The sequence below is a fragment of the Dryas octopetala genome, chromosome 7 (assembly GCF_963921425.1).
Source record: "Dryas octopetala chromosome 7, drDryOcto1.1, whole genome shotgun sequence".
Lineage (NCBI taxonomy): Eukaryota > Viridiplantae > Streptophyta > Magnoliopsida > Rosales > Rosaceae > Dryas > Dryas octopetala.
The window spans coordinates 19913243-19979959 of NC_141372.1; the positions used below are offsets into that span (position 1 = coordinate 19913243).

At 36.9% G+C, this 66717-nt stretch overlaps 8 protein-coding genes across 11 annotated transcripts in view; 4 read left to right on the plus strand and 4 right to left on the minus strand.

Annotated features, from left to right (window-relative positions):
* Window positions 1–9570, plus strand: part of LOC147280365 (uncharacterized) — a 10508-nt gene extending 938 nt beyond the window's left edge. Inside the window, exons 4-6 of one of the 3 annotated variants that reach the window (XM_086252443.1) lie at window positions 8016–8072; window positions 8524–8877; window positions 9198–9570. In XM_086252443.1, coding sequence (XP_086108569.1) covers window positions 8016–8072; window positions 8524–8628 — 162 coding nt within the window. In that variant the 3' untranslated portion in view covers window positions 8629–8877; window positions 9198–9570. Of the gene's footprint in view, window positions 1–308; window positions 553–8015; window positions 8073–8523; window positions 8878–9197 lie in introns of those variants that run through there. The other 2 variants (XM_086252442.1, XR_015123567.1) reach the window with 2 other exon arrangements.
* Window positions 9571–16737: 7167 nt separating this feature from the next.
* LOC147280366 (uncharacterized) lies at window positions 16738–17423 on the minus strand. Its single transcript, XM_086252192.1, has 2 exons — window positions 17164–17423; window positions 16738–17101 (listed from the first exon to the last, which is right to left on the minus strand). The coding sequence occupies exons 1-2, from the start codon at window positions 17421–17423 to the stop codon at window positions 16738–16740; spliced, it is 624 nt and encodes a 207-aa protein (XP_086108318.1).
* Window positions 17424–24361: 6938 nt separating this feature from the next.
* On the minus strand, window positions 24362–27450 carry LOC147280367 (histidine kinase CKI1-like). Its single transcript, XM_086252193.1, has 6 exons — window positions 27400–27450; window positions 27195–27260; window positions 26675–27050; window positions 26000–26574; window positions 24682–25914; window positions 24362–24580 (listed from the first exon to the last, which is right to left on the minus strand). The coding sequence occupies exons 1-6, from the start codon at window positions 27448–27450 to the stop codon at window positions 24362–24364; spliced, it is 2520 nt and encodes an 839-aa protein (XP_086108319.1).
* A 3347-nt stretch (window positions 27451–30797) lies between these two features.
* On the minus strand, window positions 30798–33149 carry LOC147280368 (pentatricopeptide repeat-containing protein At3g62470, mitochondrial-like). Its single transcript, XM_086251100.1, has 2 exons — window positions 32786–33149; window positions 30798–32641 (listed from the first exon to the last, which is right to left on the minus strand). The coding sequence occupies exons 1-2, from the start codon at window positions 33018–33020 to the stop codon at window positions 31065–31067; spliced, it is 1812 nt and encodes a 603-aa protein (XP_086107226.1). The 5' UTR covers window positions 33021–33149; the 3' UTR covers window positions 30798–31064.
* Window positions 33150–38355: 5206 nt separating this feature from the next.
* Window positions 38356–39132, plus strand: LOC147280369 (zinc finger BED domain-containing protein RICESLEEPER 3-like). The gene has a single exon (XM_086252194.1). The coding sequence runs from the start codon at window positions 38356–38358 to the stop codon at window positions 39130–39132; it is 777 nt and encodes a 258-aa protein (XP_086108320.1).
* Window positions 39133–42533: 3401 nt separating this feature from the next.
* On the plus strand, window positions 42534–51365 carry MSH6 (MUTS homolog 6). Its single transcript, XM_086250112.1, has 21 exons — window positions 42534–43449; window positions 43958–44054; window positions 44359–44461; window positions 44554–44607; window positions 44703–44777; window positions 45044–45112; window positions 45243–45326; window positions 45548–45742; window positions 46245–46795; window positions 46879–47008; window positions 47217–47308; window positions 47425–47603; window positions 47841–48043; window positions 48152–48253; window positions 48343–48505; window positions 48805–49094; window positions 49181–49318; window positions 49741–49820; window positions 49907–50006; window positions 50178–50307; window positions 50691–51365. Exons 1-21 carry the CDS (start codon window positions 42645–42647, stop codon window positions 50939–50941), a joined length of 3891 nt encoding a protein of 1296 aa, XP_086106238.1. The 5' UTR covers window positions 42534–42644; the 3' UTR covers window positions 50942–51365.
* A 205-nt stretch (window positions 51366–51570) lies between these two features.
* On the minus strand, window positions 51571–54281 carry PIT1 (RING/FYVE/PHD zinc finger superfamily protein). 2 transcript variants are annotated; one of them, XM_086250114.1, is made up of 7 exons: window positions 54080–54281; window positions 53903–53974; window positions 53310–53377; window positions 52804–52942; window positions 52330–52410; window positions 51923–52045; window positions 51571–51766 (listed from the first exon to the last, which is right to left on the minus strand). In XM_086250114.1, exons 1-7 carry the CDS (start codon window positions 54206–54208, stop codon window positions 51692–51694), a joined length of 687 nt encoding a protein of 228 aa, XP_086106240.1. In that variant the 5' UTR covers window positions 54209–54281; the 3' UTR covers window positions 51571–51691. The 2 variants fall into 2 exon arrangements, with proteins under 2 accessions (XP_086106240.1, XP_086106241.1); XM_086250115.1 differs by having other exon boundaries at window positions 51571–51763; window positions 54080–54280.
* A 4007-nt stretch (window positions 54282–58288) lies between these two features.
* On the plus strand, window positions 58289–59598 carry LOC147280372 (universal stress protein PHOS34-like). The gene is made up of 4 exons (XM_086251231.1): window positions 58289–58649; window positions 58770–58879; window positions 59005–59123; window positions 59262–59598. Exons 1-4 carry the CDS (start codon window positions 58466–58468, stop codon window positions 59347–59349), a joined length of 501 nt encoding a protein of 166 aa, XP_086107357.1. The 5' UTR covers window positions 58289–58465; the 3' UTR covers window positions 59350–59598.
* The last annotated feature ends 7119 nt before the right edge of the window (window positions 59599–66717 follow it).

Below are 66717 nucleotides of genomic sequence, written 5' to 3' on the forward strand. Positions count from 1 at the left end.
GAATAATTTGAGGTTGAGGTTAAGGTTAATAGTTGACGATTAGGCAATTGATTTGCAAAATGATTATTATTATTATTGGTGAGATTTGATGTGAATTTGAGGAATTATGTTTATCTTGATGCTTGGATGATTGGCGATGAAATTGTTATGTGATTGAGTAATTATGGATTTTATTATGGATATTTATTGAGTATGGAAATTGAAGAAATTATTAAGGTTAATTGTTAAGTCATTTCACTCATACGAGCTCTAGTGAGCTTACCGGGTTGTTTGTTTGGATGACCCGGTGTACCATGGATATGGTGCAGTGTGGTTATTTGTGTTTTGTAGGTTAAGCAGACTGAGGAGGTAGTGAGAAGAACACGAGGCAGTGGGACCCATTTTAATTTGATTTTAACCGATTTTATACAGCGATTTTACATAAATATTTTTGGGCTCGCACTCTGATTTATTATATGTATTTATTTATTATGTTAAGTGTATGACTCATTCTTTGAAAATGAGTTTAAATGACAAAGTTTCAGTGTGTTTATGAGCCCGAAATTCGGGGCATTACAGCTTCACAATATCGAGAATATGATGGAAGCCTAGCATCAGCACCGAAATCACCATCAGCATTGCAATGATAGAGCAGATGTAGCCAAAACAATAGTACAAATCTTACACTTAGCAGTAGAGCACATTCAGCAACAGTTGCAACAATAATGATATCATGCAATAATAGCAAGGCCAGCACCCAACCACTTTAGCAGCATCACGTTTACTTTGGAAAAAGAAAATATACATGTAGCCAAAAATAGTACTATTTGACAAGACAAAGCAATTAAGCTAGTTGGACCAACCTAAATAGAATTTTGCCCTTTATTGTCTTTACACACGAAAAATGCCCTGATTATTAACAAAAAATAGGTCAAAGTTGTTATGGATAAAATACCCAAATAACATTTACGTTTACTTTTATCCTGTGATGCTTTGTATTTTCTAATTCATGGTTTACTATTTCTTTTCATATATTGCTTTGGTAAATATTTCCTTTACCTAAATGTTTATGATTTTTGTATATCAAATCTATTATTTTTATATTAATTTATTATACTTCCTATAATTTTTCTTCCTATATTTCTTTGTACAAGGTTTGTAGGGTTTTTTTTCTTTATGGAAACCGTATATATTGCTTTGGTAAGTCTATGTTTTTACAGTATGCAAATAATTGTTTCCTAATTTGTCTTTTTTGCTTTAATCTGATTCCATTTTTGCCTAAGTATATCATAATTTTGTTGAACTCTTGGTCATATTAAACACTCTGTTCTTTTAGGGTGTTTTTGTCATTTTATCCATATTCTTTCACTTATAGGTCTTTTAATTTTTGTAATGTAAGTGTCTAAAAATTTAAATAATTTATTCTACCTGTTCTACTTAAATATTTAAAGAAATCTAATGTATATTCACTCATGTATTGTAGATCACAAATTTGTAATTGTTTTAAGTTCTTAATTGCTCGAATTTGTTCTTGTTCATTTTTAGCATTTAATTTATTTTGGTCTAAAAAATTATGTTTTTATCAAAGATATCAAAGCTGTTACATTAAAATTAAACATGAAGTGCTTTTTTATATTCTTTTGAACTAAACATGTAACGCTCCGACCCCAATGTGACCCATTGAAGTTTAAGTTTAAGTTTTATTGTGCATTTTTATTTAAATTTTCATTAAGGGAAATTTTAGGATTTTAAGTAAAGGGTTAGTTGACCCAATTTTGATCTTTTTATCTATTGGGTTTTTGGTTGTGAATTTGGTCTCGTCGGATAAGTGTTGAAACCATGAACTTGTAGACGCGAACTGTGCGTCCATGAGAGTTTCGGATCAAGAGTTATAGACGTTTGAAGTAGAGGGTATTTTAGACTTTTTCATTGTAGGTGTTTCTAGAAAGGCCCAAATGTATTTTTAAATTTTCAGACCTCTTTTTCTCTCTCTCTCTCTCTCTTCATTTTTCCTTCTCCCTTCATTTTCTCTCCTTTCCCCGCACACTCTCTCTCTCCCCCGCAACCCACCCTTGTGTAAAAGGTATAGCAGTGTTGTGAAATGAACACACTATTATTCATTGACTGTACAAAGTTTAAATACAGAGGCAGCCAGCAAACCAATTAACTAAAGTTAGCTATAAACATGGAAGACCAGGGATAAGGCAAAGACTTATCACTTATCCTAGACTTAGTCAAACACAAAGCTACAGCAACAGATATTCAAAAAACACAACAGAACTTGATAGCTTGAGTATTTGTCGCCTATATGCCCCCGCAAGATGGGCCGGGAAAAGTGAGGCCAATCTTGACTTTTAGTGTCTGAAAACGAGGACGTGGCAGAGATTTGGTAAGAGCATCAGCAAGCTGATCAGCAGAAGGAACATGGGCGACACGTAGAGCACCGGATTGGACCCGTTCCCTGATGAAGTGATAGTCCAGTGCAATGTGTTTCATCCTGGAGTGGAAAACTAGATTGGAGCACAAGTGGGTGGCGCCAACATTGTCACAGTATATGACAGGGGTGGTGGGTAAGGAGACCCCAAGATCAGTAAGAAGGAAGCACACCCAAGCTAGCTCTGCAGCAGTGGCAGCAACCGAACGGTATTCAGCCTCTGTGGAAGAGCGGGCAACCGCGTTTTGTTTCTTGGAGCTCCAAGAGATGGAGTTACGGCCAAGATAAACAATATAGGCACCTGTGGACGAATAATCGTCCTTGTCGCCTGCCCAATCCGCATCAGAAAATGCATGGAGAGAGGGATTGGTGGCACGATGGAGAAGAATACCGTCATTCAGAGTGCCAGCTAGGTACCTGAGAAGACGCTTGACAAGGGACCAGTGGTCTGTGGTAGGCTGGTGCATAAATTGAGACAGCTTGTTGACGGTGAAAGAAATGTCTGGGCGTGTGAGGGATAAATATTGGAGCTGACCAAGGACTGTGCGAAATTGACTAGGATCATGTAGTGGAGAGCCGGAATGAAGAGTTGGTGGGGCTCCAGGGGGCAACGGCGTAAGGACAGGCTTGGCAGCCATCATATTGGTTCGATGAAGGATGTCCAATATATACCGTTTCTGGGAGAGTAGGATACCATTGCGATGAGGAATTAACTCCTCGCCAAGAAAATATGAAAGTGAGCCAAGATCCTTCAGGGAAAAACGGTGAGCAAGAGTAGTAACAAAGTCATTAAGGACATCATTATTGTTGCCTATGAGGATTATATCATCTACATAGACTAAGAGATAAAGGAGATGTTTTTCAGTATGGAAAACAAACAGTGATGTATCGGCATGAGAGTTATGGAAACTAGCCTGGAGGACGAAAGTGCGGAGCTCATGGTACCAGGCGCGGGGGGCTTGTTTGAGACCGTAGATAGCTTTGCGAAGCTTGCAAACATAGGACGGCCGATCTTTCTCAACAAACCCTTGTGGTTGAGTCATGTACACATTTTCAGAGAGATGGCCTTGAAGGAATGCATTGTTGACATCCAGTTGGCGGAGTGGCCAGCCCTGTCCAATGGCAAGGCTAAGGATTACCCGGATTGTGGTGGGCTTGATACGGGGCTGAATGTTTCATGATAATCCACACCAGGGCGCTGATGGAACCCTTTTGCCACCAAACGAGCCTTGTACCTGTCAATGGAACCATCAAAGTTTCTTTTAATACGAAAGATCCACTTACAGCCAACTATATTGGAGACCAAGTCCGGAGGAACGAGCTCCCATGTTCCATTGCGAACAAGGGCATCATACTCTGCAGACATGGCGTTGCACCATTTCTCATCTTTGAGGGCCTGGGTTACGGTGGTTGGTGTTTGGACGGGTGAAGGATTTAACTGTGTGCTGAGGTTCATTTTTTGTAAGGGTTTGTGAATATTGTTCTTGCTACGTGTGGTCATACGGTGGTCATTGAAAGCGGGTGGGGCTGGTGCAAGGGGTGCAATTACATGGGCAGGTGGTAAGATCAACGGGGTTGTGAGGTTTGTGGATGAAGGGGCACTAGAGGTCTCGGGGGGAGGTTGATTTGATGGGTCAGAGAACTGGATGGTGGGTGATTGTGGAGGGGAGTGTCTGATTATGATTGTTTGAGTATGGGGTGGAGCTGGGTCAGTGGTGTTTGTTGCGGCAGGGTGCTGGGGAAGAGGTACAGTGATGTGGTTTTCAGGTGGAGGAGCTACAGACGGTGGCAGTTCTTGAGGTTGCACTGCAGAGGGAGTAGTGGCAGCCGGCATTGAGGGAGAGGTGCATGGAACCGTAAAAATCGATGGGATCCACAAGTCAACTGAGGTGGAAGATGGCCTTGGTGATGACGCGTGAAGTGAGGTGTAAGAAAAGATGGACTCTACAAAGTGAACATGACGGGAAGTGAAAGTTTTTGAAGTGGATGGATCAAAGCACAAGTATGCACTTTGAGAGAGAGAGTAACCAAGGAAAACACATGCGGTGGATCGTGGATGTAGTTTGTGAGGGCCATAGGGACGTAACCAAGGGTAGTAGAGACAACCAAAAATCTTGAGTTTGGAATAGTTGGGGCTCTCCTGAAATATGAGTTCATATGGTGAAGAAAGGTTGAGAGTGGGTGTGGGTAGTCTATTTATTAAATAAACTGCTGTAGCAAAGGCATGAGACCAGAAGGATAATGGAAGGGAGGCATGAGAAAGTAGAGCGAGACCAGTTTCGACTATGTGACGATGGCGTCGCTCAGAGTACCCATTGTGCTCAGGAGTATGTGGAGGAGTGGTGAGGTGAGAGATGCCATTGGAGGCAAGGTAATCTTTAAGGGCGATATATTCCCCACCATTGTCAAAGTAAAGTGTAATGATTTTGTGATGAAAATAGTTTTCAACAATGGGTTTAAAGCGTATGAAAATATTTTTTACATCTGATTTGCGCTTTAAAGGATAGAACCATATGTATTTAGTGAAATGATCCACGAAAATAACATAATATTGAAAACCATCTTGAGAGACAATGAGGGAAGTCCAAACATCAGAAAAAAGAATTTGTAATGGATGTGTAGAAGTAAGAGAGGAAGAAGAGAATGACAGTTTATGACTTTTATTAATGCGACAATCATGACAAAAGGATTCTTTGGACAGTGGAGTAGATAAATCTAGGTGATGTTGGGAAACAATATAATTTAAAATTGAGAAGGCAGGGTGTCCTAGTCGATGATGCCAATTGGAGGACGTTGTTTTGACACTAGAAAAAGCGAGAAGTGGGGAGGACTGAGGGTCGGCTGCCGGCCATTCATATACTCCGTCTTTAGTGGTTCCCTTCAAGAGGATTGCCCCAGTGTGTAGATCCTTCATATAAAAACAATGGGGTACGTAAGAATTCTACAGATGTGTTGTTAGTGTGACAAAATTGAGAAACAGAAACAAGATTTTTTTTCATGGTGGGTACGCAAAGAACATCATTTAATTGAAAAGTGTGTGAAGGGGTAATGAGAGATTTTGAACCAGTGTGGGTGATGGGGAGACCAGTCCCATCTTCTATCATGTTGTTGTCAGAGCCTGTGTAAGGAGCATGGAAGGATAGATTGTTCAGATCATCCGTAACATGATGGGATGCGCCACTATCAAACAGCCAGGCAGGATTATGAGAGGAGGGAGCAGCTGCATAATGGGCTCGTGGTTGCCATGGTGTTGTTGACCGATGTGGTGGCGTTGGAGCAGAGGCCATATTGTTGTTTTGAATGGGGATGACCTGAAAAGAAGGACACCTCTTGGCGGTGTGACCTTGATTACCACAAACCTGACAAAATCCAAGGTAGGGACGTGGTGAAGGTCGATTGCCTCGATAATTTGTGGTGGTGGAGGCAGTGTTTATGGTGCTGGAGTTTTGGGGGGAAGGGCGCCAGCCATTGTTTCGGTTAGAGAAGGGGCGCCAATTGTTGGTGGTAGAGGTAGTGTGTTGGGGGCGGTAGTTGGAAGAGCGGGTGGTGGGGTTGGCAGTGGCAGGTAGGCTCATTGTGTCTTTGGTGGTTGTAGATAGGGAGGTTTCAAACATGAGTAATTTTTCATGAAGTTCTTCAAAGGATATTGAAGAGTCACGAGCTTGAACTGCTCGGGCAAGTTCCTTGTAATCATCCCCCAATTCGGTCAAGATTTTGTCTGTCAGAACAGGTGCTCCTAATATGGCCAATTCATCAGCATGGGCCTTGATGGATTGGAGATAGTCAGTGATGGACAGAGAGCCTTTGGTGAGGTTTTTGAGATGTTGTTTGACCTGTTGGATGTGGCCTCAGGTGGGCTTGGCATATGTGTTGGCTAGTATGTTCCAAGCTTCTCGTGAGGTCTTGGCTTGAGCCACAAACGGGATGATTGAAGGAGAAAGAGACCCAATGAGGGCATTAAAGATAAGTTGATCTTGACGGACCCAGAGGGTGTGGGTGTGGTGGCGTTGTTTTCTGTAGGGGTGGGAGGTGTTGCGCTGTTTTCTGTAAGGGTGGGAGGTGGACATTGATTTGAGCCATCTATGTATCCAAAGAGATCATACCCAATGAAAAGAGTGTGAAATTGGAGTTTCCAAGAGAGATAGTTGGTGCTGGTGAGTTTGAGTGGAGCTTGGGCAGAAATGTTAATGGAAATAAGTTGAGATGCATTGGAGGGGTTGAGGGTGACGGTGGCCATTTGGTTTGAAAAAAAAATAATAATAGAGATAGTTGGACCGTGAGGCTCTGATACCATGTAAAAGGTATAGCAGTGTTGTGAAATGACACACTATTATTCATTGACTGTACAAAGTTTAAATACAGAGGCAGCCAGGAAACCAATTAACTAAAGTTATCTATAAACATGGAAGACCAGGGATAAGGCAAAGACTTATCACTTATCCTAGACTTAGTCAAACACAAAGCTACAGCAACAGATATTCAAAAAACACAACAGAACTTGATAGCTTGAGTATTTGTCGCCTATACCTTGCACACCTAGCCAGCACCACCACTCTCGCCGCCGACCACCACCCACCGACCCAACCTCATCGGAGTGACCCCACCGCGCCGACCACCACCTCCCATTCACCACCCTTGTAGCCCAGCCCACACACGCAAGCGAACAAGGCCAGAGAAAGCCCATCTGCCACCACCAGCAGTCGCCGGCCATTTCGGCCACCTAATACCTCCGGCGAGCCTCCCCCAACGCCGACCACCTTCCCTGGCCACTCCTCCAGCCAGCCCAGCCCCCCTGCGAGACCCCTGCTCAGAAAACTCTCACAGAAACGCCGGCCATTCTCCTTCCAAACTCCGGCCAGTCCCACCTCCTATCTTCAAGGGTTAGGGTGAGTTTTCATTCCCTCTTAATGGGCTTTCAACCTCTCATGTTTTGGTGGTGAAATTTTGAGATTTTGGGTGAAGTTTGAATATTGAGGTTTAAGGCCATTTCAGATTCCCTTTGAATCTTAGAGTTTGAGACTATTATTGTTGTTTTCTTAGACAAATTTCATCCCTAAGAACCTCAATTGTTGTTTAGAACCAAAAATTTTAGAATAAATTTGGAGGAATTTGAGTGTTGGGAAGTTTGATTTCAAGGGTGGAACCCATTTTGGGTCTGCTGAGGTTTGGCTGAGTCTTGTGGTAATTTTGGTGTGGTTTTGGACAATCCCATATTTAGGAAACCCAAAAATTTGATACTAGATTTGAATGTATAAGAAGATTTGAGAAATTTTTGTATTTTGGTTAATTTTGGGCTTGAAAAAGCCACGTACCTTGGGCGGCAACCTTTGTGATTTCGAACCCCCGCTGATATTCCATGATTTTAGGAGTATTTAGGATTACTTTGTTGAGTGGGTTACTGATCTAGGTTATGTTGTTTATGGTTAGTGAGCTGGGAAGCTTTAGGGGCGGTTGTGGAGTAGTTGTTATTGGTCAACTTGTGTAGATTGTAAATCGTCATGTAGGAACGAAAGTTGGGTGGGATGTTAGGTACAACACACACATACAAATTTAACATCTTGGAGTTGAGACTAACTTCTTATTTTTTTTATTTATTTTATAGGCGAGACAATCGTGGCTCGTGACGATCCGGCGGAGGATCGAAGCTAGGGCTATCTCTGTGAGTGGACTTTGTTTTATAAACGTTTTTATGAAGTTTCATGATTTAAATTTTTATTTTTTTCCTTGAGCTTTACTTGGATTTGTTGAATGGTGAGTTTGATTTTGATATTAAAAAGTTTATGGTGTCCGAATGATTATTTTTCCAATTTAATGCATTGAGAATTGAATTTGAGATTTATTCTTACTTTAATAAATTATACAATAATATTCTATAATGGGTTTTGAAGTATCTATTTGAGATTTATTTTTATGCGGAAGATAATATTTTAAATTTGGTTTTAGCGTCAACCATTGGAAGTTTTTTATTTGGATTCATGAGATGAGCATATTTTATAATGTTTTGGCTTGGCATTTGATTTCATGGTTTGAAGAGCTATATTATTTTGAGACATTTATTAAATGCATGATTTTGAGGATTTGTGAAAAGCTTAAGAAATTGTAATTTGCAGATTTTATCTATTTACAAGAATGATTTTAGAAAGTTGCAGAACGATTTTCAAACCGCCATATTAGTACCCTCACCCACAGATACAGATACAGATAGGTCTTTGTGACCCATCTCGGCACACATATAGGTTTTGGGAAGTGAGTCGGGATGCCTCGCCCTTTGGGGCAGATCTGCGTGCACGTATGACCAGGATTGACTGCACGTGTTTGGATTTTACTCCGTGCGTGTGTATGACCAGGATATTGTCTGCCTATGCGACGCAGGAATTCCGCATAAGTGTATGGCCAGGTTTTTCAGGATATAAGCATGGTGGAAATTAAATTGTTATCTTCAAGAGTTTCAATATGGATTTAAAGTGAGAAATTCCTTTCGAGTTTTATAAAGATTTCGATTTTATTATTTTTATGACTATGTTAATTTAGATTGTTGGCTATTGAGAAATGTGTTTTGATTTATCTTTTCCTTGAGTTCCATTAGTTTTATAACACTTTTAAAGCTTGGAAATGGTTTTAAAACTGGGGGATTTCAAAGAGCGACGTGAAGTCTTAGAGTTAAATGTGGTTATAAAGGGTTTTCTGAAAATATATTTAATCTTTGATTTCATTTCCATTAAACTGTTCACTCATTAAGTTTATCTCATAATTTTTCTTGTTTTGTCTTAAATTGTCCTCCCAGGCAATAGCAGTGGTGGAGGTCGCGCCAATCACGTTGAGGCATGGCGTCCATTTTCTCTACTCGAATCTTGTAGGCATCGCTTTTATTTTGGAAGTTCCTTTTTTTTTAACTGTAAAAATTGTAGTAATAAGAGTAGTGGCTCTGATAACCATACTTAAATTATAAGATTATTTTGTATTTGTAGGGTCTGAGACCCCTTTTGGTTGTGGTAGAGGTGGTTGAAGTTTTTAGAAGTGTTTTTACAAGTTTTATAAATTTTGGGTTAGTCCATTTTTAAGGGAGGTTCTGCTAAATTTTCGGTAGGATTTTCCTTGATTTTAGATCCCACAGGACCTCTTCGGGTTTCAGGGTGGAATCCGGGAGCGGTCTTGTCAAAACATCTTCCAATTTTGAATAAAATAAAAAATCATTACATCTAATGTATGCTCAAAGTAGTCTAACATTTCTTTAGGCGTACTAAAATCTAACATTATTGCTACATGTACGCATCCTTTTTCCCATAGTTATATATTTTTTTTTTCCATTGCTGGGGATCTATACTATCTAAATTTAATATGTTACCTTCTAAATTTATTTATCTAATTCCTTGTATGTGAGGTATCATATTTTTTCTTGACCTCATTTGGTCATATTCTCTATTTGTCATATTTTCATTTTGTAATTCTCTATATGTTTCTTGTGTGGTTGAGATTCCTATATGTTCTATTCTATAAGGGGTTTCTAAATTTAATGTTCCTCTAAATCCTTGGATTCCAAAAGTTACATTAAAATTTTCTCGAGTTTGCTATGCTGGATTACATTCTATTGTATGTTCTGTTTTGTGCTCTAATATATAGTCTATTGTATTCACTAGATCCTATAATATGTTCTAATCATAAGTCAAAAATTAATGCTACAAGCTCTTCATCATTTTTCCTATGTAATCCTAAATCATGTTTTATATTTTTCTAAATTCTTTTAAATTATCTATATCGTCTATTAGTTTATCCATTATAAAATCTAAATTTGCTTCAACTAAATTTTGGTCTATATTATCAAAGGTCATGTTAATATATACTTGCTCTTCAATTTCACTTTCAATGTCATTATTATCTATTTGCTTATAGTTTGAAAAACTTAATTGATGTTTCTTCATCCATGTGCTCATATATTTGTGCATTGCTAGGTTGTTTATTAATTGCTCTAATTTTAAGATTTGATAGTTTCTACTTAGTTCCTCCTAAGAAACTGTTGTCTACCGGTATGGCTTCTATTATATTCATGTGTTTTCTTCCGAACATTTTTACTAGATCTTGAAATTCTACATTAAATTTATAATTCATACTATCAAAAATTTTTCCTATGTACATTAAACTAATGCATAAGTTTTTATAATCACCTCGCGTGTTATAATTCTTTGTTCTTATGCTTACTTTAATATGTTGACTAAATTCACTAATTTTTATAGGCAAGTTAGGCATACATCCTAAAACTGCTAAGTTTTTATTCAAGTCTATTTAAGTTGTTGCTATTGCAGCTTGCTCATGATTTTCTCATCTATCATCATATATGTAAACTAATGTTTTAATTCCTACTTGTGCTCTAGCTAATCCAGCTATTCCTACAAATATTGTTCCTACATGTATTAATCTATAATGTTGTTTTTTAAGCTCTATAACTGCTTCTGAACTTAGTAAATCTAATATAACTCTTTTATCTATACAACTAATTTGTTGGCTTATCTTATTTACAATGCTTGTTTTACTTTCTAACACTCCCACTTTGTATAAAAAACTTATATTTCTTTGAGTGGAGTTGGATTATACAATTATTTTGTCTAATAGGTATATGCTGATTTGGGATAATAGATGTGTAATCTGAAATTCCTACAGGTATTGTGTTTGATTATACTTCTTGAAGTGTTTGAAGAGCTTCTATATATTTTGCACTAGTTTTTGCACTTTGCATTTATTTTGGTAGCTGATCTATTTTGTTATGTAGAATATCTACTTGTTTTGCTAAATCTTTTTGTACTAACTATATTTGTTGTACTTTCTTTTTAAGTTATTTAATTATTACAAATTTTTTTTGAATTTTCTTAGTATTATCTTTTAGTTGCTTGATAATATAATCTAAATTTTTTCTTAGAATATTTGTTGAGTTTCTTCCTAGATTTTGCCTCAATTAATATTTCTATTGACTAACTTTGCTTTAGCTTTAGTTGTTCTAACTTAATATTCTATGACAGATTGATAAGTAAATCAATTATACTATTTTCTATATGTTGTTCTTTATTATGTAAGATATACTTATATTCTTTGTTATGAAAATGACAAATTAAAGTGTTATTATCTAAAGTAAGTTTTCTCTTATGATGCTCACTTATTTCTAAATTAAGAAAATCTCTCATAACCTACCTTTTTATAACTTAATTACTAAGGTATTTTGTACTTTTTCTACAACCAAAGTTAGTATGCAAAATATATATGAATGAGTGAAAATGATAGATAGATGTGTGAAAAAATGAAGTGTGAATGTTTAATTTATATGAAAAGTAATGAAATAGCCGTTGGGAATTTTTAAATAATTTTTCTATATTTTTTCATATATATTTTTTGTATTTTTTAATGTTAGTATAACAGTCAATTAATTAGAATTGTTAATCACCAACGGCTATTTAAAAAGGAAGGCCCAGATCGCACCACGCGTCTGGGCCCGTTAATTTTTTTTAATGCATTACGGTCGAAAAACACGAATTGTCCAGATGCACCGGTTAACCAATCTGGGCCGTTCGCCGTTTGCACGCGAGTGGGGGGAGGTGGCTGATAACACTAACGTGCCACAGTGTAGCTGTCGGCTGATTTTTGACTTCCCTGGCTTTTACTAAATTACCCTTATGCTTTTTATAAATTCCTTTCATTTTTCTTACAAACCAAATTTATCTTGAAGGGCTACAAGGTCATTTCCCACGTGGTGGGCCCCACCTCTCTCTTGCTCTCACTCTCAGCCGGAGCTTTGGAAAGCTCTCAAATAATGATCTCACTCACTCTCACTCTCATTGTAATAACCTAATTTTAAAACAAATCCATTTATATATGTTTATTATAAATAATTATACTTATATTTCTATTTGCTCATATTTACATTTATAAATATTAGTATTTATATTTATATTTGTTTATATTTACAATTATATTTAAGTTAATATTTATATTTATACATATTCAATATTATTATATATTTAATTAAAAAAAAATGTTTTAACTTAACTTTCCTCCAGTAGGAGGAAAGCTAGCTTTTAATTGGTTTAGTAAGGTGGTGGGCGGTGCAGTGTGTATGTGAGTGCAGTGTGTGTGTGTTTGCTGGTGTTATAAGATTGAGTGAATTAAAAAGAAGGCAGCTGGTTTTATTTAGACAAACCGAAAACAAAGCAAGAAAGAAGAGAGAAGAAAAAAGAAAGAGAAAGGGAGAGAGAGAGAGAAGAGAAATAGAGGTACAAAGAGGGGAAGAAAAATAGAGAGAAATGAAGGATGAATAGAGAGTGAAAGAGAAAGAGAAAGAGAAAGAGAAAGAAAGGAGGAAGAAGGTGAGTTTGAATTCTTTTCATAAATCCTCTGTTTTTATGGAATTTATATTTGGTTTTGGATTTCTGATTTTAATGAGTTTCACTTAGTGGTTAGAGAGGTCTATTGGATCACAAACACTATAGGAATTGGAGGGAAACAAGAAAAGGATTCGGATTGGGTGTCCTTAGTAATTTTGAGGTAATTAGAATATGGCTGAATGATTTAATTTTATATATCAAGGTATATTTATACAAGAGTACAACGACCAAATAGGGTAAGTCAACTATACAGCTATGACATTAACTCTTAGCTAAATAAGGAAAACCTATATACACGCTAACTCTCTCCCTCAAGTTGGTGCATAGATATCGCACATGCCCAACTTAGATAGCGATATATGGAAAGAACCACTAGTAACAGCATGAGTCATCACATCAGCCAACTGATCCACACTCCTAATATAAGAAACCTCTATCACACCAGAATCTAGATTATCCTTGATGTAGTTCCTGTCAAGTTCAACGTGTTTGGTTCGATCGTGCTGTACTGGAATATTATTAGCAATCTCAATAGCCGTCGTGTTATCACAAAAGAGCACTATCGGTTTCTGAGGACCATATCCAAATTCACCTAAGAGGATTTTGAGCCAAGTAACCTCCGTAGTTGCATGGTGAAGAGCAAGGTATTTGGCTTCTGCACTAGACAAAGATACTACATTCTGTTTCTTACTCCTCCAAGTCACCAAATTGCCTCCAACAAATGACACATATCCTGAAGTAGACTTTCTATCCAATCTGGATCCAGCAAAGTCAGAGTCAGTGTATCCCACAATATCTAAGTGTCCATGCTTGGAGAATAATACCTTTGCCTGGAGAAGACTTCAGATAAACTAAAATACGATTCACTGCATCCATGTGTCGATTGCTCGGATTATGTATGAATTGACTCACCACATTGACTGCATATGATATGTCAGGCCTAGTATGAGCTAGATAGATCAGCTTCCCCACTAGCCTCTGATACCTCTCCTTGTTTGTTGAAACCTGATCAGGATAGATAGTCAGACCAAGGTTCACCTCGATAGGAGTATCCACAGGTTCACAGGCAGAGTTACCAGTTTCAGCCAAAAGATCTAATATATACTTTCGTTGGGAGAGGAAAATTTCTTGCTTAGACCGAGACACTTCAATGCCTAAGAAGTATTTTAAAACTCCCAAATCTTTCATTTCAAATTCCTTGGCCAAATAGCTCTGAAGCTTCTCTATTTTTCTTATATTACTACCAGTAATAATCATGTCATCGACATAGACAATAAGCAAAGTAATATCATCACCATCCCGTTTATAGAACAGAGTGTGATTTGCCAAGGCTTGCTTAAAGCCATATGCCTTCACGGAATAGCTCAACCTGCCAAACCAAGCCCTCGGCGACTGCTTCAATCCATACAGCGCCTTCTTCAGCTTGCATACCTTACCTCCTTTTGGTGTAAATCCTGGAGGAGGATCCATATACACCTCCTCTATCAGGTTACCATGCAAAAAAGCATTCTTTACATCCATTTGTCGTAATAGCAAATCCAAATTAGCTGCAAGAGAAAGTATAACTCTAACAGTGTTCATCTTGGCCACAGGAGCGAATGTCTCTCGATAATCAATCTCATATGTCTGAGTGTAACCCTTAGCAACCAACCTTGCCTTATACCTGTCAATAGTCCCATCTGACTTATGCTTCACTGTAAACACCCATTTACACCCCACTGTCTTCTTTCCCCGAGGTAACTCGACCAATTCCCAAGTAGAATTCTTCTGGAGAGCCTTCATTTCCTTTACCATAGCAGACTTCCACTTGGGATCTCCAAGAGCTTCCTGAAAATGACTATGAATAGACACAGAGGACAACTGAAGGGCAAAAGCTAAGTGAGACTGAGACAAACGATGATAAGAGACAAAATTAGACATGGGATAAACAATATTAGAAGATGATTTGGAAAAACCCAGCCTATCAGGCTTAGTACGAGTACGAAGGGGATATCTCCTATCCTGGACTCCAACTTGTGGTTCCAAGATAGTAGACTCCGAAGCTGCAGGGTTAGAATCCAAGATAATATCTGAAGCTAATGTTATAGAGGAAGAAATATGTACCTCATAGTCAATTTCAAAAGAGTCATCCGATGACATGGTAGTATCATTAAGGAGAGGATTGAAGTCACTAGGAGGCGCAACAATATCAATTTTGTTCTTCCTGGTATAAACTTTTCCAAACAATGTGTTTGGCCCTTCAACCTCCAACTCATCACCCATTTCCCCTGGTTCGATGTCACTTGAAATCCAAAACTTTTTTTCTGCCAACCACAAACGTTCCTCTTCCTTACTTCGAATCTCCCCCTGAAGAGGAGCCAGAGAAACCTCCCCAGAAAAATAAGAAACCTGTTCACATAACTCAACATCCATGGACACATAGAATTTACCTGTGGGAGGATGAAAACATTTATACCCCTTTTGGGAACTAGAGTAACCTAGGAAGACACACTTAAGAGCCCGAGGATCAAGTTAATTTATCCCTGTGGAGAGAAAGAACATGGACATAGCAAACACAACCAAAGACCTTAGGGCAAAGATTGAGGGCAGAAGGAATAGAGTGAAACTGTGACAACATCCTCAATGGAGTCTGATAGTCAATAATACGAGCAAGCCTTCGGTTAATAAGAAAGACAGCGGTCATGACAGCATCAGCCCAGAAACATTTAGGAACATGCATAGTAAAACATAAGGCCCGTGCCACCTCAAGAAGATGACGGTTCTTACGTTCTGCTATGCCATTCTGTTGTGGCGTGTAAGCACACATCATCTGGTGAATGATGTCATGTTGTTTGAAGAAATCAATAAGAGACTGATTAACAAACTTCCGACCATTGTCAGAATGGAATACCCGAACCTGAGAATTAAACTGTATGACAATCATTTTGTAAAATTGAGGAATAACATGAATAATCTCACTCTTAGACTTCAGCAAATACACCCAGCTCACCCGAGTACAGTCATCAATAAAAGACAAAGTATTTATGACCAGAAGCAGAAGAGGTAGAAAACAGACCCCAAACATCAGTATAAACACATGAGAAAGGAACATGACTTTAAAAGGAACACGATGGTTTTTTGCATAAATGCACTGTTCACACCGTAAACTAGCAACAGGAATATTGAGAAATAACCTAGGAAACAAACGTTCTAGATAAAGAAACGATGGATGTCCTAGACGACAATGCCATAAAAGAATCTTCTCCCGTTCAGACTTCCCTCTTTCAACTTGAAACCCACGGCCAGACTCTGACTGCAACTGCCTAGCCCCTTCCAAGTAGTAAAGTCCTCCCCTCTCTCTACCAGTGCCAATCGTCGTCTTCGTGAGATTAACCTGAAACACACAATGAGTAGAATAAATGGTTACAGAACAATTAAGACTCTTGGTAAGCTGGCTAATGGAAAGAAGACTATTTGAAAGGGTAGGGGCAAGCAACACAGAAGACATGGATAGTGAAGGGGAAATAGAGACGGTCCCACCCCCTGTAATCGGCATAGGAGTCCCATTGGCAACCTGAACAGACTTAACAGGCGGAGACATTAGAGATTTAAACAAGGAAGAATGACTAGTCATATGATCAGTAGCCCCTGAATCAATAACCCAAGTATTGTTAGTAGAAAAAAGAAAGGCCAAACCAGAAGTACCTCCATGAGAAGAAACTCGAGAAATCTGAGAAGCAGAAAAGAGATAGGCGTCTGCAAGAGCAACCTGAAAAGATTTTTTGTTTTTCCGCTCGGCTTGCTTAAGCTTATACCACTCCGGATAACCATGCTTCTTCCAGCAAACATCTACTGTATGTCGAGTACCATTGCAATAAGTACAGAGACGAGCAGAAGGCTCAGAGGAACCAGCAAGAGGAGCTGGCTGAAAACTGCTCTTGTGGACTACTAGGGCTGAAGCCTCAGAACTATCTTCAGTCATGGTGACTTGTCGTTGTGCTTCGCTACTAACCAGTGAGTAGGCTTCTTTAGGCTTGGTAAAGGAGAAGCAGCCACAACACGACTGCTGACCTGATCCAAACTGTGATCAAGACCTGCAAGAAACATATAAACTCGATCCTCAGTGATACGCTTCCTATGTTTCTCAGCATCAACCATACACTCCATATCATTAGGCCTTCGATAATCTAACTCCATGAAAATGGAGTTCAGCTCATTGTAGTACTCTGTGAGAGATCGGCCACCCTGACGCAATTGAAAGGTCTTCTTCATCAATTCATAAACCTGAGACAAATCAGAGGCATCAAGATAGCTCCTCTTAACAGCATCCCAAACTCCTTCGCTGTTCCACACTGAACAAAATGAGACATGAGGTTAGGCATCATGGAGTTGATGAGCCATGACTTGACTAGAGCATCCTCAGCTTCCCACTCATCATAGGCAGGATCTGCCTCTGCAGGTGCAACCTTTCTCCCTGTAATATAGCCCTTCTTCTTTCTGCCGGCAATATGCATCTCCAGAATCTTAGACCAAATGCAATAATTTGTGCCATCCAATTTGATGTGGATTGGAGAAGTCTCCTGAATGGTCACAGTAGATGACACCTTATTCTCAAGGATCGGAGAGGACTTGGAGTCAAAACTGGATGATCTTCCATCAGCCATGTGTGTTTCAACAAAAGATTGCAGCTAGGGTTTTGTAGAAGACGATTGTGGCTAGGGTTTTCGAAAAAAAGTAGACACAATGGCAGCACAAAGAGAGGCTGGGGTCGCTTCTCTCTGGAAAAGGCAGCAGCTGTAGAAATTAGGAATTTTTTTCAACAAAGAGAGTAGGCAGCGGAAATCTTTAGCCTAGCGAGATTTTTTTTTTAATGGTACTGTAGTGTCGGAGTACTGTAGCAGCGGCGAAGTACTATAGCGTCGGAGTTACTGTAGCAGCAAAGTACTATAGCAGCGGCGTTACTGTACGTAGCAACAGAAAAAAAAAAATCTTAAAGGAAAAAACTCTAGGGCTCTAATACCATATTAGAATATGGCTGAATGATTTAATTTTATATACAAAGGTATATTTATACAAGAGTACAAAGACCAAATAGGGTAAGTCAACTATACAGCTATGACATTAACTTCTAACTAAATAAGGAAAACCTATATACACGCTAACTAAGATTTATGTTCTTGAATGGGGTTTTGAATTCTATGTGGATTTGAAGTTGGGTGTTTGATTTGGAGGCTTTAAACGTGTTTGTAGAAGCTTAAGAAACTTATTTAGGGTGATGGAATTGAAGGGGATTGAAGTTGGTTTGAAATTGGAAAATCTGAAATTTTCTGGAAATTTTCGTAGTTTCCGGGTGGCCTACTTTGAGGCCTTATATCTTAAGTTTTAGAGATTCGTTTTGCGTATTCTTTATATGGTTGTAAAGAGGAGTTGTAGAGCTTTAAAATGAGTATAATTTTGCTCAATTTAGAGGTGCTTTGATAGGGTAAACAATGAGCCAAATTTGAGAAAAAATAAGGGAAAAACTAAAAATTTCAGAAAATTGGAGAAGATGATGAACAGTGCCGTCGAACCACCACTCGCAACACCGGCGCGTGCGGCGGTTTCCGGCAACTTTGGTCTCCGGAGAAAGGTTCCTCCCCACTGTATTTTTGATTCCGAGTTCGATGGTGGCCTCCTTTTTGCGATCTGAGGCCTCGAACTTAGTGTTTGCACTACACACACTAAAATTAGAGAGTGAGCGACTTTTGTTCTTTATTTAATTGTGGGTTTTTGTTATTTTTTTGTACGGGTTTAGGCTCGGAGGACGACCGGAAGGTACTGGACAACCTCTAGCGGCGAGTTAAACACACGTTTGAGGTAGGAGGATCTGGGGAATCTTTGATTGCAAAATTAGATTTTATTGAATCTTTGTTGAAAAATGCGATATGTGTGCTAATACGTGACTTATATGAATTATTTGAATTACTTGAGCATGATAGGAATGAGTTATTATAAATCATTATTCGTGCATTTATTTGAATGTGAATCATGATTCATTGAGAGTTGAAGTTACGGTGGTGAGAAGGGATTGAGGATTTAAATTATGTTATTTAAATTTCGTAGTGTGCACTAGGAGAGAAGCCCCTTCAGTTGCGACTGATAAAATTATCTAAACCCCAAGGCGCATTGGGACCTTCGGTTGCGATCGAAGTTAAGATATCTTGCACTTTAGCAGCGGTTCAAGTGAAGATGTGCATTGCAATTTATATTTGAATATGCATCGAGTGTTAATTCGTATAATAGGACATTCGAGACCACAGTGGTAAAATGCTTGGTATGAGACGTGTAGACCTGTTTGTTTTATTGTATTGATTACTTCTTTATCCATATTATGAGGCTTAAATCGAGAAAGTGCAGCATAACATTCATGCATTAATAAAATTATTATATTATATATTATATGCTCCATGTTGTATGTTTTCACTAAGTTTCAGTAGAATTAATTTTGCACGTTAAAGTTAAATATCCCTACTGAGCCGTTGGTTAGAGCTCAGCTCTTCACAGACTTTGCAGGTACTGTAGCGGAAGTTAGTGTGAAACTGACCGGCAGTAATTAAGGTGATTAAGCGTGAACCAAATCGGATCGAGCTAATTTAGATTTTGAGACTGTGAATATTGTATTGTACAGAAGTATGATTTACGTTCTAAATTAAGCTTGAATCCAGTTTGTAGTATAATAATAGTATGAAGTTTATCTCTCTTTATTTTATTTTTCATTATCACATTCTGGTTATAGAAGTTAATTCTATAATTAGAGTGTGATTCACAACATAATCCGAGATTAACTTTTAATCCCGGATTAGGGCGTGACACTCACAACTCCGACCCACTAATTAGTTTTTGAGATCAATTTTACACTCTCACTCTCACTCTCACTCTCACTCTCACTAGTGTGGATAGCCTAAGCAAATAGATAATAATGACATTGAAAGTGAAATTAAAGAGCAAATACATATTAACATGGCCTTAAATTAGACCTGGCAAAAACACACACGATCCGTTGACACGACACGCAAATTTACGGGTTTGGGTTAGAGCTTATCGGGCCGGGTTGATATCAGTGTCACCTGTTAGTGACCCGTTAAGATAACGGGTCGTGTCGGATGAATTCGCGGGTCACCCGTTAAGAAAAGGGCAAACTTGACATTGTTCTCTCTTCTATGTTTATTTTTTCACTTTCCCTTGTCTTCAACCTTACCAGTACATGACCAAAAAAAGAAAACCACTTACCACTTACCAGTCAATCCAGTAACCCACGCATCCCCTCACCTCACTCTTCTCTCTCTCTCTCTCTCTCTCTCTCTCTCTCTCTCTCCCTCCCTCTCTCTCCCTGATCTCATTCTTTCTCCCTCCCTCAACCAGTCCGGTGAATGGGAAGGTCGGCGGCGAGTCTTCTATCTTTCCCCGATCTCCTTCTCTCTCCCCAATCTCCCTCCTTCTCTCTCTGATCTCCTTCTCTTTCCCTCTCTCAACCAGTCCGGTGGCCGGCAGCAAGTGTTCTCTCTCCCTCCCTCAACTAGTCCGGTGGCCAACAGCAAGTCCTTTCTATCTCCCCTATCTCCCTGATCTCATTCTCTCTCATTCCCTCAACCAGATTCGTCCCTTTTGCAACCCAGATTCCAAAAGCCATTTATTTATTTATTTTTAAATTTTTTAACAGGTAAAACGGGTCGTGTCGTGTTAACCCGTTTTAATTCGGGTCGTGTTCGTGTTAGAGTTATGTCACCCGTTGCTTAACGGGTCGTGTCGGGTTTGACCCAAATCCGCAAAACACGAATCGTTTGCCAAGTCTACCTTAAATAATATGGACCAAAATTTAGTTGAAGCAAATTTAGATTTTATAATGGATAAACTAATAGATGATATAGATAATTTAGAAGAATAATATTTAGAAAAATATAAAACATATGATTTAGGATTACATAGGAAAAATGATGAGGAGCTTGTAGCAATAATTCTTGACATATTATAGGATCTATTGAATTATTACAGACAAAACAGAACATACATTAGAATGTAACCCAGCAGAACAAACAGAAAATTATAATGTAACTTTTGGAACCCAAGGATTTGGAACATTAAATGTAGAAACCTCTTCTAGAACAAAACATATGGGAATCTTAACCACACAAGAAACATATAGAGAAGCACAAAATGAAAATATGAAAAATAGAGAATATGACCAAATGAGGTCAAGAAAAAATAGAATACCTCACGTATCAGGATTTAGATAAATAAATTTAGCAGGTAACATATTAAATGTAGATAGAATAGATCCCCAGCAATGGGAAAAAAACAATAGAACTATGGGAAAATGATGGGAAAAATGATGAGTACATGTAGCAATAATATTAGATTTTAGTACACCAAAAGAAATGTTAGACTACTTTGAGCATACATTAAATGTTTTTTATTTTATTCAAAATTAGAAGAGGTTTAGTTCAAAAGAATATAATAAAGCACTTCAAGTTTTTAATGTAACAGATTTTATATCTTTGATAAAAACATAATTTTTAGACAAAATAAATTAGATGCTAAAAGTGAACAAGAACAAATTCGAGCAATTAGGAATTTATAACAATTACAAATTTGTGATCTACAATACATGAGTGAATATACATCAGATTTCTTAAAATATTAAAGTTGAACAGGTAAAATAAATTATTTAAATTTGCTATATACTTATATTACAATAATTAAAGGACCCATAGGCGAAAGAATATGGATAGAATGACAAAAACACCCTAAAAGAATAGAGTGTTTAATAAGATCAAGAGTTCAGCATGTTTATGATATACTTGAGCAAGAATGTAGTCAGATAAAAGCAAAAAAAAAAAGGAAACAATTATATGCATACCGTAAAAACATAGACTTACCAAAGCAATATGGTTGCCATAGAGGGAAAAAAGCCTACAAATCTTATGCAAAGAAATATAGGAAGAAAAATTATAGGAAGTATAATAAATATAAAAATAATAGATTTGATATACAAAATCACAAACATTTAGAAAAAGGAAATATTTACCAAAGCATTATAAGAAAAGAAATAGTAAACCATGGATTAGGAAATACAAAGCACCACAAGATAAAAGTAAATGTAAATGTTATTTATATGGAGAAATATGACACATAAGACCAAATTGCCCAAAAAAGGGAAAGACAAGTAGAGATAAAATACAACTATTAGAGCAATTTAATTTAGAGCATGATGAAGATCTAGAATTAGTATATAGTTTAGATAATTTTAGTGACAATGAAAGTATTTATAGCATTAACATATGTAGTTCAGACTCTGAAGAAGAAGAAGAAGAACCTTTAGATTTAGATTATTTTTGAAAATTTTGAAGATTCAGAAAATTTCCAAGGCTTGCTATTATATATACATATAATAGCTAGCCTTGGATGGCCAACTAATTGTAAAATGTAATAAAAAAGTAACAACACATTATAGAAGTAATAAAAACACTAGTAAAGTATATAGTAAGGAACGTTATTGCCAACCAATTAAAAGTAATTTTTTAAAGGTAAATAAAGCAGAAAATATAACAAATGTAGATACATAAATACTTGGTTTAGTTCATTATAAACAATTAATTGTAAGATAGATTTTTCAAAAGACAAAAAAAATACAAACTATAGCAATGATAGATACTGGTAGTACAAAGTGTATAATGAAAGAAAACTTAATTCCAAAACAATTTAGGCAAAAATTAGCTAGACCACCAAAAGTAATACAATTTAATACAGAACCAGTCACATTAACTCATTAGGCCATCCACAATAGTGAGTGTGAGAGTGAGTGTGGGAGCAAGGCATGGGTATTGGAACTCAATTAGTGGGCCGGAAAAATGGGTGTGATCCAATATGAGCCCCAAAAAATGAGTGCAACCTGTTGGGCAAGTTGAGTGTAAAAGCTTGTGAGTGTGAAAGGTGTGTGGGGCCCGCGTGAGAGAAAAGCAACACAAAACAAGAAGGTGGCCGACAGCCCTGGCCCATGTGCCAGCACGGAAAACAACGCAAGGGGGCGTGCTTGAAAGCCACATACAGTCTAGATCAATGAATTGTTGCTAATCAACGGTCCAGATCTGTTGACCGTTACAAATGTTTGAATTTTGATTTTAATTAAACTAGCTATTATGCGTCACCACGTGGCATCATCTAGGCGCTCCAAAAATTGAGTCGTTGCTCATCCAACAACTCACATTATTTTCCTGTTCTTTTCAAATAAAAAATTCATCAAAATATGAAAAAATCACGAAAATTTGTAACGGCTAGTTTAACATTTAATTCCTCTATAAATTTGTCATTCTCACCCCATATTTTCACTCACTCATATATCGTTTGCATACTAAATTGTTGTAGAAATTTTATTTTTTTTCAATCATGGTAAATCCAAAGGGAAAGAATTGGTCTGCAGAGGAAGAGGAGGCTCTAGTTGTAACTTGGATGCAACACTCTGAAGATTGTGAAATCGGAGCCAATCAAAGAAACATGAATTTTTGGCGCAATGTGTATGATAAATTTATTCGAAATTGTCCTCGAGCCAGGGCTAATAGGCGACCAATTGGGGCGGCCATAGCTCACTTCAAGAAGATAGGTCTCACCACCTCGAAGTATCATAAATGTATCTTGGTAGTGGAACGAGCACACACTAGCGGGCAAAGCCAAATTGATGTGGTGAGTTTTTTTTGTTAATTACATTCAAATATTTTTATACCAATTTGAATATTTTTTTTGTACTCAATCATTTGCACCAATATTTATTTTCATTAATATTTGTACCAATATTTATGATCTATTTGCAAAGTATCAAGAGTCCTATAGGAAAGATGTTAAATTGGTAATCGCGCACACAATTGCTTAGAGGGGCTGGATGTATTCGAACCCACGGATGCGTCCGAACCCATGGAATCATCCGAACTCGCGGATGCATCCGAAACCTCGGATCCATCCGGACCCGCGGATGCATCCGAGTTTGCACCCAAAATCCACGAATGTATTCAAATGTAAGCTTGTGGATGCATTCTCATGCAACTTGCAACCTCAGGGACCTAAGAAATCTACGTTCTACTAGGATTCTAACTCCTTTGAAACTCAAAGTGGCTTGAAACCTTCCCAAATAAGTATTCAAGTATAGGAGTTTACTCCCACAATGAGTATACTTCCCGGTGACTACAAGTTTACTAAGCTTACAGTCCTAAGGCCATGGAGTTTCCTCCAAACCTCTATAAATACTTCCTCATATGCTCAAGATCAAGTAACGCCATCTATGGCTCCAAACTTATTAACATGGGTTTTATTTAACTATCTTACTGACTTGATCGTTGGAGGGCCTTTGGCCGGCACCACACACCAGTGCCCTCTTACCTCCAAGGGTTTTCTCATGTCTTTTTTGCAGGATGTATAGGTGAATCAACAAGGTGGTGATCGAATTTATGCTTCAACAATATATTTAATGTTCAAAACGAGTGAAGAATAAGAAGATGCTATTATATATTAAGGGGAAAAGTAATTAAAAACAAGAAATATATGCTTAATTAAGCTTGCCTGCGCAGATATATTTTCATTTACTTTTACTATCTATGTATTTATTGATTATTTTATCTATGCTTAAGTTATTAAACGGTTTGCTTAAATGGTCGTCCATGCCAGCCTCCTTCATCCTCTTACTTTCTTCACCTGGTGCATGAGCAGTTAATGCAATGATGGGAATGCGAACATTATAAGATTTCTCCTCTTTCCTTATTTGCCTTGTTGCTTCAAATCCATCCATTTCTGGCATCTGTTTCAACACCAAACCAAAGTCACACTTTGTATAATATAAGCTGAATAACAAACATTTATATTAGATTGAGATGAAAATGATACATAGTATTCAATTACCTCACAGTCCATTAGTATATAATCGTATTCATGTTTCCTTTGATGGATTAGACCCTTGCGAACTAGATCCAGAGCTTCTCTTCCATTTTCACAAACCTCCACAGTTGCACCTTGCCGGGACAAAATTTCCTTAGCCACCCTGCGGTTTATTGCACTGTCCTCAGCAACCAAGAATTTCTTCCCACTCAAAGGTCTGCTTGGATTATTTAAAGTTTGTGACAAGATTTTCTCGCGAGGTGTCACAGTACCCGAACCACCATGGTCTTGTAATATTTCACATTCGTCGTCCGTGTGAAACTGGTATCTTGATGAACTAGGAGCTCTGGAGACTAGTTTTGATCCAACCTGAAATGTGCCCCCTGCTCTCTTTGGTAGTGCACCCCCATACTCTGGAAGAAGCCCTACCACTTCATATAGACGAGTACCATGAAGTGGCTTGTGTTTGATAACATCGTCAGGATCAAACATATCCCTATCAAGGCCGTTGAGGTTAATGCTATGCAACAAGTCTAACCAAACAACCTTGCACCAAGCATTTTGAAGGCCTCTTTTGAATTCATTTACAATCTTGCATAATTCTGGAAATGGTCCAGCTGTTGTATCAATCACTATTAATATGCACCCTGATGCACCACGTAAATTACCGGTCTTCTTGTTAAAGAGAGAGAGTATATTGCTCTCTGCTCCATCCATGGCACTCATTAAAGGCACCTCCTTTACTCTAGTGCTGGAGCTGCATGATGTGGATTTGCTCAAGCAATCCTGCAAACCCAAATCAGATATTCCTGAAGAACTATGATGAGAATGATACCTTTTGTGTCTTGTAATTCTCTTGAGAGTATGACGAAGTTGTTCCCATTGTTCTACCACCAATACTTTTATCCCAAGGCTCTCCATGAACTTTTGTGCAACTCTCCGGCGCCCTTCATTTTTAATGAGCAGTACAACATGGGATCCTTCTGCCTTAGGACTCGGGGTGCGAATGTTCAACCTGGGGCTTGGTGTGTGAATGCTCAGCCCTGGACTAGGAGTGTGAATGGCGGCGACAATTCCCAAACGTTGATTTCTGCCATAAGAAGTTGAGTCACCTCCCATTAATTCAATGTCCTCTTCTTTTGGGATATCCTTAGAGACACTGTCACAAACAGTTAGCAGAACATTAAACCTGAAGCATGTCCCTTTTTCCCCAATCTCCTTGTCCACAATTCCTATTTCTCCATGCATCAAACGTACCTAGTGCAACACACAAACACTTGATATCAAGGCATGTTCCCAAGTCATGAAATTAATTAATTAATGTTGATTAATCACAACTTACCAGAGACTGAACGATACCAAGTCCTAAGCCAGTACCTCCTTCTCCAAGAGCTGTTTCTTTGACTTGGACATAGTTTTCAAACACTGATTTTTGTTTCTCCTTTGGGATTCCCTTCCCTGTATCATCCACCTCAATTACAAATTCCAAAGAATTTGGATCATGCTGAACCACATTCATTGTTTCCATGTCATCTTGTGCTTTATTGTTCTTGTAAAAGAAGCACAGCAAATGTCTCAAGACACCGTTTCGATCAGAAGCAGTTATTGAATTCTTGAAACTGGGTTTTTCAACCCAAGCACGAACTGTTACATGTCCCTCTGCAGTAAATTTGACAGCATTGCTTATTAAGTTGCATAATATCTGCTTAAGCCTTCCCCTGTCACCTTTCACTCTTGAAAACTTGACAATAGAGCCATCATAAGGATCCAACACCACATCTATGCCTTTCTTCAAACCCAAAGGATGATACAAATCAACTACATCTTCAAGAAGTTGGGCCACATCAAATTCCTCTTCTTCAAGTTGCATCTTACCGGCTTCAATTTTGCTTGTATCAAGAATCGAGTTCAATATACCTAACAATTAATTAGTACTAGTTAGAATTAATTGATTTGCTAGCTCAAACTAACTGGTATCAAAATAGAAAGATTAAGATTAATTCATCATTAACTTTACCTAAGAGGTCTTTTGTACAAGCATCCATTTGTCGTAGATTGGTCTCTAGTTCCGATCCCCGGGCAACTTGATCGTACGATATCTCGATCAAACCAGTAATGCCAGCTAGAGCAGCACGAACATCATGGCTTGCACCAGCAAATGCAAGACTTTTGTTCATACTCTTTCTCTCGGCTTGTTGAGTGGCCTCCATTTGTTTTATGAGTGTGGCACACAAATGCATCTCTCGTCTCCCATCACTAAGCATCACGAAAATATAACAAAAAATGAACACAACCATCATAGCAATCATCACAATAAGGAGTATGAGTGCTGCTCTGCTGTCCTTGTGAACAAGGCCGATTGATCCACTTTGCGGGAAAGCCAGTACATAAACCTGAATTACTCAAAAAGTATTTCATTAACTATATATACTCAAAGTAAATATAAATTAATTAATCAATAATTGAACCTATCTAAAATGTATATGTTTACATTAAATATTATTGAGGAATATATCACAAGTTCACAACATACGTACCACGTTATGCTCAATACGTTTGATCAAAGCGATCAGTAAACTCGAAAGTACCAGCACACCAGTTACCTGCATAATAAATTTATTAATATATATAGTTCGAATATATGTAAGTAGACATTAATTGTTCTTAGAGTGATAATATAAAAATTAAACATTTAGAAGGAGAATATATATATATATATATATATATAGAAGATCGAATTACCAACAAGACGAAGAAAACATGCTGCAACACAGTCAATGAGTGGATCTTCATCGGGTCTTAATTGACCAAATAACTAGATGCTCCAAACTGTCATGAAAATTGTAAAAGAAATATCAAAAACTAGATTTTGACATACTTCACCAAATGAAGAGAAAATAGAAAGAGACGAAAAATAGGAGCAAATCTCTCACCCATATATTTATTAACTTAAGAAGATTGGTTATTTAATTAACAGATCTTGAATCATTTCTTCGTTTGTCAGATTATCAAATAAAATATACCACTCATTCAAATATAATTCTACTTATTATTTAATATTCAATAATTTAACAATATAACATATTTCTCATATTAGCGGTGTGCCAAATAGATATGAGAAGTATATAAAATACAATATAATTTTGGTGCGGCGCCAATTCTATATATGTAGACATTCGATATAATTAAAAGCATCGCTAGCTGTATGAAGCATTCAATTTGATGAAAAGAAACATTCAAATTAACTGCCTCTCTAATCTTGACCATGAAATATAAAAGGACATATCATTCCAATATTGTAACAATAAAAATATTTTAAAAGGATATATAGAAAGATATTACATTCAATTCAATGATTCAAAATTTGAAGAGAGAATAAAAACTGTACTCTTGAAATTAACTTGACAAATGAAAACCTTCGAACCACTTTAGTAAACCAGAATGCAGAGAAGGAGAGAAAAACTATAGATTAATTAACTGGTTCCATGCATTAATACGCAAAAAAAAAAAAAAAAAAAAAAAAAAAGATATATATGTACCTTTTATGGAAGAACCTTTAAAAAAATTTTGACTGGTGCGGACTTGTTAGGGTTTGATCATTGATGAGTACAAGAAATTATCATACTCTTCGTTGGATCTTTGATCTCAATGAGATATTGAGCAAGCTATATATATCTCGATCATGTCTAACTTTGCCTATTCATCTATGTCAGAAAGACAAAAAAAAAAAAAAAAGAGAATTCATATTAATGAAAATGTATACATATTTATTTTAAGATTGGCGTTATTGCATATATATATATGTTCAATTTTATCTTCTTTTGTTAGTTTTTCTTTCATCCTTATTCTGCTTCCACTAGAGCAAATTTGAAATCTTTACTATATATGAATATATCTCGTAGATCATGATGCATTATCTTGCATTCATTGGATCATGATAATACTACAGCCCTATATGGCTATGAAGAAAATTCTTTTAGTGTTCTGCAAATTGTTCGATGAAGATACAAATTACTCTAACAACATCATATGTATATGTAAATATTTATTGATCCACAATCCATCAATCCATCAAATTACAGTTGAACATAGTATCATAAATTCATAGATGTTTATTCACATAATCAATAAACAATATACAATATCATACATATATGTGTGTGTGTGTGTATGTATATTCATTCAATATATATATGATCTAACTAGCGAAAGATCGAGATTTTCCAGCAAGAGAAAATAAAAGGAAATCTGAGAGAGAGAGAGAGAGAGAGATGATGACCTGAAAGAAGAATAGGCTGCAGAAGGGTGAAGGAGATCACAATGTTGGATTCATGGTTGAAGTTATTTTCTTGATCCGTAAACATTTGTGAGTGTTACTTGTTAGGGCAAAATATGTGTCCGTATCTTTCTATGTCTGGCCAAGAATCCATTCTTTCATATATGTGTGCACAATTCCTACTATGACAAGGATTTTCGTATCCTGAATATCTTGAAGTAGATTGTGCATATTAAATATAAAAGAGCACCATTCTCAGACTTCCTTTTAAGGTTCCTTTCCTAATTTAACTTGCAAAACCTTCCATTACAGAGTTGGTATTTTTGACTTAATTATCATTTGCCAATGTGGTATTGGATACATACAGCACATAGAGATCGAGTACTAGAGAGTAGAGAATAGAGATCGAGAACCATTCGTTCACAATTGGGACTGATTGTTAGGAGCGCACAGTACATTGATTATGTACGAAGATACAACAAATTAATCCTCTACATATGTATTAGCCAGAATAAAGAATAAAAAGGAGTTTGTTGATCACTGAAAAACCAGTACGACTGTACGAGGATACATTCTCTGTTTGGAAGGCAGGGCAGGTCTGGACAGTACAAAAGAGTAAACATCTCATTGGGAGGCAGCTTTTATATATGGTGGAGGAAGAACAAGGTAGAGATGACCAAAGTAAATAGGAAAGCTTTTATGACACCAGCACATAGTTTAAAGTGTACTCAAACTTCATGACGGCATAATCCCAGTCCCATAACTTGTAATACAAGTAATAAGGGAAAAAAGGGCAATTTAGAATACGGTTCTCTTTTTAAATGATTAATCTGGTTCATTTATAAAAGAAACTTAATTTTCGGTCCCTACTGAATTTTCAACGGAAACCATGCTGTTCCTTTCAAGCTTTTCTTTTTTTTTTTTTTCTTCTATCAAATATCAGGGAAGAAGGGTAACGACTCCCTCTATTGTTCAATAAAATCTGCAAACCTGCCATGTGGAATCCAAATTTCAGATATGAACTTTATTATATAAACATGACAGCGTATGTGCCTTCATCTATACTTACATATAAGATATATATCCTCATTATTTGGGTCAAAAGCTAGCATCTCAACCAGAATTTGGGGCAGTGGATAAACCCTCAGGTCTTTCAAACACAATTTGCCAGCAGCTCCATCCACGACCACCTCTCAACTCCCAAACAATTAGAGCATTCTGTTCCCAGTCAAAGTCCCACATTTGCAGACACCCTTGGCCCATCCGACAAGGGACGTGACATTTTTTGAGACAACAATATGACAGCCTCGTCCCAGTCCCATAACTTGTAATAGAAGATATAATTATGGCTAATTTAGAATACAGTTGTAGTTGGTATTTTTGAGTGATTAATCCGGTCTGCTTACAAAATAAACTTACAGTTCGTATTGAATATTCAACTGAAACCATGTCATCGCTTTCAAACTTTTTTTTTTTTTTCTTCTATCCAATATAGGGAAACTAGAAAAACCTGCTATGTGCAATCCAGATTTCAGATATCAACTGGATTCTGCATGTCATGACAGTGATAACCGACAATTTCACAATAGTTTGTTAACAGCAAGATATATGTTAATCAGTATCTATTAATTTAACAGAAATCCTGAATTGATATGTAAATCATTGATTAATAGCTAAAAAGGAAAAAAAAAAAAAAAAGTTAAGAGACTACCAATTTTAAGGCTCCAAGTCCAAACCCCACAATAGGCATTGCATAACACATCCAGGTCAAAAAATTCGCCAGTTCAGCAGTGCATTTTGTATAACCAAATAAATCAAATTGAATTGAAACAAATTTGAGCAATAATGAACCGGGGGGGGAGGGGAGATTAAACTACCAATTGTATTGCATAAGTGAATCAAGCCATACATAAATTTCAAGTGCATTAACACCAAATAATATAGAAATGCACGAACTATATATGATAATATACAACAGAAACTACAACTTTTTAATGCCCAGCAAGTAGTTGATACGTGCTAAAAAGTTCACCACCCAAGTATGGGGGGTAACTGGCATCAGCCAGAAACCATGATGCCTCTGCATCTTTAGACCTTGTATCATGGTCCCTTGTGAACCAACTCAGATTCACTAGCCAGCAGCTTCGAAAGGATCTCTTCTCTTTACCCTTTTCTTCGTCATCTCTGCCCACCTTGCAAGGACATTGGAGACTTCAAACTTACCAGCAAACTTCATCTTTTGAGCCAACTCCTCAAGTATGTCAGGTTTCCCAGCTCTGGAGAAGTCGGCTCCAAACTTATTGAAGTCAAGTTGAGGAGTTTTCATTCCTTTCTCTATCATTTCCTCTAGATATTTACAGGCCTCTCCTGATCTTCCCTGACTTATAAGACCTCCAATGAAAACAGTATATGAGTTATCATCAGGGCAACACCCCTTGTGAATCATCTCATCCCATGCTGCACGACCCATTACATAATTTCTCGTCTGAAAATAAGACTTCATTATCATGTTATAAGTGTGTATTGATGGCTCAATACCATTTTGAATCATCTTCTTGTATATCCTCACTGCATCATCTGGCATTCGCTGCCTCGTCATCATTTTGATCAAGGCATTGTAGGTCCGCCCATCAGGAGTGCAACCGTTTTCCTTCATATCTTTCAACAATCCATAAACCATGTCCATCTTCTTCTGATTTCCAAACCCTGTGATTAAGCATGTGTAAACCGCAGCATCTGGCTGACACCCAGATTCACGCATTTCATCAAAAAAGTCAACTGCTTCTTCCATCCTCTTTTGCTTGCAGAGATCCCGAATCAAAATACTATAGCTTCTAACATTGGGTGATGGGCCCTTAGCATTCATGACCTCAAACAACTTGATAGCATCAGACCTCTTGTGACACCCCAACAACCCTCCAAGCATAGTATTATGTGCAACAATATCAGGCTTAAATCCCTTATCAATCATCTCATTCCACACCCTCCCTGCCTCCATTAAATTCTTCACTCTGCACCACCCATTAAGCAGCACTGAATAAGTTTGTAAATTTGGTGTAAACCTCCCTTTCAACTTGTCAAAAAGCACTTGCATTTCTTTTCCCAGCTTTGCCCTTCCAAGAGTATCAAGCAAGCAATTAATGGTATTGACACCAACTTTGAACTTGTAGTACTTCATCAGCTCAATAATGCCAACAGCTTTCTTCCTCTCTTTGGCAGCAGCAAAAGCTTTAAAGGCGATTGCAAAAGTTTCCATTGTCAAAAGTTCTTTCGCCCCCATTTCTTCAAGGATCGACACCATGGTCTCAAACTGTCTTGTCTTCCCTAAAATACTCATCATCGAATTATAAGTCCTCGAATCATGGGCAAACCCCGGCCTCTGCCCCGCCCAACAGAAAAACCGAAAAGCAGGTTTTCTAGCGTGATGGAAGCGTTTCAACACGGCCACGACCAAATCATGCGACAAATTAATACCACATTCATCAAGAACCGCCTCCATATTGCGATCTAACGCAAACAATTCTTCAATCACCTTGCATACCTTATCAACCTCTTCTGGGTCCGCACTAGAACTAACACTAATACCCTCATTACCATCACATTCACCGCTATCCTCTTCCTCAATATCAGTTTCAGCATCAGAATCAGAACCACCTACGGTGACGCTAGAAAACCCCCTATGACAATGACCCATGCCAACCATATCTCCTAGTAAGTGAACATTGGGCAAGATTGAAATTGCAAAACTTGAGATTTTTGAAGTGGGTGTTAGCAATTTTTCTTGTAGAGCAAAGAATGAAGTGGGGTGTGACAAAAGAAATGGAATTTGACAATGAGAATGATGGAGATTACGATGAGGAGGAGAATGAAGCAAACCAGGCAGGGGCAGAGAGCTAACACTAGGAACCCACACTTGCTCTCCACGGCGTCGTTTTTCTCGTCCCGGATCGAGAGAGCGTAGCTCGGCGGTGAAGCGGCGGTGTAGGTGGACATCTGAGAGTGTTGTTGGGTGGTGTTGAGAGTAAAATAAGTGGCGGAGAAACAGAGACTGTTGGGTGGATGTGGATCTTCTTAGAAAGAGTGACATTGGACAGCCATGAACGGCCGCTTGAGGATTCTAGACCTTCTGGTGGTGGTAGATTCTAATAGTCGATAGAGAGATGGCTCTCGGGGAAGATGGGTGAAGTGGCACTAGGCTGGTAGCTCTAGTACAGAGGGTTCTGGTGGCTGTAACCGACGGTAGGTACAATGGGCTGGCTTAAATTTAACTTTGCGTAGTATTGGGCCAGATTCATATCGCAGGCTGGCTCAACAAAGCCCAAATTTGATATTTATCTTTACTATCATAAAGTTAAAAGAAGAGTGCTGCTATTTGCACACCCTAAATCTCTCTTTGCACACCCTTTCTTGAAAAAAAAAAAAAAAAACTCAAGGGAAAAGACCATTTGGCCCTTCCCTCACCCACACACCCCATTCCCATCTCCCCCCCGTACACACCCCACCCCTCACCTGCAAATTTCCCTCACCTGCAAATTTTTTTTTTTCTTCTTCACCGTCGCACCCTCCACCCTTTATCTTCTTCTTCTTCCCCCCACCCCAACCACCTCCCCCCGAGCCCTCCCCTCCTCTCCTCTCCTCTCCGACTCCTCCCCCCTTGCTCTGTTTTTTTTCCCTCCGCCGATCACCACCTTCCTCGCACCAGCAGCACCACATTCCTCGCAGAACCACCACCGCGCGCCACCACCTTCCTCGCAGCTAGCTCACCATCGCGCGCCGGAGAGAAGATAACTTAAAAAAAAAAAAAAATTGGAGTGGGTTCGGCGGACCAGTGCCGAACCCGATGGTTTCGTTCGGTAAGTACCCACCGAACAATCCTATTCTATTCGGCGGGTACCTGTCGAACGAAACCACCGGGTTCGGCACTGGTCCGCCGAACCCGCTGCAACTTTTTTTTTTTTAATTTGTTTGGCTGTCTGCTGGGTGAGAGGAGAGAGGAAAGGAGAGAGAGAGAGAGAGAGAGAGAGAGAAAGAGAGAGCGCTGCGCGCGGTGGCTGGAGGGCTGGGGTGGTCGGGGCTGGGTTGGGCGCGGGGAGGGTGGTGCAGCAGGGAGGAGAGAGAGGGGTGGTGCATGGTGGTGGGCACGGGGAGAGTGGTGCAGCAGGGTGGTGGGCGCACGGTGGTGGTGCTGCGCGCGGGGAGGGTGGTGCAGCAGGGTGGTGGGCGCAAGGTGGTGGTGCTGCGCGCGGGGAGGGTAGTGCAGCAGGGTGGTGGGCGCGGGGAGGGTGGTGCAGCAGGGTGGTGGGCCCACGGTGGTGGTGCTGCGCGCGGGGAGGGGAATGAGGTGGTCGGGCTGGGGCTGGGTGGAGGGGAATGAGGTGGTCGGGCTGGGGCTTGGTGGAGGGGAGGGAGGAGGTCGGGCTGGGTGCATGGATGGGAAGGAGGTGGGCTGGGTCGGGGCTGGAGGGAGGGTGCGACGGGGCTGGGCTTGGTGGAGGGGAGGGAGGAGGTGGGTGCTGCGTGGGTGGCCGGTGGGTGTGGTCGGGTGAGGGAGATGAAGGAGGTGTGTGTGTTTTTTTTTTTGTCTATTGATGGGGTGTGCAGAAGAGAAAAAATTGAGTTAGGGTGTGTTGGGTGAGGGGTAAGTGTGTCTTTTTTTTTTTAGTTTTGATTTTTTTTTTACAAAAGGGTGTGCAAAAAGAAAAAACAGGGTGTGCAAATAGCAGCACTCTAAAAGAATGATTTGGTGCTACAGGCTTCGCAAAAAATAAAATTGCTTAAATTACTCTTCATTCAACAAACAGTTTCATAAAAAAATATAATAAATGAGGACATAGTTGTAAAATATATCCATTAAAATAAAATTTGGAAAATTAAAAAAGACACTTCACCACATTAAAATGTATAAAAAGTGGTGAGAAGTTATAAAACTTAAAACAAAATACAAAAAGACAAAAACATAGTAAAAATATTAATTGACATGTGCGGAGCACGTGCTAAGAAGCTAGTTATTATAAAGCCATGATAATGGTTTGGTGGTACAAGCAAGGAGTAAAATTTCGGTTTCAAAAAAATTTTTGATGGAAATTTTGAAGAAAATTTTTGCAAAAATTTCGATTTCGACAAAATTAGACAAAAATGACGGAAATTGCTATCAAAATATAAAAATTTTGAATGAAACTTGACTAAATGCTTATTTAATATATTATCTACTATATTATTAAAAAACATTAAAGAAACCAAATTATATAGTAGGTTTTATATGATATAAAGTGAATATAATGTGCGCTGGAGGTAAATACTGTTAAAAAAATAAGTCACTAATTAATAATTATATAAATGACACCTCAAATTTATTTATATAACAATATTAAATCATGAATTAAATAAGTATTCAGTAAGATGTATTAGGGTTTAGAGTTTAAAAATAACTAAACGAAATCCCAAATTTTTTTTTTTTTTCTAATTGCCCAAATGCCCCAAATCCCCCAAATCCCCCAAATCCCTTTTCTTTTTTTCCTTTTTTTTTTTTCCTTTTCTTTTCTTTTTTCTTTTCTTTTCCTTTTTTTTTTCTTCTTTTATTTCCTTTCCTTCCGTTTCTTTTATTTCCTTTCTTTGATTTTTCCTCCAGTGACTTCTTCTTCTTCTTCACTCTCATTTCTCTCTCCCTATACACAGTTATCTTTCCCCAACCTCATCTCTCTCTTCCAGCCGCTCATCTCTTTCTTCCAAGATCCAGCCGCTCATTTTTTTCTCTATGCTCAACCTTATCTCTTTCTTTCCCCAACCTTATATCTCTATCTCTCTCACCCTCTGCCACCGTCCCCTACTACCGCCCCCTGACGCCAAAGTCGATTGAAACCCATACATAAAGCCAATATTTTTGTCGAAATTTCTAAAATTTTGACGAAAATATTTTGGGATATTGATAAAATCTCGCCCTCTCCTAAAAATGAAATTTTATTCCTTGGTTACAGGTTTCACCAAAACTAAAATTGCCTTAAATATCTTTCATTTAATAAAATAATCACATTAAAACACCCTAATAAATAATAGAAAATTATGATTAAATACCAAATGTCAATATTTTTTAATATAGAAAATTAGGATTAAATACCAAATGTCAATAGTTTTTTAATAAAGCAGCAACACACTAATTTTTTTTAGTTTAGGTACTAACCTAGAGTAAAACATTTTGGATTAGGTCACAAATCAGTTTGTTATACAGTTGTGACTGTTGAACAGTTATAGTTGTAATTGTCGAACAGTCACAGTTAGGGATGGCAAAAATCCCCGCGGGGATTCAATTAAAACCCTAATGGGGGAAATAAATGGGGCCGGGTTCGGGTTCGGGGATTTAAGCGGGGCCCCGAGTCGGGGGCGGGGCGGGTATGGTTTTAGGTCCCCCGACCCCGAACCCGCCCCGTTTACACTAAATATATATATAACCAAAATTTAAACGTTGAAAGTGCTATGCTGGGAATCGAACTTGGCACCTCAAACTCCCTCCCTCAGCTTCTTACCATCAGACCATCAACTTCTTATGAGTACACTATCCCAATTTATATATTTATACACAATTTAGATAATAAAACCCTAAACCCTAAACCCTAAACCCTAAACCCTATACCCTATACCCTATACCCTAACCCCAAACCCTAAACCCTAAACCCAATTTATATATTTATACACAATTTAGATAATAAAACCCTAAACCCTATATATACCCTAACCCTATACCCTATACCCTATACCCTAAACCCTATACCCTATACCCTAACCCAAAACCCTAAACCCTAAACCCTAAACCCTAAACCCTAAACCCTATACCCTATACCCTATACCCTATACCCTATACCCTATACCCTAACCCTAAACCCTATACCCTATATCCTATACCCTAAACCCTATACCCTATACCCTAACCCCAAACCCTAAACCCTAAACCCAATTTATATATTTATACACAATTTAGATAATAAAACCCTAAACCCTATATATACCCTAACCCTATACCCTAAACTTATTCTTCCAATTTATATATTTATACACAATTTAGATAATAAAATTAATAACCCTATACCCTATATCCTATACCCTAAACCCTATACCCTATACCCTAAACCCATACCCTATACCCTATACCTTATACCCTAAACCCTATATCTTAAACCTTATACCCTAAAAGCCTTTAAACCCCATAAACCCTAAACCCTAAACTTATTCTTCCAATTTATATATTTATACACAATTTAGATAATAAAATTAATAACCCTAAACCCAAAACTTATTATTCCAATTTATATTTTTATATACACATTTAGATAATACAATTAATAACCTAAACCCTAAACCCTAAACTTATTCTTCCAATTTATATATTTATACACAATTTAGATAATAAAATTAATAACCTAAACCTTAAGCTTTATATAAATGAAAAAACATATATATGTTAAGTAAATTAACAAATATATATGTTTAGGGTATATACCATATATTAATGTATGTTTGTTAAATTATATATTTATATATATGTTTTAAAACCCCAAATTCCAAACCCCAAAGCCAAACCTGAAACCCCAATACACCAAACCCTAAAGTCTAATCTCGATCTCTCAGTCTCTATTCTCTAACTATCTCAGATTCTCAGTCACTCGACTCACTCGGTCTCTCTCTCGCGCAGCCGCGCCGCTCTTGGAGATTTCGCCATATCCTGTCTCGCCGCCCTTTCGCCACCATCTCACCCCTCTGTCTCGCACTCTCGTGTCTCGCCAGTCGCCTCTCTATCTCGCCCTCTCGCCACCATCTCTGAGACTCTGACTCTCTATTCTCTAATCTCGATCTCTCAGTCACTCGGTCTCTCTCGCGCAGTCGTGCCGCTCTTGGAGATTTCGCCATATCCTGTCTCGCCGCCCTTTCGCCACCATCTCGCCCCTCTGTCTCGCACTCTCGAGTCTTGCCAGTCGCCTCTCTGTCTCGCCCTCTCGCCACCATCTCTGTCTCGCCCTCTCACCACCATCTCTGTCTCGCTTACTCCCCTCTGTCTGGTATGTATTTGGTATTTGTAACTAGCAAAGTAGCAATGTTGTTAATTGGTATGTCTGGTTTACTGCAGTGTAACTAGCTATTTGCCTATTTGGTATGTCTGGTATGTATTTGGTATGTCTGGTTTACTGCAGTGTAACTACTAACTAGCAATGTTGTGTATTTGGTATTTGTAATGCTTTTTGGGTATTTGGCAGCACTCAATTTCCAGTAAAGATTTTGAGAAACCACATCGCCCTAAGTCCAAATGTCCGATGTTAATCTGGTAAATTTCAATATGATTATATGAGTCCTTGCTTTTAACTTGTATAGGCAGCAACTTATATAAAAGTGTATCATTTCTTGCTTTTTATTTTTTATAGATGGACTCTACAGAAATGACCAGCGGCTCCGGCCATGGTGCTGAAAATGAGGAAAATCAGACAGCCCCACAAGGGCCACAAGGCCCACAACTCACACAGCGTTCACAGCCACCAAGACCCTCAAGTACCCCACAATCATCAAATACAACACCAACTGAGGGGGGAGGGGACAAATCTGTACCAAATACCATAACTAGTGATTCAACTGGTGAAAATATACGTAAAAGGAGATGTACGTCACAAGTATGGGATCATTTCACCAAGCGTATCGTTGCCGGCAATATGAAAGCTGTTTGCAATCTTTGTAGTAGGATGCTAGGAGGGAATAGCAAGAATGGAACAAAACATTTACATGATCACATCAAATGTTGTCCTATGAAGAGACAAAGAAGCATATCACAATCAATCTTGAATCTTACAAGGAGTGGCGATGGGAGCTTTAAACTTGGTACGTATAACTTTGACCAAGACAGTGCAAGGAAGGAACTTGGTGTTATGATTATTATCCATGAGTATCCGATGTCCATGGTTGATCATGTTGGGTTTAGAAGGTACTCCCAAACTTTACAACCATTATTTAAGGTTCCTTCTCGGAATACTATTAAGAGTGACATCTTCAAGATTTTTGAGTTTGAAAGAAATAAAACAATGAAATTCTTGGATACCAATGAAAGTAGAATTTCCGTTACTACGGATATGTGGACATCTAGCAATCAAAAAAGGGGATTTATGACTGTCACTACTCACTTTATTGATAATTGTTGGAGGTTGCAAAGTCGTCTTGCGAGGTAAATTTATTTAATTATTTGCTACAATTATTTTAATACGTTATGATGTAATCAATTCACTAATTTTTCTTTTAATTTAAATGATTTTTTGGTAGGTTTGTATATGTACCAAGTCCACACACTGCGGAGGTACTTGCGGATGTTTTGGTGGATTGCTTGTTGGAATGGAATCTCGATCGTAAGGTATCCACTTTAACGGTAGATAATTGCACAACCAATGATGCCATGATTGATATAGTTTTGGGGAAGTTGTCTTCTAGTTCACTTTTGTTGCAAGGAGGCTTTTTTCACATGCGTTGTTGTGCGCACATTCTAAACTTGGTGGTGAGGGATGGGTTAGATGTTATAAAAGAGAGCATTGAGGTTATTCGGTCTAGTGTTGCATTTTGGACCGGAACTCAAAAGAGAGAAGAAAGGTTTATTGAGGCGGCTCGACAATTAAGATTGTCAAGCACTAAAAAGTTGGAGCTTGATTGCAAAACTAGGTGGAACTCTACATATTCCATGCTTTCCACTGCATTGGAATATAAAGATGTTTTTCCACGGCTGAAAATGCGTGACTCTCTATACAAAAAAGTGCCTAGTGAAGAAGATTGGTCAAAGACAAAGGTGTTAGCTGAAAAATTGAAGCTTTTTAATGATGTGTCTGAGTTATTTTCAGGGTCCAAGTACCCTACTGCCAATCTTTATTTTCCAAATATTTGCAAGATTAGGTTGGCAATTGAACAATGGATTTTGTCAGATGTGACTGAGGTGAAAGAAATGGCATCAAATATGCTACCAAAGTTTGAGAAGTATTGGAATACTATGCATGGCTTGATGGCAATTGCAAGTATCTTGGATCCAAGGTATAAGATGATGTCCGTTGAGTTCTATTTTCCAAAAATCTATGGAGGCGAATCTTTTCTTAAGATTGAGGAAGTTAAAAAGTTAGTGTATGACTTGCTTAAAGAGTATCAACAAAAACCCAGTCAAAGTCATCAATCTTCTCAACATTCTAATGCTAGTGCTACTGTTTCACAAAAGGTTTCACCTGAAGTTGATCAAGAGTTTCTTGAGTTTTTGGCTATTTCTAAGAGCACTCACAGTGTGAGGTCAGAGTTTGATCAGTATCTAGAAGAGTCTCTTATACCATTGAATGCTGATTTTGATATATTGGTTTGGTGGAAGACAAATGGGGTCAAATATCCTAAACTGCAATTGATGGCTAAAGATATTTTGGCTATTCCAGTTACTACAGTAGCTTCAGAATCAGCATTTAGTACAAGTGGCAGAATTGTGAGCCCTCATCGTAGTCGTCTTCATTCAAAAACTATAGAGGCCTTGATGTGTGCTCGAGATTGGCTATGGAAGGAGATAGAAGGTAATCTGAAAATTGTTTTAAGGTTTGCTAATTAATTTGTTTTAAGGTTTTCTAATAATATTTTTTTGTTTTGTTTTATGATTAGAATCAAACCCGAATGAGGTAGAAGTCATGGAATCTGAAACTTGCGTTTCAACTAATGATGATTTTGACATGGAGGAGGTAAGCAAATCATGATTGAATCATTTGATGGTTTAATTAATGAAGTGTGACTATTCTCACTTTATTTTGTTTTGATTGTTTAGGTTTCTTGCCTTGAACAGGAGAATAGCTCATTATATGAAGTGTGACTATTCTCACTCATTATATGGTTTCTTGCCTTGCTGATTCTAAGGTATCAAGTATGTTTAATCTTTTATTACATTTCTCTTGGTTCAGCAGCCAGCAAGTGATTACAAATTTACAATCATATCTCTCTTGGTGCAGGTTTGCAACACATTTTATGATCTTGGAGAATCAAGCATACTCCAACCATATATGAGTGATGTACTGATGCCATAAAGGAGATATCTAAACCATGTTTGAAGCTTGATGCCATAGATGTGTTTTCTTATCAATTGATGGATGTATCATGTATTTAGTTTTATCCATTTATGGACTATTAGAACATTAATTTGTGAGTTTGATGCATTGAAACATTAATAACAGGTCTGCAACTCTGCAAGTTTGATATGTATTATGTTAAGCGAGTTTGAATTGAATCTATTGATACTAGCAGGTTTGTATTAATATATTCATCAGGTTTGTATTAATAATTACTGCTAGCAGGTTTGTATCATACTGCAGTGCTATGTAAATATGTAATGGTTATTGATATGCATTATGTTCAGGGGAGAAAAAAAAGTGGACATTGAGGCGGGGATTCGGGGCGGGTTCGGGGAAGCCATTCCCCGGTGGGGTCGGGGACGGGGAATCCCCGTTTACATAATCGGGGATTTGGGGCGGGTTCGGGGATTCAAATAATTTCGGGGGCGGGGGATGGGGGTGGCACGCCCGGCCCCGACCCGCCCCGTTGCCATCCCTAGTCACAGTTGTGACTATTTAAAATTTATAAAAAATCCAAATTTTTAAGAGTTTCATACTTTTGATTTAGATTTGGGAGATGAAATCCTATAACCCAAAGACTAAATATTAAAGTTTAAGTCTTACAAATATTGAAAAAACAAATCAATAAAAAAGTTATGACTGTTAGACAGTCACACTTCGATATAACCATATTTTTTAAAGTTTGTATCTAAACTGAAATTTAGTATCTAAAGTGAAATAACATAAATATTTTAGTAGTTGAAATGAAAAAACATTATAATTTGGTACCTAAAGTCAATGGACCTTTTTTAATAAAGCAGTAAGACACTAATTTTTTTTAGTTTAGGTACTAACATAGAGTAAAACATTTTGGATTATGTCACAAATCAGTTTGTTATACAGTTGTGACTGTTGAACAATTACAGTTGTAATTGTCGAACAGTCACAGTTGTGACTATTTAAAATTTATAAAAAATTTAAATTTTTAAGGGTTTCATACTTTTGATTTAGGTTTGGGGGATGAAATCTTATAATCCAAAGACTAAATATTAAAGTTTAAGCCTTGCAAATATTGAAAAAACAACAAATCAATAAAAAAGTTATGACTGTTAGATAGTCACAGTTCGATATAACCATGTTTTTTAAAGTTGGTACCTAAACTGAAATTTAGTACCTAAAGTGAAATGACATAAATTTTTTAGTAGTTGAAATGAAAAAACATTATAATTTGGTACCTAAAGTCAATGAACCTAATAAATAAAGGTATATTTGTAAAATAAAACTATTTAAAAAATTTTAAAAATAAAAAAGATACTTCTCTACCTTAAACATAAAAAGAGTGGTGAAAAATTATAAAACAACGAGAACAAAATTTAAGAAAAAAAAATAAAATAAAACTACCAATTGACATCTGCCACATGCCTAGAAGCGAGGGCAACTTAACGATGAAGAGGGTTAGAGAGTCGCGCCAAACAGCTCCGACAGTGTGATTTCCCGGGCATTTTGGGTAATTTCCCGCCACATGAAACGCTCCTCTATATTCGAAACCCTCCTTCATAGTTTTGATACCCACACGCCACAACACTACAACAGTCAGTCCCTCTCTGCAGTAACACATTGACAGAGCAATGTCGTCGTCGTCGTCACGTCGCCGAAGCAACGGCGAATCCCCGCTGGTCAACCAACAGCGCCAAATCACTGCCTTCTTCACCAAAGCCACTTCTTCTCCATCCTCCGTTTCTTCCAAACAAAACCCTAATCCTAGCCCCGGTGGTCCCACTGCCTTGTTGTCCAAACCCACTTCTTCTCCATCCCCCATTTCTTCCAAACAAAACCCTAATCCTAGCCTCAGTCCCAGCCCCAGCCCCATCACCCCTTTGTCTCTCCAGTCCCAGCCCAAGATATCCGGCGGCAGAGAGGTTGTGGGGAAGAGAATCAAGGTATTCTGGCCGTTGGATAAGAGCTGGTACGAAGGTTATGTGAAGCTGTTCAATAAGGATAGTGGTAAGCATTTAGTTCAGTACGACGATGCTGAAGAAGAATTGTTGGATTTGGAAAAGGAGAAGATCGAGTGGGTCCCAGAAACCGTCAAGACATTAAAACGCTTGCGGCGAGGTCCTTTGTCGACTCCCAAGGACAAGGACAAGGAAGAGGGAAACGACGACGTCGTTGATGATGATTCGAGCGATGAGGATTGGGAGCAGAGTGGGGACAAAAACGCAGTTGAGGTTGTTGAGGAGGAAGAGGAGCTTATGGACTTGGAGGATGACGAAGATGATGGAGAGCCCAAGAACAAAGGAGGGCGAGGCTCTGGTAAACGAAAGTTGAGCGGTGGAGCGAATTCGGGGTCTGCTAAGAAGACCAAGAGTGGTGGAGATGTAGGTACGGATGGTCTCGAGGTTAAATTCATGGAGTCTCCCTCTAATGCTGAGAGTAAGTACTGGGATTTCAAGTCAATGGTAGGCTTAACGTTGATTTTGTTTTCCAAAATTAATACATTTTGAAGTGGCTTTCCTATGGCTCTTTATTTATTTAATTGCTTTCCATTTATGTGTGTTCTATGACTATGGATTTTCTGAAATTGCCATTTCTATAGTATTACGTTATTTTGAAATTGGATTTACCATATTTTGGAAAATGTAAGCCAAACTGCAGCTATTGTATGCTACATGATCTAATCAGAATTAAATGCTAGGATTTGTACAAATTTAAAATAGGTTGTGGAGCAAAATATGGATTTGTGATTGTATTTCATTAAAACTTTGTTGTCCTTCTACATTGAACCTTATTTATTGCCAGCCTCTGGATAACCAAGTTAATCTACCTTAATAAGGTTATGTCTACTTCCAATCAATGATGTGATTATGCATGCCGGAATGGCAGGAGCATTATTTGTATTTCTGTTTTATGTAGTAATTAATCTGCGCTTTCTTGACTGCAGGCAGGAAGGTGGCTAACGGTATGAATACCGTTTTATCCGGTGATGCCTCAGCAAGGTTTAGCTTGCGTGAAGCTGAGAAGTTTCGCTTCCTTGGGGAGTAAGTTTGTATACTTTTTCATTATGGTGTTTCAAGCACTCTTCCATTGTATGCCTGTTTTTCTTGGCAGTTGTGAAAGGGATACTGGGGACTGCTATGTCCAGTGGTAATCTATTAATTGCCATTTCTAGTTAATGTGTTACGATTAATTTACCTTTTAAACTTATTGTACATGGAATTCTATACTGGAAACACTAGTCACTGTATTTGTGGTTTTTCTATGACTATGATAAAGGGAGAATTTTTTTTTGTTTTTACATTAGTATGCACATATATGAAATCAACTGCTTTGGTCTGGAAACAGACAACGTAGGGATGCCAAAAAAAGACGTCCTGGAGATGCAAACTATGATCCAAGAACTCTGTACTTACCCCCTGATTTCTTAAAGAATTTATCAGGTGGCCAGGTAATTGCTTTTAGATATATAAGTGGCCTAAAGGATTTTGAGGAATTTTTCCATTATGAACACTATTAATCTAGTGACATGTTAATATGCAGAGACAATGGTGGGAGTTTAAGTCAAAGCACATGGACAAAGTTCTCTTTTTTAAGGTATGCTCATCCTCTACAGTAGCCAAGTACTGGTATTAAAATTTTCAGTGTCTTTATGCAGTCAAGTGATGAATATCTCATTTTTGTTTGAGCAGATGGGCAAATTTTATGAACTTTTTGAAATGGATGCACATATAGGAGCAAAAGAACTTGATCTGCAATATATGAAGGTAATCGATCTTGACTTTTTATCGTGGTGCTGGCTGTTGTGTGTGCGGGCACATAACATTATCTTTTTTTTAACATTTTAACCTTGACGGTTCAATTATTGAGAATGATTCCATTTAAAGGTCAAAAGAAAGGCGGAAATAAAAACTACAAGCTTTGCTCTTCCGAAGTTTCTGAGATTTTTATTATCACCACGACTTTGGATACACCCACTGTGTTTCCTAGTAGTATTTTCTTAATTTTGTAATTTGACTTTGGCTAATATTAGGGAGAGCAACCCCATTGTGGATTTCCAGAGAAGAACTTCTCAATGAATGTGGAGAAGCTGGCTAGGAAGGTTCGCTTTATTCTTGTCATGTTATCTTGAGATTTTCTTCTGATTCTGTTTCATTCAAGTTAAACATCTATTAGAAGCCTATTTTGTACTTTGGAGGGGAGATTTTATTTGATCTGCTTTGACAGAGCAGGGTTATCGAGTTCTTGTTGTAGAGCAGACAGAAACACCTGAACAGATGGAGCTCCGTCGCAAAGAGGATGGCTCTAAAGATAAGGTATGCTCATTTTACATAGAAATTTCCAGTGAAATTCATTTTTTTTCTTCTCCTCTCAGGGCCAACTACCTTTCAATAGATATATCCTTTAGTGTTTGTCATCTTATTTATTTAATATCCTATTTTTTGAATCTTAGCAGTGCACTTTATAATTTGACATTCATCTTGAATCTATTAATGAAAAAATGGTATGAACTTCTGACCTTTTCCTTCATCTATAGGTTGTGAAACGTGAAATATGTGCAGTGGTTACAAAAGGAACACTAACTGAGGGAGAGATGCTGTCAGCAAACCCGGATGCTTCTTATCTAATGGCAGTGACCGAAAACTCTCAGAATTCGGCAAGCCAAAATTCAGAGCGGGTTTTTGGGGTTTGTGTAGTTGATGCTGCTACCAGCAGGGTAGTTCTTGGACAGGTGTGAGTCTGGTAGAACATCGTTTTCATCCTATAATCCTTTTCCCATAGTTTTCCTGTATATTCTCATAATTATAGAGACATTTATGCACACATAAATATTACAGTTGTTCCATGTACTGGGTGGGATTCATCACTCATCAAAGCAGTGGGGAGGGGAGGGCAGGAGGGGTCCTTTGCAACTGCAAAGATTAACATTATGATTGTAAAAGGTTTAATAGAATGATATGTGGTCTTTTGTGCATGTTTCTATGTTTGGAAATTCGTGAGTGCTGGAATTGGTGGCTCTTTTCATGTTCATTTTCATATTATAGCTGCTTGAGGACATATATGATGGTCAGTGTGGATTGAGACATATTGTTACTCCTAGTTACTGTTCCATCGGAAAAAAAAAAAGATTTTGTATGCTGGTGTCCATGTGTCATAAGGTCCTTTGGCTGCTTTAGTGAGTCACATGTTATGTATGGATGTATTTTTGACTAGTTTTGTTTTCCTTTTACCAGTTTGGAGATGATTTAGAGTGCAGTGCCTTGTCATGTCTTTTGTCTGAGTTGAGGCCCGTGGAAATTATAAAACCCGCAAACCTTCTTAGTCCTGAAACAGAGAAAGTACTACTAAGGTATACAAGAAATCCGCTAGTGAATGAGTTAGTTCCACTCGTGGAATTCTGGGATGCTGAGAGAACTGTTCGTGAAGTTAAAAGTATCTACAGGCGTGCCGCTGATCAGTTGGTTTCTGGTTCTCCAAATAAATCCAATTTGCATGCTAATGATTCTCATGTGGAAGAAGATGGCTTAGGCTGTCTGCCAGATGTGTTGTCAGAGCTGGTGGGAGTAGGCGAGAATGGCATCTGTGCACTTTCAGCTCTTGGAGGCACTCTTTTCTATTTAAAGCAGGCTTTTCTAGATGAGACATTACTTAGATTTGCAAAATTTGAGTTACTTCCAAGTTCTGGTTTTGATGATATTATCTCAAAACCATACATGGTTCTTGACGCAGCGGCCCTGGAGAACCTTGAGATTTTTGAGAACAGCAGAAATGGGGACTCTTCAGGGTAACCTTTTTATATTATCTTAAAAATTCCTTAATTCATTTTCATTCCAATTACATTCTTAGGTAATGTATTACTCTGTGAAGGTCAATGTATGCACAATTGAACCACTGTGTGACCGCATTTGGGAAGAGATTGCTTAAGACATGGCTTGCTAGACCTCTATATCATGTAGAGTCAATAAAGGAACGCCAGGATGCTGTTGCAAGTCTACAGGTAAATATTAAATTGACATAATTTTTTCTTTTTCTCTTAAAACAATTGCGTTGCTGAAGAAACTTTTCCAAGATATTTCTGGTGGTTTTAGTTTCACATTCTTGGTCTTCATTGTATACAGTATGTAGATGACTTGAACTGGACAACAAGCACTTTGGCCTTTCCTGCCATACAAATGTTCTAATGTATATTGTATACTTCTTTCTAGGGAATTAACCTTCCTTATGCACTCGAATTTCGAAAAGCATTGTCCAAGCTTCCAGACATGGAGCGGTTGCTTGTACGTGTCTTCTCTAGCAGGTAAAGCTAGAAATAACCAGTTCATTTTAACATCAATTATATTAAGCTTTGTTTATGGAAAACCTACTGATGATTGCAAAGAATAATCTACAGTAACTGAATGTGACTGATTGCAGTAAAGCTAATGGAAGGAATGCTAATAAAGTGGTTTTATACGAGGATGCAGCAAAAAAGCAGCTACAGGAGTTCATTTCAGCTTTACGCGGTTGTGAATTAATGGCACAATCATGTTGCTCTCTTGGTGTCATCTTGGAAAATGTTGAATCTGGACAACTTCATCATTTGCTGACACCAGGTATTATCTTCTTTTTGTGTTTATATTTGTATCATTTCAAAAGATCTTATAATTGTGTTTGGCATCTTATAAAAATTGGTTTTGGTATGCGTATATCTTTTTCATTGTTCTAAAATTTGTATCATTTCAAAAGATCTTATAATTGTGTTTGGCATCTTATAAAAATTGGTTTTGGTATGCATATATCTTTTTCATTGTTCTAAAAATCTTGGCATTGTATCTTTCATTCTTTTGCAGGAAAAGGTCTTCCTTGTGTCAACTCAGTTCTAAAACATTTCAAGGATGCCTTTGATTGGGTAGAAGCCAATAATTCAGGTCGTATAATACCGCATGAAGGAGTTGATATGGAGTACGACTCTGCCTGTGAAAAAGTAAAGGAGATTGAATCTCATTTAACAAAATACCTCCAAGAACAGAAAAAAGTACTTGGAGATACATCGGTAAGAACGTCTATGGGAACAATTTGGTATTTGATTTTTTTCTTAGTGTACTTTTAAGTTTAAATTGAACAAAATTAGTAACTTTTGTTTTCTGTTGGCCTGTTACAGATCACTTATGTTACAATTGGAAAGGATGCATACTTATTGGAAGTGCCAGAGAGTTTGTGCGGGAGTATTCCTCAGGATTATGAGTTACGTTCATCGAAAAAGGTAAATAAAAAAAGTGTGTAATGGTCAAATAGATGTTATGGTCGTTATCTTTAATATGACCATTTCTTCTTTCTGTCTTAAACATGCAGGGTTTCTTCAGGTACTGGACACCAAATATTAAGAAGTCATTGAGCGAGCTCTCACAAGCTGAAACTTTTAAGGAGTCCTCACTAAAAGGCATTTTGCAGAGGCTAATTGGACATTTCTGTGAGCATCATATTACATGGAGACAATTAGTCTCTGTGACTGCAGGTATGCAGTCGTCCCTCTGCTTAGATTTTTTTTTTTTAATCTTTTTCATCAGACGTCTGTGTAAAGATAGGAGCTTGGTTTTATATTCACTTTTCTTTTTCTTTTGATAAGTACATACATCTAGGTTATATAACATTAGTAAGAGAACTGCCCATAATTAGACATGTGGTTTATTGCTTGCCTTTAATCAGCTTAAGATGCTGGCTTTTATTCACATATATATCATACTAATGTAGGCTGATTTAAAATGGGATGATAGTTACATATTCTGGACTGACATTGACCCCCACATGTTGTAGAACTGGATGTTTTAATCAGTCTAGCAATTGCAAGTGATTATTTTGAAGGACCGACTTGTCGACCAGTTATCATGAGCTCGTCATGTACAAATGAAGTACCACACTTCTCTGCAAAAAGTTTGGGGCATCCTGTTCTTAGAAGTGATTCTTTAGGGAAAGGCACATTTGTCCCCAACGACATTACTATTGGAGGTTCTGGCCATGCCAGCTTTATCCTTCTCACTGGTCCTAATATGGGTGGAAAATCAACTCTTCTTCGCCAAGTTTGCTTGGCTGTGATTTTAGCCCAGGTAATGTAGTCTTCTATTACGGTCTTCCTTTGTAGTATTTATTGTCTTCTAGTGTGTACTCATTTTCATCCTTGTTTCTTTGACAGTTAGGAGCAGATGTGCCTGCAGAGAGCTTTGAGCTGTCTCCTGTTGACCGAATCTTTGTTCGGATGGGTGCCAAAGATCATATCATGGTAGGCCAAAGTACATTTCTGACGGAGCTTTCAGAAACTGCAACAATGCTGGTGAGATTAGTATTCAGAGCATCTTAGGACAATGTACTTTGATATTATAATTTTTGTTCTGATTTTTCAGGAATAAGAAAGAAATCAGCAAAAATGAATCCTTTGAAGATTTATGATTGATATTTCTCATATTCATATGAATAGATTGTTTAGTTATTGTGGATTGAAATTTTTACCTCATCTAGTTCTAATCTTGATCATGATATGCATTTCTATGGAAGATATTCATAAACCCATCTGTCTTCTTAGGTTATTCCGATATTTTGTCTCGTGAGGTGTTGTCTTTCATGAGTGAAATCAGTATATGAGTTCACTGGGTCCTCAAATTTTTGAAGACTTTTGAGTAACTTCAATTTATATTTGTATGTGCTTTGGTTAAAGCAGTTTATTGTTTTAAACATATATTTCAATATTCTATGTAGTCATCTGCTACTCATAATTCATTGGTCGCACTGGATGAACTTGGACGTGGGACATCAACTTCAGATGGACAAGCCATTGCGTAAGCGTCAGTCATAATTAATTTTTGCGCATGCTTTTTCCTTTAACGAAATCAGTGTTTGTGACTGATTTCTCTTCAATTGGCAGGGGGTCAGTTCTTGAACATTTTGTTCACAGAGTTCGGTGTCGAGGAATGTTTTCTACCCATTATCACCGGCTAGCTGTAGATTATCATAAAAATTCTAGGGTATGCTTTTTTTTCTTCTGTGGTTGATTTATTATTTTGACATGATTTGTGATACGACCATCATGTATGCATTAATGTTAAATAAATTATTACTAGGTTTTACTTTTTGGATTCTTTTTTATTCTGCACTAGTGTCTAATGTATTGCCTTTTATTTATCTATTTTTTGTAGGTTTCACTCTGCCATATGGCATGCCAAGTTGGAAATGGAGATGGAGGTGTGGAAGAAGTTACATTTCTTTACAGGTTGACTCCCGGTGCATGCCCTAAAAGCTATGGTGTCAACATTGCACGATTAGCTGGTAAGGATCTTTGCTTTTTATTGCTTCCTTATTAGAATCTTTAACACACAGTAGTCAAGATTCAATCATTTGGTTGTGCAACTGATCTAGAGTGGCATAAATAATATAGATCTGAGGCACCTTGCTCTCAGCTGCAGTTTTCTTCAGCATATGATCTATATCTGAAGCACCTTGCCATACGCCACTGTAATTTATGAATAATTTATTATGAATGTAGTAGAGAATATAGTGTGCATGGCTGGGAAAATTTTATGTGAGTATTAGACAATCTTGCAAATAATAAATCAACTGATGAACTTGTGCATTACTCATTTTCAATCATTAGCCAATTCATTAATTATTTATTTCGGAAGAATTCTAGTTCTCACTATTATTTACTTCAGGGCTCCCTATTTCCATACTTCAAAAAGCTGCTGCTAAGTCCAGTGAATTCGAGGCTACATATGGTAAACACAGGAATGCATCCGAAGACAACTTTTCCCTTCAAAGACCAGTTGATAAAATGGTAGTTTGCATCCAAAAGTTGTTCAATACTGTGGAAAAATTGACTAATCATGAGTCTACCAAGAGCATTGACATTGACTCCCTGACTGAAGTTTGGCGTGGAGCAACAACACTCGAGCAACAAAGTTGAGACAATGTGCTTTTTGTACCTTGCGAGCCTTGGTAATTAAATTTGGGAATGTCTCACAAGCCATTTGCCCGTTGTCTTACCAACTGATGTTGTGGTCCTTGAGTGCATTTTAGCCATGTTCTACAGAGTGTAACTAAGAGAGAGTAGCATCTTTTTGGGCCCATCGAGATGACTTTTGATAGTCACTTTAGGTTTACTAGAAAAAAATAAATATATATATATATATATTATATACTGGGGCAAATTGTTTGTTTCAATGAGGGGAGTCAGGAGTGGTTCTTCCATTGTAAATGATAGTTGCAATGTCAATGTTTGGTTCCAATTTTCAACCAACAGGCTGAAGGCTGCTGGTGATTTCATATATTGTATAAATTTGTCTGCATCCAACTAACTGTTTTCACATATTGGTAGATTTGGTTATTCTTCCTACTGACCAGAATGCAGTTGATCAGTTGCTATATGCCTCTATATGTCTGTCTACTTTTTCTTGGTGTTGGTGGGTGAGTGGGTGGAGGGGTGGGCATAGGAGTGCCTCTATATTCCATACTGCATCATTGGAGTTTTTTATTGGGCAAAGGAGAGATGGCTTGGCAGATGTGTAGCTTAGTCTGAATCTTAATAGAAAGAAAAAAAGAATTGATTTTGCTTTTCATTTATACATCAAGACAAGACAGGAGAGGAGAGCATTGATATCATGCTCTCTTACAAAATGGAAAATAATAGCAGAACCTTTAACAAGTGTGCTTATGATCAAACTATGTCATGTTGCTGATCATCTTCTTCTTCGTCTTCTCCGTGGTTTGAGGTCTCATCATCGGAGTCCTGCTATACCCCAACAAAAACGAAAAAGAAAAAGTAGGTAGTTAGTTAGTTAGTTACTACAGAATTGTCAATTCATCTTGCTTACTAGCAAAGCAACCCAATAGAATAACCAACAGACAAATTGACAATGCAGTTATGGAAACAAAGTAAAATAATTACCTGATGATGATGATAGTGATATTGATATTGATATTGCTGGCGGATGCTGTTTTGAATTGCTGTGATGGTTCGAATTAATAGGTACATTGGGAGGATAATTCCGCTGGCTTTTAGAATAAGTACCTGCAAAAGCAAAATGAAGAGTTGCATTAGATGAAGAACAACATTCTCACTCTGTGGTTCAAATGTCAACCACTTATTAGTCTTAGAGAAAGACTTCTATGTAGCGGGTATATACAATATTGTGTCTATCTTTTTCATCACGTGCTAAATCATATAATGAGAGAGATAAACACAAAGAGTGTATATAACCGTGATAGATAAGTTTTTTCCATAGTTCTTATTATATATAGAGTAGCTGTTGAGCCAAGCTTTGCATTGTACTAAAGAATCGATCGGCTACTCACAGTAACAAGCGTGAAGGGGTAATCTTCGTTGCTACCGGTTAGAACCACAATGAGGTGCCTCACAAGCAAAACCACTGTCAACTGCATTGCAATACACGATTTCAAAATTATGAGTATATACATATGCTTTTTAACTTTTTAAACCCATTGAATTAATTGCACAAACACCATTATTATTAAAGCCAATCCTTAATTGTCAATCATTTTTATAGTGAAGGTCAATCTTCCTCTAAGATAACCTACGTGGTTGCCACATGGGGAGCAACTGGTCAACCAAGTACGCCATCATGGTACTCCTTCCTCCTTCCATATATATTTTCCAAAGTCCTTAGTAGCAGCATACCCATTTTTTAAATTGCACTAATTACAATTAGTGGTTGTCTGCTTAACTTAGTGGTACCCCATTGAATTTAAAAATACAATAAAACAACTTAATGGTGCTTAAAGAAAGAAGATTTGGACAAAGAAACTTACAAGGAGAGCCAGTGATCGACAACAAGAGGCACTTCTATCAGCGGCAGAGGAGCATTGAGAATAGGAACTTGATACCATTACTCTCTCTAATCTTGGGCTTCGTGGCTCTTGCTCTCGTCTAGGAACTTGTAAGCTATCTCTGTACGTCACCATTACATAAATATAATTAGAATTAGAAGATACTTCACAAGTTGACACACCATTGGAACACACAAAATGCCAAAATGCAAATGTTCTTTAACCAGCACAAAGAACGCCAACTCACTAGTGATTAGTCCCATGTTATCAGGTTTATTCTTTAATTAACTTTCTAAGAATATTGAAATAAACGTGTCTTTCAAGTTTTTAACTAATAACTAGTCTTAAGTACGTGCATTATATTAACACAAAAGTGTTGCAGTCTGCTTGCAATTAAAGGGACCAAATTCTAAAGCAAGGATACCGAATAATGGCTATTATATATGCAATAATTATGTATATATACCGTGGGAAATTAATGAATGTACCTAATGGTCACTGCTGTTTCATCTAGCTGTGACTTCTTTGGAGGTGCTGTGTATCCTGGTTCATAGCTCTGCAAAAAATTTATGGTTGATCCTCATTAACACCTTTCCTTTTTCAAATTTAAATATTGGAATAATACTACAAGAAAGTGAAAAAAAAAAAAAAAAATTAAATAATGACGTCAACATATTTACCCGAACTATTTGGAAATTACCCATGTTTTTTTTCTTCCTTTAATTAGATAAAGACGTAATGATTAGAACTCAGCTATGGAAACCCATTAGAAATTATATACTTTCATCACAAGAAAAACGGAACCAATATTATAAAAAGAATACAGACTTAAAACACAAACAAAAGTTATGGGAAAAGACAAATTTAGGACACCAAGAATCCAGACAAAACAGAAAACGATGTAAACATGGTTTGATCAACTGAAAATCAAAAATGACATTGGACCGAATTCGATATCGAAGTGTCAAAGAAAAAAATACGTAAATACGAAGCCAAAAACCCGTTTAATAAAAAAAAAATCCGGAACAAAATAAAAAAAATTTAAAAGAAAGAACCCAAAAATCTCATGTATTATTATTACCTGGAGACATATTTCGCAGGTTGTATTCCCTTTCTCGTTGCACCATCTTTGTATGCAATCTCTGTGAGCAAACTGAGGAATGAAAAGACGAAGCAAAATTGAATCAGAAACACCCACACCCACAAAAAGAAGAAGACAAGAGGAGTAAAGGTGTAAAAACTCTGTTTGGCTCTGTACCTTAACAGTTCCAGAGCATGCACAAGGAGCTTCCAAGCTTCCAAACTCTTCTTCATGGCAAATCCTACACAGTGAAATTGCAGAAGAGCATGATTTCAAATCCTCCACATACAACATAACATCTCCCATGTTCAAACCTTCTCTGTCTGTGTCTTGGTTTCTCTGTTTCTTGGTTTCTCTGTTTTCAAAAACTTCTCTTTATTTCAAATTCGGTGCCTGTCTGTGTTTGTATCTTACTTCTTTCTCTCTCTGCCTTCGAGACTGGACTTTAAATAAAAGAATGATGGCCTGACATTCCAAAAATGCCCTTGTATTTATTTAAATGGAAAATGAATATTATTTTCAACTTGGGTTCGTAATTATAGTTGTGCTGCCCTTACGCGGTTTCAGAAAAACTAAAATTCAAGTCTTTTACGCCATAAATATGGACACAAGACTTGCATTGCAAGGTCAAACACACACACACACACTTCCATGTTCAATTTATAATCTTGAACGTGAAAAAATAAAAACAAAGAGAAGTAAGAGTGATCACTTAGCTGGCATTGAAATGCATTTAGGCTCATAGTGAGTAAAATGTGTATATTATACACACTTAATTTACAATATTTGAGTTCTCGTTAATTTGTCAAATGTATGTAAAAATGCACGTATTTTCAAAAATAAAAGTATTTTTTGCAAGTAGATTATGTTATCATGATTTTTCATCTAATTATTTTTGAAAGTTTAAGATTCTTTTGATATTATAATGGTTTCTTAAACATTATTTCTCATTTTAAAACATCATTTCCATTTATGGCCACTAAAACATCATTTTCATTTGAATTTGTGTCATTTTTCTTGTGAGGGGTATATTTCCAAGCACGACGACAATATCGAACGTGATTAAATTGGTCAAGAAGTCTCATAATCATAGAGAAATTTTTTGGTAATTAGTCTTCGCTTACAAAATTATTTTATTAAGGAAGAAATTTATTAAGAAGATGAAGTCAAAGCCAAAAAACGGAGGAAAAAGAAAAAATAAAGAGCGAAGCTGATCTGTAACACATACGGACATACCTAAACATGCATTTCTGATTACATAATTAAGTGAAGAGTGTGAAGACAGAGGGGCAATGCCGTCCCTCACATAATTTTTTTGGAAACAGTTTGAAAATTATTATTGTATTGAAAATTAGTAACATTATTGGAATTATGACTCTTTTTTCTTTCTTGTGCCTCCCTGTCCAATTCAAAATTCGGTTCCCAGGTTTGAATGTAGAGCCTCCGATCCTTGATCAACGGTTGAAATGTTGAAATCAATTGAATGGGCCCAGGCTCTATGATTAGACAAATCAAGGAACGCGCTCGTGACTGACTCGTCTCAATTCTCAATTCTCAATTCTCAAGGCGCATAAGAACGTTTGAATGTGATTCGGTGGGCCTTCTTCTAATCCTATGAGGTCGGCTCTGAATGCTCTCTCTCTCTCATCCTTAATATTTCAACTAATTAATTACTAAATAAAAAATGCTATTTATATTCTCTAATTTACTTTTTTCGCGTTGACTATTTCTTTTTATATTTTTCATTATATAATATATTTAATTAAAAATTATTTAGTTATGTAATTATTATTAAATAAAAAAACGGTAAATCAAATTATTATTAAAATTATTTATTTATTTAATTACAATTACATAACTAAATTATTTTTAATTTGTTTGATTTGTTACAAAGATATCTCTTTATAGGATGATCTAAAAAATAAATAATTTTAATTATAAATTTATATCAAAAAATAAAAAAAATAAATTAGAGAAAATAGATAACATTTCTCTTATTGAATTATTATGAATTATAAGATGTATGTGTTTATTTTATTTTGATATTTATACAGAAACAATGACTCAATTTTGTGAGACATCAGGATGCTGACATTTGTTCCTATCCCCTATCGATCTTATCGTTTCCCCTTTAGATATTTGGATTTATTTAACACTAAGAAAGCAGGGGATTTTTCTGAAGCAGCAATGATCTAATAAAGGAACATAAGGATATGGTATTGAAATGGATTAGAACTTTTTGAACGTTTAAGCCAAGTGGTCGGCACTAACTTGCGCTTGTGTGGACCCTCTACCTGGACTAGTTCATCCTCTTTTTCTCTTCTTCCTTTTTCTTTTTTTCTCTGATTTTTAGTGGACAACTTGGGCTTTGGCCTTGCATTAATCATTAATGAGGCTAATGGCTTCCACGTCTTGTGTTTACTGTCAATTTCAGGTTTCAAAAGAAAAACTAAGAAAATTAATGGATTGTTTGAATAAAATGGTAACCACTAACCATACATAAATGTTCAAACTTGTATGGAAATATTTCTTTGTTCAAACTTATATGGAAATATTTCTTTAAAAGGTATACTTAATACTTGGATTTAAGAGGAGGAAATTGTATCTAATCTTTTTAAATGCAAAAAATTTGATCAGTATTATGTAATAAATCAGAAGTGTCTTTTTTCTTTTTTTTTTTTTCAAAAGTTGGAATTTTCATAAGTCCCTGCGTCATTTATATTGGGCCAAACCCAAATGGCTGGGCCATATTTGTTTTATTAGGCCATGAAAATGAATATTTTATAGGCCGAATCCCCCCCCCCCCCCCCCCCCCGGGACTCTAGGAGAGCCCGAGACACAAATCCAAGATACAGTTATGGCTTCAATGGTATTTTGCTGATTAGACCAAGTCGTTTCAGTAGATAAAATATTACGTGAGGTTGTAATATTACGTAATATAATGATGTAATGTTATTAATTTATTTAAATTATAATATATGTATAATTATTAATTTTAAAAATTTTAAATTTTAAAAATATTTTTAAAATTATATACATATTATAATTTAAATTAATTAATAACATCACATCACTATATTATGTGGCGTTATAGCAACGTATATACCATAATTTTCCGTTTGTCTTCTAGAGAAGATAGTTACATCGTTGCTCTGAGACCATTCGTTAATGGATGAGGAGGTAGCTTAGATAAGATGCTTAATTGATGTCAATTTTCAAGTTGCACAATTAGTAATAGCAACCGATTTGGACTGTTGAAAGGACATTACATGAAGCAATGCATTTGCCTTCCAGGTGTCAAAACTGACACTTTGGAAGTCACCAATTCTGGGCCCTGCCTCTGGAATCTTGTTAATTAATTAATTAATTACTAGTATTATATTGATGGAATCTAAATAATATCAACAAGGTTGGTACATCATTCCCTATTTTATATATGTATATTTACCTTGTAGGTATACGAATATTACTATTGCCAATAAGAACATTCTTTTAAGAGTAATGTGGAGTAATATCCCACATCGGAAAACTAAAGTTTAACATATATGCTTATAAGTCTTGGGCCTCTCCACCCATTGCCAATTGGTTTTGGGTTGGATGCTTTAATTCTATCATGGTATCAGAGCTTGGTTATTCGCGTGTAAGGCCCAACGGCCACACGTGCTCCCACGTCACCCAATACAATTTGTTCACGTGTAAGGCTCAAAAATATCGCCACACGTGCGGGGGCGTGCTTATAAGTCTTGGGCCTCTCCACCCATTGCCAATTAATTTTAGGTTGAATGCTCTAATTGAATTATCACATTCAACTAGCTAGATGGATAGTAGGCCAAAATATATGGCACTTATAAATATCTTCTAGATACTATTACCTTGTATACTAACTATCACATATTCTGTCTGGCCACTAGTGAATTATTGGATGAGCTTAACTATGTATGATTGTAACACGTTTGGTGGGCTTCAAGTTCAAACTTAGCCATGCCAGTCTAATATTTAGTCAGTTTGGGGCTACGCTTTGCTCAGCAAGATATTGACCATAAGGCATAACTTATACTAGAAGAAATATATATTAATTAAGGATGACTGCATGTATATGTCATTTCCTACTTCCAACCTAATTAATGATATATATAAGTGCCATTTAGTGTCTTTAATGAAAAGGGTAATCTGGGTGATTAGCAAGAATTGTTATTCTATCTAATCCAGCCGCTGTTGATATATTTTGCAATTTGCCAAACCTGAGGGACCAGTTGTTTTCACTTTTCATGTTAGTTGTTTTCAGTTTGGACCCAGTTATTTAATGTTTGTTGTTTTCATGTTAGTTGTCATTTACAAACACTAACAATTTATCTAATATAATCCCACACAACCAAAAACTGGAAACTAATCAAAATTAAAAACCACGGCACAAGCACATCGATCTCCCCTATAAATAATTGGGATTCCTTTGGATTCGTGTTATCAATATCTTGAGGCCCATATATATCAAAGTTCCAGGCAAAAGCAGAGTACGTAGTTTGATTGATTAATTAGGTTCTAGGGTTATTATAAGTTACAGCAATGGAAGGTGAACACATGAAGAAGAGAGAGAACAAAATAGTGGTGGCAGTGGATGAGAGCAAAGAGAGCATGTATGCACTGTCCTGGTGTTTCAGTAACCTCTTTTCTCAACACACCAACAACACTCTTGTTCTTATCTATGTAAAACCACCACCTCCGCTCCATTCCTCTTTTGATGCTGCAGGTAATTAATTAATTTAATTTAATTGGCAACAAACTTAATTTTTAGTTTTTTCATTAATGTTCCAGTCGATGTTAAATAATTTGAAGATGGGGGTGCTTAATTGCTTGCTTGATGTCACAGGCTATATGTTTTCCAGTGATGTAGTTGGAGCCATGGAGAAATACAGCAGTGACATGGTCGATTCAGTGATGCAAAAAGCCGAAGCTGTCTACAAAAACCTACATACCAATGTATGCCTCTGCCTAGCTGCTACTTTTTTTTTTTTTTTGAGGAAAAATAAAAGTAACCAAATTAACCATTGTATATAATGCATATGGTTAATTACTTAGTGATGGGGTGTTTCATGTTTGTGTAGGTACATATTGAGAGAATGGTTGGGAGTGGAGATCCAAAGGATGTGATATGTAATACGGTTGAGAAACTTAGAGCTGACACCTTGGTCATGGGAAGCCATGGTTATGGTTTCTTTAAGAGGTAGAGGTGCCATTAATCATATTAATTATGATTATGATGGATGAAACTAATTAATTATATATATGTCTGAACGTACTCTGAAGTTAAATCGATCCCTTGTGTACGTGTTTCATATATGTTTGGATATATGCAATGCAGGACTCTTCTTGGAAGCGTGAGTGACTATTGCGCAAAACATGTAGACTGTCCAGTGGTGATTGTGAAGCATCCTGACTCATGCAAATGAGTTTCTTCTCTTCGATCTCTTCTGTTATCTTCTGTTCTGGGCTTCTGGCCTTATAATTAGGAATTTAATTAGGAGGAGCATCGACCCTTCTGTAGTTCTGTTGTATTCCTGCCTTCCTGGTCATGGTGTCATTGGTGTCTATAAATTACGATTCTGCAATGTCTGCTGTGGGTGTATGTATGTGCTATTTTACTGGGAATGAAGTTTATGTAAATGCTAAATAATAATTAATTGCTTTATTCGCACAAATGTCCCTGATTAAAAGGGTTTTTTTTTTTTTTTTTTTTTTTTTTTTTTTTTTTTTTTTTTTAACTTAATTGCCCCCGACTAACATTTATTTGTATCGCATAACTCTTGAGAGAAGAACTTACCTGCATCCCCAATGACACCAGCTGGCATCCCCATCCCCCTCTCTCTCTCTCTCTCTCTCTCTCTCTCTCTCTCTCTCTCTCTCTCTCTCTTTCTCTCTCTCTTTCTTTCTTTCTACCACCGACACTTTTAGTCCATCTACCATATTACCCTATTCCGTCAACTCCATCTTCACCTCTGTTAGAAATGCTGACGTATGGTGTTTATGTGACAAGGTAATTTCATCTTTTCAGCCATATATTCGAGCTCCAAAAAATCTTACGAACTCATGAGCCTGAGTACTAATTTCTTGTATGGCCTAAAACATTATTTTGAATTCCAGAATTTTTATGATAAATTCAACTTTTCCAAATAAAATTCTGAAAAATCAAATAATAAATTAAAACAATTATCTAACTTTGAAAATCCGTAATTCTTTCATCCGAACTTCGATTTCGACGAACCAAGCGTTGTCAGAGAAATGAGCTCTACGTCACCAAGGCCTAACCATAGTCACTTGGATTTTAGAATAGTAAGTCAACTCTAAGAACTGAAGCAAATTCTAGTTAAACAAACCGAAAATTAAAATACGAAAAATCTAGGGTCTTACAAAGCCCTTTTACCAAGGTAAGGGGGAAGCACCATCATGAATATTCTCTAGTTAATTTTTAGTTAATTTCTCATGTTTTAATTCCTTAAAGTCTTATAGATCTTGTTTATAAATTGTGAAAAGAGCAAGCTTTCACCCATGATGTCATGTATCATGAGTAGTTAGAAGCCTCTTTTCCACATCGATGCTTGGTTGTTAAAGTTTTAATGCAAATTTCTTTGATCCTTAGTTTTTACTTATATTTGGTTTCATTTGGGATGCTTAGAGTTTGTACTCTTAAGCAAAAATAAGATCAACCATAAAAAATCATTTTTTGTGTGCTTAAAATATAAATACCTTTGGTAGGGGCATGAAGTTGAGTCTTATGTGCCTTCCTTTCTATGAGGAATTGCTAGAAGTTTACTAGGTTTACACATGGTGGTGTGGAACCCTAGATCTTGGTTTCATACCAATTTCTAGATCCTTATTCGTACAACAGTTGATAAGACTAATGTATGAACCTTCATTCGTACAATAGTTGATAAAACAAATGCATGCTACCATTACTGCAAGCCAGACCAGATGTTCTACATGACTACACCATCATAGAGCAAATGAATGTGAGCCATTCAATCCTTATTTCAAATTTATATGGGCTACTCTTCCATATGGCCAGAACCACCGTGTCAAGTACACTGTGAATGGTATGGAATACAGAATCTCGTATTATCTTGCAGACGGGATCTCCCCTCAATGAGCTACTCTGATTACTTCATTACACACTTCTATAGGAAATCCGAACAAGCTGTTTGCAAAGAGACAAGAGGGCTACCAGAAGGATGTGGGACAAGGTCGACCTTGGGTATATTATGAAGATGTGCATCATTTTGCACAATATGATCATGGAGGATGAATGCCCTGAAGATGACTGCACTGATGACCCAATAGACGTAGCAGTCAGCAATAGAAGGGTAGAACAAGAATATGATGGCGTAGAACCATGTGAGACCGGACGTCCGCCACTCTCATTACCAGAGAAGAATGCTCGGAGGTAGTTGATCAAGTCAAGAAATGCAAACGCATCCCTGAAAGCCAACCTAATTAAGCACATCTGGATCCGAGAAGGAAATGCACCACATGGTTGAGTTGAGAATCATCATCTGTTAATTTCCATGCATTGTGGTTGTTTAGATCGTTTTTTTTTTTTTTTTTTGCTTTCTACTTTTCCAGCATGCCGTTTGTTCCACGTGGCTTTGTTGTTGGGTGTTGTTGTTTAATTTTATGTCTTCGTTCTAGACTTTAGTTGTTCACCTAGTGTGGTTTCCTTTATGTGTTTTTTGTGTGTACCCCATCATGAAATAAAATAAATTATGTTGTGTTTATCGTTTTTGAGTAATAAAATAAAGAAATTATAAGTTAGGTTAACAAATAAAATATTCAAATATATTCAATATTGACCTTAAATTAAAGATCTTCCAATATAAATAATGGTATAATTTTCATAAATATTTAAGTTATAGATTTTAAATTATAGGTCAATTAATCAAGATTAGACATAATTTAATTAGGTATAAAATCCTGATACCCAAATTTGAGTATCAACACCATAGTGGAACTACACCCTCAAAAATACTATTGCAACACCCAAAATGGCTTTGGCTATCAAAAAATGGCTTTTATCATAGTAGAAGGCCTTCCATATATATTTACCATTTTATTTACTATTTAGTTGTTATTTAATTTCTTTTATAAAAACTAAAAAATCCTCCAAGCTAGATTAGAGATAAATTAACTAAAGTTCTAAATTAGTGCATTTTACAATTCTCCTAGGAGATTCAACCTCGTTAAATATACGACTCTTACTACAAACCTCGTATACTTGCGAGTAAATAATAAACAAATAAAATTTTACAGCGGAAGAGAATGGTGAACCACCACCACCCCAGTTACCACCAATGTTGTGATTCCAAGAACCACAAGCACCACGAGCACGGCCACGAGCACGAGCACGACCACAACCTCCATCATTCCAATTTCTGCTATTCCAATTACCACAATTCCAATGGCCACCAGTAATGCGGGAAGAACTGTTGTTATTATGTGGCTGGTTGGGATTGTGTGACTGAGCAGCAAGCAAGGCTGTTGGAGAAGCCGTGGGATCAGAAGGCTGGATAGGGCGAGTCACCTGAGAATCAAAAGAGAGGAAGCGAGCATGGAGATCATCAAAGGCGAGTAAAGGTGGAGAATTCAAAACAGCCGTGACAAACATGGCATATTCAGAGCCTAGGCCACGTAAGATAGCAGTCACAAAATCATTGGTAGACACTGGTTCATTGATTGAAGTGAGAGAATTGGCAAGGGACTTGGCTTGGTGGAGGTAATCCAAGAGAGACTTACTGCTCTTGTCCATGGACATAAGTTGGAAGCGTAAATTGGCTGCATTGGCAACTGAAAGCTGAGCAAAATGTGTGCGGAAGCATTCCCATATCTCATGAGAAAATGAATAGCTAACTATTAGAGCCAAGATTGGTTCGGAGAGGGTGGCAATGAATAACTAACAATCAATTGATCCTGCTGATGCTAGGGAGGATAGGCAGGATTGGGAGTAGGTTCAGTAGAAGGCGCAACATGTGGAAGAGTGGCAAATGGAGCCTGAGTAGAGCCGTCGACATAGGACCAGAGGTTGTGACCAATGAGGAAAGGTTGCATCTGACTACGCCATAAAGGATAATTGGCTTCAGTAACTTCGAGGAATTGAGATGTGTTTGGTCCGAGGAGAGTGGAGGAGGAAGCAGCAACCATGGTATGAGAAGAAAAAGAAAAGAAAGGTCAGCAAGGGTGATCGACGACTAGGGTTGGGAGGGAGAAAAAGAAAAGATCTTTTAGGCTGTTGATACCATGTAGAATTATGTGTTTGTATTAATCTTCATCATAACAATTACATGTATTTATACGTGTACATCAAGCTTGAGCCTCAAGTAATAGGACAAACCTTACAATAATAGGAAACCTAAGGAAACTATAATTACTCTATAACGATTCTATGTTCTTAGAACATGTGCAATGAAAGGTCAATAGGGGATGTCAGTTCAATATATTGACATTGTGGAAGAAAAAAATACTTGCAAAGTTGCAATGGGGGGTCAATAATTGACTATTGAACTGACTTATCAATAGCCAAGTCAAAAAATTGACACATGAATTGCCAAATGACCTCCCTGGAACCGAGACATTGTGGGACTGGGGAGGAAGCGCTTTGAAATTTAATTGGTCAGCGCCTGCGCGAGCGCAGCTTTTAGCCGAGCGCTCGGTAGTGGCTGAGCGATTGCTAACTCGTTTTTTTTTTTTTTTTTTTTTTTTTTTTTTTTTTTTTTTACACTTTAACATTTTTACAAATCCTAAATATATGTGCACTCTCTCATGTTATTTTTCACAACATTTAATCCCCTACATTTGTGTATTACCCCTCTTGAGCTTATTGTAGTGTTAATTTATTTCTCCACAAATTGTGTTTTTTTTTTTTTTTTTTTGGCATCAAAGATGAGTATAAAAAGGCCGCATTTTTCCAATAATAAAGAAGTAGCCCTATGTCGTGCTTTTGTTCATATCTTCAAAGATTTGATCATTGGTGTAGATCAAACAAGTAGCCCTATGCTATGTTTTTAATTATATGTTGTACCGTGTATGGTTTTTAAGTTTAAGTTATAATAAGTCGTTTTTATTATAAGAATTATGTTTTTTTTTATTAAATTAAAATCAAATGAAATAAAGCAGCTTGATAAGACCCCATACCTAGAGCTAACATCATTTGGGTATTAATTTAAATTATTAAAATATATTAAATATTTGGCTCATTTTAAAGATCTCATTGAAATAATTTTAAGGATATAATTTTTGAAATAAATAAACTTAAAAATTTTAATTTATAAGAAAATATATGAAAATATTAAAAAATGTATAGCTATTGACCTATGTTATTGACTTGAACTATTGTAAACAAAACAACTTAAGTCAAGTCAATAATTGACTTATTTCAAAAATAGGGGTCAATAAGCTTATATTGACATGCCAATTGACACTTTGCATTGCACATGCTCTAACCACAAATATAAAGAGCAAGGGTTAGTGAAGGAATTAAACCAAAGGGAAACTACAGCAAAATATTAAACCAAACCAGATGTAAACCATATATTATACATGAGTATGAATAATATATGCTTTATAGGTACAATTGAGAATGGTATGTCTCTAAAAGAAAGAAAACATTTTCTGAACACATAATGAGACTGTATTAAAGAGATGGATGGTTAAAATAATTTTATTCTTCTATATAAGCTTTTATAATATGTCTTTGCACACATCTCCAAAAGAACAAAGTAACACCGAAAATAAAATAATAATAGTAACAGCCATTGTTCTGCACTGCACCAGAATGATTTATTGTTTGTGATGATTAATACATAATTAACCAGGCCTCATTGTTTATGAATTTTCAGTTGACGTCATTAATTCAATGTTAAAATCACTAGAATAATTCCAATGACAAAAAACTTTCAGTGAACTACCATTTCTCTAATTTCTGTACAAGCTGTAGTTAATTATGAACATCCATGTATCAAAATTTAAATTCAAAATAGAACGAACGAATTGCCTTATGAGTTATGACTACCCAAAATCAAATTAAGTAGAATCAAAGAAATAGTTTATATATAAATGACTTAATTATCGATTTATCACCCAAAACTGTAATTCATTTTCATATTGTCACCTGAAAGTTTGTTTGTTCCAGATTACCACCTATAACTTACATCCGTGTCTCATTTTAGTTTGTTCCATCAACAATTTCGTTAAAAATACTAACTTGGCCGTTATTACTGACGTGGCGCGCTGGTTGTGTGCCACGTGTCACATTTTTTCTTGTATTTTCTTATTTTTTTATTTTCCTATTTTTATAAACTTTGAAAATTAATTAAAAATAGCTTCGAACTCAGAAAAATACACAAAAAATTTTTACGGACTCGTCTTGACTAGTACTAATTTACTATGGGGTCAAAGTACCAATTTTTCCTTTAAAAATTTTCAGAAAATTTGGGAAGCCCAAATTTATTTCTAAAAAATTAAAATACTCTAGATTCTTTAGAAATTCTTTGGAAATTCATAGGATAATCTCCCGAACTCCAAAAAATATGAGGTTTACACCATTAGTCTTCTAAAAACTAACAATACATTTCTCGTGAACACTTGCTACCCAAAAGACCTCTCGGTCTTAGAGGAAAACAAATTTCCCTCTATAAAATAAATTCTAGAAAAATTCCAAAATTTATGTAAAGTCTCAAAATAATTCTCTAAAACAGGCTTTGGTAATTTCCAAAATATTTTTGAAAATTCGTCCGAGAGTTTATGAAAATTCTAAAATTTATTTAATAGAGGGAAATTTATTTTAATTTTGTAGAAATAAAGTTGGACTTCCCAAATTTTCTGAAAATTTTTAGAGGGAAAATTGGTATTTTGACCCCATAGTAAATTAGTACTAGTCAAGACAAGTCCGTAGAAATTTTCTGTATATTTTTCTGAGTTCGGAACTATTTTTAATTAATTTTCAAAGTTTATAAAAATAAAAAAATAAAAAAATCCGAAAATAAAAGCAAATATGTGACACGTGGCACACATCCAGCGCGCCATGTCAGCATTAACGGCCAAGTTAGCATTTTTAACGGAATTGTTGACGTAAAAAAGTAAAATGGGACACAGATATAAGTTATAGGTGGTAATCTGAGACAAAAAAATTTTCAAGTAACAATATGAGAATGAGTTACAGTTTTGGGTGGTAAATTGATAATTAGCCTATATAAATTAACCCGTTACTCTTAGATGATTCACATACGTGACAAAAATAAATAAATAATAATAAACTTGCTGACATGCCAAACGTAAATTTTTGGCACTGAGCAAAACGACGCCGTTAAGGGGATTTACAGCGAAACCCCGCCAATGTAAATATATATATTTAGAGCAAATTACAATTTAGTACCTCAACTTTATATGTTGTTTCAATTTAGTACCCCAACTTTGAAACCTTGCAAAAAAGTACCTCAACTTTCATTTTGTATCAATTTAGTACCCCAACTTTGAAACCTTGCAAAAAAGTACCTCAACTTTCATTTTGTGTCAAAATAGTACCTCCGTTAGTTTTTATGTTAAAATAGCAGGGGTATTTTCGTCTTTTCCTTAAATTTAAAAAATAATAATTTTTTTTGAATAAAAAAAATTTTTAAAAAATAAAATTTTAAAAAAAATTATTTTAAAATAATTAAAATTAAAAAAAAAATTTTAATTTTGTTTCCCTTCCCCCCCCCCCCCACCCCCACCCCAACCCCAACCAGCCTCTCCCTTCCCCTCCCCAGCCAGCCCCCACCCTCCCTTCCCCTCCC

What these genes read in the sequence shown, in the direction of transcription:
- LOC147280369 (XM_086252194.1), top strand. Translation starts at nt 38,356, where the DNA reads ATGACCAGCGGCTCCGGCCATGGTGCTGAAAATGAGGAAAATCAGACA.
- LOC147280366 (XM_086252192.1), bottom strand. Translation starts at nt 17,423, where the DNA reads ATGGCTGATGGAAGATCATCCAGTTTTGACTCCAAGTCCTCTCCGATC. An exon ending in GCTGAGGATGCTCTAGTCAA is followed by an intron (nt 17,102 to 17,163) that starts GTCATGGCTCAT and finishes AGTGTGGAACAG; the next exon opens with CGAAGGAGTTTGGGATGCTG.
- MSH6 (XM_086250112.1), top strand. Translation starts at nt 42,645, where the DNA reads ATGTCGTCGTCGTCGTCACGTCGCCGAAGCAACGGCGAATCCCCGCTG. An exon ending in GTACGTGTCTTCTCTAGCAG is followed by an intron (nt 47,309 to 47,424) that starts GTAAAGCTAGAA and finishes GACTGATTGCAG; the next exon opens with TAAAGCTAATGGAAGGAATG. An exon ending in TGGCTGTGATTTTAGCCCAG is followed by an intron (nt 49,095 to 49,180) that starts GTAATGTAGTCT and finishes TTTCTTTGACAG; the next exon opens with TTAGGAGCAGATGTGCCTGC.
- LOC147280368 (XM_086251100.1), bottom strand. Translation starts at nt 33,020, where the DNA reads ATGTCACTCTTTCTAAGAAGATCCACATCCACCCAACAGTCTCTGTTT. An exon ending in GCTTCATTCTCCTCCTCATC is followed by an intron (nt 32,642 to 32,785) that starts GTAATCTCCATC and finishes TTCACTTACTAG; the next exon opens with GAGATATGGTTGGCATGGGT.
- LOC147280372 (XM_086251231.1), top strand. Translation starts at nt 58,466, where the DNA reads ATGGAAGGTGAACACATGAAGAAGAGAGAGAACAAAATAGTGGTGGCA. An exon ending in TTCCTCTTTTGATGCTGCAG is followed by an intron (nt 58,650 to 58,769) that starts GTAATTAATTAA and finishes TTGATGTCACAG; the next exon opens with GCTATATGTTTTCCAGTGAT. An exon ending in GGTTATGGTTTCTTTAAGAG is followed by an intron (nt 59,124 to 59,261) that starts GTAGAGGTGCCA and finishes TATGCAATGCAG; the next exon opens with GACTCTTCTTGGAAGCGTGA.
- PIT1 (XM_086250114.1), bottom strand. Translation starts at nt 54,208, where the DNA reads ATGGGAGATGTTATGTTGTATGTGGAGGATTTGAAATCATGCTCTTCT. An exon ending in CATGCTCTGGAACTGTTAAG is followed by an intron (nt 53,975 to 54,079) that starts GTACAGAGCCAA and finishes TTCATTCCTCAG; the next exon opens with TTTGCTCACAGAGATTGCAT. An exon ending in GAAACAGCAGTGACCATTAG is followed by an intron (nt 52,943 to 53,309) that starts GTACATTCATTA and finishes GGTGACGTACAG; the next exon opens with AGATAGCTTACAAGTTCCTA.
- LOC147280367 (XM_086252193.1), bottom strand. Translation starts at nt 27,450, where the DNA reads ATGAAGATCCACTCATTGACTGTGTTGCAGCATGTTTTCTTCGTCTTG. An exon ending in AACGTATTGAGCATAACGTG is followed by an intron (nt 27,051 to 27,194) that starts GTACGTATGTTG and finishes TGAGTAATTCAG; the next exon opens with GTTTATGTACTGGCTTTCCC. An exon ending in TTGGTATCGTTCAGTCTCTG is followed by an intron (nt 25,915 to 25,999) that starts GTAAGTTGTGAT and finishes GTGTTGCACTAG; the next exon opens with GTACGTTTGATGCATGGAGA.